This window comes from Coenobita brevimanus, chromosome 40, assembly GCF_032717465.1.
Source record: "Coenobita brevimanus isolate Jiangsu-jjx chromosome 40, ASM3271746v2, whole genome shotgun sequence".
NCBI classification, from domain to species: Eukaryota; Metazoa; Arthropoda; class Malacostraca; order Decapoda; family Coenobitidae; genus Coenobita; species Coenobita brevimanus.
In genome coordinates this window covers 38135947-38208035 of record NC_136993.1, presented here as the reverse complement: position 1 = coordinate 38208035, position 72089 = coordinate 38135947, and the positions used below count along the sequence as shown (strand labels likewise).

The 72089-nt window shown below is 41.4% G+C and overlaps 1 protein-coding gene and 1 pseudogene across 1 annotated transcript; one reads left to right on the top strand and one right to left on the bottom strand.

Moving 5' to 3' along the window:
• Positions 1 to 40472: 40472 nt before the first annotated feature.
• Positions 40473 to 67723, bottom strand: LOC145397051 (glutamate receptor 2-like). The gene is made up of 11 exons (XM_080270265.1): positions 67680 to 67723; positions 66851 to 66979; positions 57038 to 57196; positions 53923 to 54013; positions 53331 to 53631; positions 52210 to 52427; positions 51512 to 51692; positions 50752 to 50851; positions 50305 to 50434; positions 46134 to 46277; positions 40473 to 40868 (listed from the first exon to the last, which is right to left on the bottom strand). Exons 1-11 carry the CDS (start codon positions 67721 to 67723, stop codon positions 40473 to 40475), a joined length of 1893 nt encoding a protein of 630 aa, XP_080126391.1.
• Positions 65975 to 66759, top strand: LOC145397379 (large subunit ribosomal RNA; annotated as a pseudogene).
• Positions 67724 to 72089: the final 4366 nt, after the last annotated feature.

The window sequence follows — 72089 nt, the reverse complement described above, 5'->3', positions numbered from 1 at the left end:
AAATTCAAAGCCTCTGACACAGTTTCGAGCAGTGTGTTACTGGGGCTCAAGATGATGAACCGCTTCCCCCCAGGTGCGTCAGGGTCTTAGACCACCTGTATTTTGAATACCAACGCTGGAACATGAGCCACCAGCAGACGCGGACCCTTTGACAATCTGAAGGGGAAAACTTAGTTTTATGGCTCTGCTGCACAAGGGACATTAAGGAAGAAGATCAGTATTTGTCATGTCCAAAAAAATGCTGCCAAGTCCTTATCTACCTTTATAATCTTGTCACCAGTTTGATATATATATTTCAGATATATGGTTATCAGTTACAATAGTTATTAACCCTTCGTTAGTCAGGTGGGGTGTTTTGGCACCCCAAATTATTTTAAAAGCTCATATTTCCTAGCCGGTAATTGGAATATTTCTCTCCGTTCCAGTATTCTCCTGATTCAGTGAGGGGAGGAAGCATGTGGATTGGTTTAGTCCTGCCTCTGCTGTAATGAGAGAGATGGACACTTTTCCCCCGCCCCTGGGGTGTCCAGTCACCTCATCAAACTAACCACTTAGCTCATATTGTAATATAGATTGTTTATTTTTATTTTTATTTTTTATTTTTTGCATAGTGTTTACCATTATACTGATTTTAAGAGTCACAAAATGTATTTTCCTGTGCTTGTTTATCTGACAATGAGATATAAGTCCATTTGTTATTTTTTTACTGATATTATAATTTATTGTATTTTATTATTATACATTAATAAACACCACCTACAAGGCATTCAATCTTTTCTTTAGTGAATATACAGATATACTGAAGCTGCAGTATGATTATATTTTACATGTTAGTAACACTACATGTATTTTGTACTGGAGTGTTGTAACACCCCACAGGACTAACTACGTTTGAATACCCCACAGGGCTAACGAAGGGTTAAGGAAGTCTGTTTTTAAAAACATAATATTCCCCTCAGAATCCGTTACCAATTTCTCACATATATATTCTGGACTATTGGCCTCCGGCTGCACAAATATTTTCTTCATAATTTGATCTATATTATTATACACAAGAGTTCCTCCCTATGCCATCCTTTCCACAACTTTGCCTTCAAGTTTGTTCAACACAGTACCAAGACATCTCAAAGGCCTTAAAGAAGAAAAAGTCTGCTAAACTGAAAGAATACGTCTTTAGTGACAAGAGTATTAATAATAGTTATTCCTTAATGATTTTAAGTTTATCTGACTTAACCTCCTGACGACCTCGTTATAGCACGTTCACAATGATGACGTCTGTTTGTATTTTATTATTGCTATCTCCAGGCGGCTCAAAACACAGAGCGGGTGAGGGATTATACCGTCTTTCGTAGGTGCTTGGGGATGATGCCTGTGCTATGAGAGGTGGAACGTTCTTCATTCTGGAGGCACCCAAATTTCTTAGTAAGAAATAATGTTTAGTTGTTTAAATCTTACTTTTACCCCCTTTATCTTATTGCATTATCGACTTTGGTTCTTTATATTGTCGCCATTTTCACAGTTATCCGCTACACAAGACCCTGGTAGTATTGCCACGAGTTTTTATTTTGAGTTATTCACTTACTCATTCCCCTGCGATTTCATCCTGTTTAGGAGAAATTTGTTGGGTTCCTCGTAGAAGGGTAAGTTAAAGGTTTTTCACTGGCATCCTCGCAACAAATTGGAACCCCTAACCTGAATTAACTGAATTAATTTGCCTGAAGGTATAAAAAAATAATAAAGACTTCACTGTATCGAGAAGGTTAAGTTTGCTACTGAACTCTGCTGATGTTAGTTTCTCCTCAAATTTAAGTAAAAGCTTAGTAATGAAGAGAACATATTCAGTACGCTTACCTGTAAAACTTGTCGGGAAAAAATGGGAGGAGGAAGGTGGGAGCCAGACCATGTGAGGGAGTCCACCAGGCAACCTTCTGTGGCTGTGAGTCTCCCGAGCTGCAGGGCAACTCCACAAACACGCTGCACCTTCAAAAGGAAATACAAATATATAATCAATTCTTTGGCTGCGGTGAGGTTACGTAAGCTGAACAGAACTTTGTCTTTTTAGATGAAAGGGTGAAGGAGGATATGGAATGGTGTGTTATATGAGTGGGGTATGTAAATTAAAGGGATGGGAGCTACAGGGCAAAGGAAAAGACGAAGTGGAGATGATTTGTTTCTGTTCATCCCTTGCGCGATTAAGGTGTCTGGTTATAGAAAAGCAAAAGCTGCTAATATTAATATATTTTTATGCTTTAACATAATAATCTTGATAGTTTTCTTACGTTTTGGGTGTGTATATCTTTTCCCTGAGTATTGTTAAATCCTCTTACACTTTGCAGTTAAAGGGTGAACTGAAGATATTATCCCTTACGCACATCGAATCTGTCTTATTATTTTCTTCCATCCCATTCAAGATGTCCGCTTACCATACCGAGTAGACTGATATCAGAAAAGAAACATAGACACTATTGAACAGTTCATCTTTACAATGCTGTGGCGTCTTTTGTATTCTGCTCTACCAATAATCAGACCATTTTCTTCATGTTAGGAAGCCCTCCAATATGATGTGTATCTCCTAAGCTACCGTCTGGCGGTATTGTGAGTATACAATTATTATATGTCACGGGATTCAAGAGGTTAACATGGTAGTGGTCAGTGATGTAGTCCATAACTTCTCAGAAAAGCCTAGGAACATCTTAGAATTACTCAAAAATAACTCACTTTGCAAAGCTCCTTCTTATACCTTTTCCATATTGTCTTAGCAACGGAGACTCCATTTAACTTTCCTCGTAGCTCTCATAATCCACATGTTTCAAAAACATCACAGTTTTATTAATCACTTATATTCTAATCATATAAACGTAAAGTAGTGGATCTTCCCTTGTCGTATGTATATGATTATCCTTGTCCCACAGAGAGATCGATTGGCTTATGTGGTTATACGGTTATGTGAGAGAATAGTTAAACACACAAAATTTGTCCTTTCCCCTAGTAAAATGTCGCTATTTCCTCTAGGTTCACAGATAAGTGAATTTAAGAAATATAAGAAGTAACTCACTGGATCCTTGATGTCGTTCATGCTTGTCTTTTATCATGTTCAGAGTTTTCGTTTCTTTACACAGGTGGTAATGTTTGGTGCATTCGTTTACCACGATTTGTCACCTGTGTCTTAAGACATGAGGTACATGGAAGCAACGTGTGCTTAATTTTTGTTGTTAGTGTGCTCCACCCTGTTTCACCAACACCGTCATGCCAGTTCGTCGTGCATAAACTTCACTCATGCCACTTTCTTCCACCCACATTGCGAAGCGAGCGGATTGGTAATATTTTCAGTTTTGAGGTTGACTGATAGGCTTTGTTTGTGTGTGGATAAGCAAGGGATCTCATGAACAACTTTAGCTATGAACATGAAATATTTAAGGTATGAAGATATGGCTCAAATCTTGGACGAGATTTTAATGGGCGCTCGGGGTCAAAATTAGGGTCACCAAAAAGGTTGCCAAACGTCAACTTGTTGACCTTTGGTGACCTTCACCTTCACCCCGAGTGCCCATTTTCCGACTGGTCCAAGATATTGCCCACATCTTGATACTCCGAAAGTTTCATGCTGACAGCTCAAGCCGTTAGTACGATATCTTATTTACCCACACAGAAAGCCAGCCAGCCAACCTCACAAATGAAATGAAAACATTACCACTCCGCTCGTTTACCACCGACGTTGCGAAAGGAGTTGAGTGGTAATGTTTCCAGTTGTGAGGTTGGCTGGCTGGCTTTGTTTGTGTGTTTTACATCCTGAATTTGAGTCAAATCAGAGATGTAAGTGCAAACTTATGTCACGAGGAAAAACTTTCCGGCTGCACGTATATTGAGGCCCCATTGTCAGATGGCTTCAAGTTTCCTAATCAAACACCACTCTTAACATCAACGGTGTAAGAGAAAACTTTAACATTCCCAACATTAGTCTATATTTTCATATCATTCCTGTCTTTAAAGGGTATCCTCGTGCCACTCTAACCACAACCACCACACTTATGCTATATCACCCACACCTTTCCATCTAACTCACCCACTTTTCAGTCTTAAACATTAACCTGCGCTTTAATGGAGAACTTATAACAAACATCTTCTCATGATAGGCAATAAATAACTTGTATCAATTATTGTGTTTGTGACCCAAGGTGGTGACATGGGTAGAGCTCTTATCAAGTCATATATATTGCTTTCTTCTATAGTATTCATTCATTTCTGAACCTGCTGCAATTAATCATCAGCAGTTTAAGAACCATGTGTATTACACGAAAAACAATCTGTACGACAAAAGACATACTTCAGAGAGGGTTCATGGTTTATGATGGTAAGCATGGAGTTGGTCTTTGCCAGGGTGCTGCGCAAGTGTAGGAGGCGGTTGAGGGGAAGGTAGATGAGGACATGGAACCTTGTTGATCACACCTGGAGGCGGCTCTTGAAAGACCACTCAGCGAAGGCGGCAAAGAAGACTGGGTCGTCACTCACCACCACCACCGTTATGGATCTTGAGGTTTTCCTTATCTGCAAAAGGACTACATATTCATATGCACGTGTGTGTACATATATATATATATATATTTACTCAAACTCAGAGAGAGAGAGAGAAAGAGAGAGAGATAGGGAGATTTTTTTTAGAAGAATGAGTCAATTACTGTATGAATACTGACGTCAAAGTCCAGTTATACAAAAAACAAAATAAGAAATCTATGATATGGATACATTGCCAAATCACGATCCAGCCCAAAGAGTTGTGTAAAATAGGAAACATCTGAAAGAATAACACATGGAAATATAAAAGCAGAAAAATTTCAAGGACATTTGGAATGTACGATGTGATGGTGTTGCAGTAATATAATCTGACAGGTGGTGAAGGAAAGACTAGGCAGCTCTGGCATTCACAGAATCAGGTATGAGTATCCATGGACAGAGTAAACGCTCTGAAGGGGGTAGTTTTCTATGAATCAGGGAATGAGAAGAAATATCAGCTATTAAGGGCAGTTTTTAACCTCAGAAGATTATTAAGGTCCTTATATTTATATCTACACTTGTTGATGACACTTTTAACTTGAAGTGAGTGAATGAGAACAGGGCCTCTTACAGTAAGTGATCGAGGACGTGAATAGAACTGGGATGGTCAGCCACTGATGTAAAGGGCGGCTTTTATGTGCCAAAAGAAATGCCATTGGCATCTTGCTCAAAAACTAGAAAAAAAAAGGAAAATGTAGAGTTGTAATTTAAGCACAAACTTGCACAGTGGTGACCTAGCTGGAAGAACAATATCACGTTATAAAAGAACCTTAATTGTATATTTTAATAGGAATATATACATTCATATATCAAAGATAAACTACCATTAGTTGCCAAACAGATACAGTATAAGATGCCATTACGACGAATGTGGCAAGTCAGTTTTATGTTTGTTCTTAAGCTATTCCCAGTTCGTTCCCTCGTACGATTATTAAGGCTCAACAATCTTGCATGCTTCGGCCTTGGTCACCTAATGGCGGCTTTCCATGCTACTCGATCTCTAGCATTCATTCGCAATAAAAATTAATAACAGGATGATAACCCACAGTTTCGCTATGTTACCCATAAGTACATACCTGAGTTAACTCGGGGATACACTCTTTGAGTATTTCGTCGTCATCCACTGCTATCCCAGGGAGGCACTATGGTTGTGACAGGCAACTGTTATGTGGATGCTGGAGTCTTGATGAGGTTTGCCAGACAGTGCTATAATGTACTAGTGATTTCTAGGGTGAGGACTCTGGCTGGTCGGTCCAGGCAGTTGGGAGTGTAGTGGGGTCTTAATGGCGGTGACAAGCGGGTCGGTTGCTTTATCCCCCTCATGAGGCACCATGTTGTCAAGGTCATTGATGTCGTTTTGTCTGAAGGGGCTTTGTTTGATGTTGCAAGTAACTGTCTAACACCTCTTTCAGTGTGTTAGTGTGCTGAATGATGTCTTGTGGTGGTCATTCTCAGAGAGCTCAGTTAAACGTATCCATGCAGTTAACTTAGACCAAAATGCTATTGAAAGGATAGAAGCAGGAAAGCCTCTGAGAATGGCCGGTGGGTCTGTTTATTGTGCCTACTGTTTCTTCTTAGGTTACTTTTGCCCCCCCCACCCCTCGTTCCACCGTCGTGGACTCCCGTCTCACAGACGTCGGTACTGCTTGCACAAGTGAATCCAGGTGTCAAAGCAACATTGATAGAAATTTGTGTGTGTCAATGTTTCGATTTTTTATCCTCCACTGTCATTTGTGAAGTCCCATATCTGATTCCAAATCTGCAAGGATGTTTGATTACCTTACTGATGACGCACGAATGGTCCACCCTCCTCAGCAGTAAAATGGGAACGTTAACTTACAAAGGCCGCATGGCCAACCACTTGGGAGAGCTGTGCGTGCGTCACGTTAGCGTCCTGACCATTAGCCGCCACTCTGAAAACTCCCACACCCCATGGCACTGCCACCTGACTTACACCACCGAACTGTAAATTATTAGAACACAGCAAACTTCTCATCCTCCAGCTCATATCATATTGGACTTCAAATTCGTATTGAAGCCTTAAAGTAGAGTAGACCATTATCGAATGCACCTACCATATAGTATGGAAATTCGTACCGAGTAATTCCCTGTCATAAAGACAATGCAATGATCCCGTTCAATTGCAGCTCCAAGTATCGCATTCAGAACCTCAGTTACTAGTCCTTCCTCCTCGGTCGCATCTGGAGGTGATTAAAAAAAATTGCAGAAGAGGTACTGGAAGGCATAAGAATCTAGTGATAGAAAAAGAATGGAAATAAAATCAATCGTTTACATAAGGCTAGTGCAAGTAGTGAACATTCTGTAAACAGTGTTACACAAGAAAGCACAAACATCAGTTCAGTGTCCTGAGCCAACCCAAAGCACAATAATTTTAGACGGTTTTTGAAATTAGTGAGTGGGGTGTGCCTGCAGAGATGGCTGAGAAAGGCAGTGCTTTAGTGGATATTTGCTTTGGGAGGAGGTTGGTGATAGCCATTACCCTCTTCAGGCACAAATTGATTTATAGGTATAAGTGGTGAGTGTTCAGAAGTGTGGGTTGTGAACTGAATGAACAGAAGGCAATGATTGATTATGTGTGTATGGATGATAGGATGAGAAGGTGTGTAATGGATACAAGAGCATATAGAAGATGGGGGAGTGGACTTTCCGATCACCACTTGGTGGTGGAGATAATCTAGGTCCAAATGAAGTGGTGAAATAGACGAAGGGAAGGACAGGATAAAGTAGTTCATACAAGGAGGGTGGAAAGGTTACAAGAGGATCGAAAAAAGGAGGAATAAAAGAGAGAAGTGAAAGAGCAATTCGGTAAATATGGACTAGAACAAATGAGGGACGTGGAAGGTGTGTGCAAGATATTCACAGAAGAAATTTGTGCAGCATGTGAGGTGGTGTATGGGGTTAAGAGGAGACGAAAGGGGGTGCAGAGAACAGCATGGTGGAATGAAGAGGTGAGACAGGCTGTGGCACAAGAGAAGAAAGCATATGGTGAGTGGGTGAGAAATAGGGGTGTGGAAGAGATTGAGAGACGGAAGAGAGAGTTATATGTAGAGAGGAAGTGAGAGGTGAAAAGATAAATAAGAGAAAGTAAGAAAAGAGTGCACGAGGAATTTGGAAGGAATTTGAGCGTAAAGTGGAAGGAATGTAAGAAAATGTTCTTGGAAGAGGTAAAGATGTCTAAGAAGTTAGTCGGGGAATGAAAGACAAAAATGGTAGATTACTTGTGGAGAAGGGAGAAAAAGTGGGCAGATGGGGAGAACACTGTAAGGAATTCCTGAACATAGATAATGAAAGTAATGCGAGTATAAGTGGCTGGGGAATGGCTGGGAGAAGGACTGATGTGAGAAAAGCCGAAAAAATCAGTAGGATGGAAGGATGGAAGTTGTGGAAGCAATGAAGAAAGTCAAAATAGGGAAAGCCCCAGGAATTGATGGAGCGTGTGGTGAAATGCTAGAGCACTGGGGAGAGACAGTAGTAGAATAAATGTGGAACATGTGAAGATTGGCCTGGGAGAAAAGTAGAGTCCCGGAGGATTGGAAACCAGGTATAATTATTCCCCTGAACAAAGGAAAAGGGAAAAAGAAGTGTGTGTGAATATTAGGGGCATTGGTTTTCTTAGTGTAAAAGGAAAAGTTTAGTATATGGCAGGATACTGATTGACATAGTTAGGGAAATAACAGAGGAATTAATTGGAGAAGAACAGTGAGGTTTTAGGAAGGGAATAGGTTGTGTAGATCTGATATTCATTCTTAGATATTAAGCGAAAAAGTGTATAGAGAAGAGAAAGAAATTGTATGTGGCCTTCATGGATTTGGAGAAAGCATATGACAGGGTGGATAGATAAGGGGTGTGGAAAGTAGTAAGAATATATGGAGTAGATAGGAAGTTGTTGAATACAATGAAGGGTATGTATGATGGTAGTATGGCTGCAGTGCATGTGGATAGTGAACTGAGTGAATTTTTCTTTTTGAAGGTTGAAATGAAACAGGGATGCGTCATGCCTCCATGGTTGTTCAGTCAGTATATGGAACTGGTTATAAAAGATATTCAAGGTAGGGCAGTGGATGTTGGGTCGGCCCTAATGAGAGAGGGCAGTGTTTGGAAACTCCCTGTACTGTTGTTTGTTCTGTAGATGATACTGTGTTGTTAAGTGAAGACGAAGGGGAGCTACAAGGCTAGGTGGATAAGTTTGGGAGAGTGTGTAAGAAACGGAATCTAAACATGAATGTAGGGCAGAGTAAAGTTATTGTCATCCACAGAAATGAAGTCAGTGAAGGTGCAGTGAGGTTGGATAAAGAGGAAATGGAAAATGTGAGTGTGTTTCAGTACGTGGGTAATATGATGAGTAAGGATGGATGTTTAGAGGGCGAAGTGCTAGAAAGGGTACAGCAAGGAAGAAAGGTTGCTGGTTCCTTGACACTAGTGATAACAAACAAGGAAGTGAACAGAGAAATGAAAAAGTTACATGACAGTAATGTGATACCAACTTTACCGTATGGAAGTGAAGCTTGGACCTTGAAGGAGGGACAGAAGTCAAGAGTGAGAGCAGTGGAAATGAGTTACTTGAGAGGAGCATGTGGAGTTACATGGAGATACAGGCTTACAAGCGATGGAGTGAAGGAATGTTGTGGTGTGGATGTGGATGTAATATGAAGCAAGGAGAAACACACAGAGGTGGTTTGGCCATGTGGAGAGAATGGAGAGTGAAAGACTGACGAGGAGAGTGTATTTGAGTGAGGTGGAGAGAGGAGAGGGAGGGGGAGGCCAAGGATGAGATGGAAGGACGGAGTGAACAAAGATGTGAGAGAGGGGGGTGTGAGCTGGGAGCAGGGCAGTGAAATGGCGGGGGATTGGGGGACATGGAATGTTTGTGGCCACCCTTACGGGATTAAGGCATCTGGCAATAGATAGATAGATAGATTTGCGCTCTGCATGGATTGTTAGTAATTACTTTAAGAAAATTTGGCACAATGACTGCAGACACCACATAGGTCAGTGTGGTGATCCAGCGTTAATAATATCTATCTCTCTATATACCAGGGGTGTTTTCCCCAAGGAAAGGGAGGTAGCTGAGACAGGACGACACACTTCCAGTCTACTCATCCACTCAGTCACATTTATTCGCATCTTATCCATAAGAAGAGAAGGGACAGATTCTCACCACACCACACCACACGAGGATCAACAGTGCAGTGCAATCAATGACATCCGCAGCAGGGCCTAACAGCAGAGCTGGTTTACTCTTTCCACATCATTATGAACGCATCCTCTTACCTGCACCTGACCTGATCAGCTGATCAGAACAAATACAAGAGAATATCCCCTCACGGCTGCATCATCATTTATCCATTTACAATTTATCTCCAAACATTTCTATCATGCACAGCCACCCTTCCTTGCCCAACAGACATCCCTCTCGCATCCAACGCTCTCTTCACACTGTCCATCCATTCCATTCGTGGTCTTCCTCTCAGCCTGACACCTCTCACATCAGATCTAGTAATCTTTTTCACCAATCGCTTATTATCCATTCTCTCCATATGCCCAAACCATCGCAACACTCTCTGCTCAACTCGATTAGCCATCTCCCGAATAATTCCAATTCTCCTTTGCACTTCATCATTTCTCACTCGATCCATACACGTCATTCCACACATACTCCCCAGACACCTCATCTCCATTACAATCAAACATTTCCTCTCTCCTACACCCATATTCCATCTTTCAGCCCCATGTAATGCATTCAGTACCACAACACCCTCATATAGCATTCTCTTTACATCCATTATAAGCGAAACACATCTAATCACTTTTTTCATTTCTCCTAGCACCATTCCTGCTTCATTCATTCAAAACTTCACTTCTGCATATATTCTTCCATCCACAGCGATCTGTGAACCTTAATACTTAAAACGCTCTACCACATCATGCATCTTACCATTCAAAGCTATATTCATCCTCCTACCATCTACCAACCTCGTACACATCATCATTTTACTCTTATTCTCATTTATCTTCAATTTCCTCCTTTCACACACCTTTCCAAAATCCTCAACCAACTCTCTCAATCTCTCCTCTGAATCAGCCACCAGTGCAGTATCATCCACAAGCAGCAGCTGCTTCAGATTCCACTCTCTACCATCAACATTCACCAGACTCAGACCTCTACCTAACACACTTGCATTCACCTGCCTTACAACACCATCCATATAAGTATTAAACAACCAAGGCGACATCACACATCCTGCCGCAGCCCCACTCTCACGGGAAACCAATCACTTACAGTATTTCCCACTCTTTCACATGGTGTACTATTTACATAAAAACTTTTCACTCCTTTTAGCAACCTACCATCAAGTCCATACAATCTTAAAACAGTCCACAAAGCCTCCCTATTAGTTCTATCATACGCTTCCTCTAAATCCATGGACGCCCAAAACACATTCTTACTTTTCGCTAAATACTTTTCACACACCTGTCTCACACCAAACACCTGATCGACACATCCCCTCCGTCCCCTAAAGCAACACTGCTCATCACCAATCACTCCCTCTGTACCCTTTCTGACTCCCTTAATTAACACTCTACCATACACCTTACCTACAAGACTCAACAAACTTATATCCCTAAAGCTCGTACATTCATACTTATCACCCTTACCTTTATACAACGGAACCACACAAGCACTTCCCCAGTCAATTGGCACCATACTGTACCTTTCACGAAACACACATTCAATAATCATACTAAGCAGTCCACAATAGTCGCTCCACCACCTTTCAGGCATTCCACAGCACACCCATCCATACATGCAGCTTTCCCTGTTTTCATCACCTTTACTGTCTCCTGCACTTCCTCCAGTTTGATCAAAGACTCATTCAACTCTCCCAAGAAATTTATTTCTTGCACCCTTCCATCTGCCACAATCTCAGCCTCCCTTTCCTCCTCTACATTTAACAAGCTTTCAAAATACTCCATCCATCTCTTCCTTGCTGCATCCATCTCAGTTAACATCCTTCCATCTTCTGTTTTTGCTCGGTCTTCCTTCCCAGACTCTCCCTTCTGCACCCTTTTCACTTCCTTCCAAAACATTTTCTTATTCTGTTGAAAATTCTCAGTCAACCATCTACCCCATCTCTCATCTGCTCCAACTTTATCATCACGCACAGCCCTTCTTGCCCTATTTCTCTTCTCATTATACCTCTTATATGACACCTCATCCTTCCTCTGCAGCCACACTTCATATGCACTTCTCTTCTCAGTCACAGCCATACTTACTTCCTCGCACAATCATTAATTTCCCTTTATTACACCACCACCCACTCGTCTTACACTACACACCTCATCCGCATGCCCCACCACAGCACTCTTAAACAACTGCCATTCCTCCTCCACACTGCCATTCTCCTGATCTTTCACTGCATTCCATCCATCTTGCAAAATCTTCTGATACTTTATCATTTTCTCCCTCTTATCCAACTCACTCACTTTCAAAACCTGCCTGTCACACCTAACTCTCCTAGCTCTCACCCATCTCTTACCTACTCTCAACTTTCCCTACACCAGGTAGTGGTCAGACATACCTCCACGATCCCCTCTCAAAACTCTCACATCCAACAATGTTCCTCTTACATTCCTGCACATAACCACATAGTCCATCAATGTAATATTAACATCCCTTCCACCCTCCTGTCTCACCCATGTATACTTATATCTCTCTTCTCAAACAGCGTATTTCCAATCACCATCTCTAGCTCAACGCACAACCCTATCATTCGTTCCCCATTTTCATTTCGTCCAGGCACACCATGCATACCAACTACACCTGCAACTACTACATTTCCCACTCTATCAATCAGATCTCCCATCATTACAACATTCACATTCGCTCCAAAACTCCGCAGACACTGATCAACATCCTTCCAGAAAGACTCCCTCTCTTCTTCATCCCTTTCACTACAAGGCCAATATGCACTCACAGATACCCAGAACTCACGTTCAAATTTCGTTTTCACCCACATCAGTCTCCCTGACGCCTCTTTCCATTCAATCACACACTGTTGCACTTCCAGGCTCACTAACGAGGCCACACCTTCTCTTGCCCTTCCTCTATCAGCACCTGACAATCTTCCATTCACACTTCCAAACGTAGACTCACCTTTCCCTTTCATCTTTGTTTCACTCAAAGCTAACACATCCAACTTTCTTCTGACAAACATTCTCCCAATCTTCTCCTTTTTAGTCTCAATCGTACTACATCCACGCACATTCATAGACCCAATCTTCAGAGTACAGGGATAACTCAATCCCCCATCCCTTTTTATGGCCTGTCTCTTTTTAGGAAAAAAAAAAAAAACAGAGGAGGGGGTCCCTAGTCACCCTACCCTTCCCCTTTTTGTCGCCTTTTACGACACGCAGGAAACAGGGTGGCAGAATTCTTCCTAACACAACCAACCCATAGTGCGGCCAGATTGTGTCCTCTTCGCCACAGGGGGGGACACAATTAATAATATACACAGAACTAGCCTCGCCATTAGCGATACTGGGAAAAAATACCCGAGGAAACTTGCATGACAAAGGCCAAACAATCATTAAACGTATTTTCCTTCTGTCTCAATATTCAGAGAACTTCATACAGTGAGCATACCTTAAATGTGTATTTATTTACTCGTGCATTTTTTTCCTTTAGTAAATTAAAGCTGAAATAATGTGGTTCATATAGCACTGCTTCATTACATTATTCTGGTTAATTTTATTGAAGGACATTATCTACATTAAGATAGTGATGAAAAAGATATACAATGGCACCAGCACATGAATTGTAAATTAACCTGCCTTTAAACAGATTATCCTGCATTTAAATAGACTAATATCTGTGGTATAATGTCCGTATTATTATCCAACAACATTAGGTCCTTACCAACAGTGCTATGCTCAGGGGATATTTCGGACAATATATATATACTGTGTACGTCAACATTGTTAAAGCATTTTACAATTTTGAAACATCATTTTGTCTCTTAGCCCACTTTCTAAAAAGAAAGATAATTTCAGTTCCTTTAGCCATTCTTCATGGTTTTAAGTTTTTAATGAAGGAATTAATTGAGTAATCTGTCCTTGAACAAATTCTGAATCGACCAATTCAGTTATTAATTGTGAATTCTAAAACCTGTCTGATTAACCTTCTATATAGAGAAAAAACGATTTCTTTACCGATATATGAGCTTTTTACTTTCTGAAACATGAACTTCATAGTATTTGTCATAAATTGTGTGTGTGTGTGTGTGTGTGTGTGTGTGTGTGTGTGTGTGTGTGTGTGTGTGTGAGTGTGTGTGTCCCAGTCTACAACTCACTCTCGGTGGGCAGCTTGGTCCCAGACAGATGGTGGTGACTATCATTTCTAAGGAAAAGTGTTACAGAAAACAGTTTTGGTGCTAACTATGGTATAAGTACAGACACTTATCTTAGGGCCAACTGTGGTATAATGTGTATTTATTCTGAGCCTCTCAGTTTTATTGCTTTCTGTTTTGGGTGGGAATGCACATTTGTGCTGTGTTTGTAGCATCATCGTATATTCAGAAATAATTTTAAGACTTTCAGCATGTAACATTTAATACTCAGTTTAAAAAGTGATTGTTATTTGGAAGACCAACCAGAAATATGTCACAATTTGCGTGTCTCTCTCACTGTGAATGCATTGTCTTACACTCACTTGAAGATAGGGTACAGTCGTGGCACTTACAAGAAGGTATTTACAACTTGACTTCACTATATACAGTACTTACACTTACAAGAAAATATTTACAGCTTGATTTCACTATGTATAGTCTCTACACTTACAGGAAAATATTCGCAACATGTCTTCACTATGTACAGCACTGGGTAGGGCACACAGCCAGAGTGTGGCAGAGTGAGCATGAGAGGGGGAGCAAGTGGGTGTATGGCCTTGACCACCTGCAGCAGAGTAGAGGAACAGTTAATGTACAAGCCTGCCAATTTTTACCCTCGAGTCTTGAAAAATGCAGTTACAGTGAATGTTTTAATTTTAAGCCATTTTAAAATGGCACTGGCACTGATGGCAGATTTTGGTCAGACCTTTATAAAACGGCACTGGCACGCGACAGGTTATTGTCAGCCACAAGGAAGTCAGAGGGGGGAAGTGATGGAGGAACAGCACCAGAAACATCAAAGGTGGAAATCGAGGAGAAAATATGATGAAGAGATCTGCTTTATCAGTAGAAGAAATAGCAACAGACCTATCAGAGTAGCAAAGAGGAGGGAAGGATGATGAGGTCAAGTTGTTAGAAAAATTTTTGGCAAGGTTGCAGAAGGAGCGGGAAGAATTCGAGTTGAAGAGTTGACAGCATTTAGTACAGATTAATTCATTTTTAGCAGAGCGAAGAACAGACTTAGCATGATTCAGGGCAGAAACATAAACAAGATGTGATTCAGGGATGGGTTAGCTCTGGTACCATTTATAGGCATTCTCCTTGTTGTGGACAGTATTAGAATAACCGTGATTAACCCGCCACGTCCCGTTGATGTATATAAACGTCTGAAAGTTTTGTCACTGTGAGTCCCGTTGATGTATATAAACATGTTGCAATTGCAAGGTCTGTCCTTTGCACATTTTTCAAATTTTGCGAGTGATTTTTGGTACATATACGTATTCATCCTCTTGATGCCCACAGTGGGGGCGGAGGGACGTTGTTTACAAGATTGTGACAACGTGAGTTAACTTTTACCTGGTCGTAGTGTAGTGGTATGCTGCCTGACTCTCACCTGAGAGTCCCTGGTTCGATTCCCAGCATATTGGTAATTTATCAGATTATTTTTCCTGTGTACGGTACAGGTTTCTCTCCTCATTACCTGGTTGTGGTGTAGTGGTATGCTGCCTGGCTCTCACCTGAGAGTCCCTGGTTCGATTCCCAGCATATTGGTAATTTATCAGATGATTTTTCCTGTGTACAGTACAGGTTTCTCTCTTCATTCTGACTTGCCGTAAGTGCTTGGGATAGATTAAAAGCATCTACTTGCCCGAGTGCCAGGGGGTTAACTCATCCTCTTGATGCCCACAGTGGGGGCGGAGGGACGTTGGTTACAAGATTGTGACAACGTGAGTTAACTTTTACCTGGTCGTGGTGTAGTGGTATGCTGCCTGGCTCTCAGCTGAGAGTCCCTGGTTCGATTCCCAGCATATTGGTAATTTATCAGACAGAAGGGAATGTATGCTTCCATTCCCAAGAGAATGACCTCCGCAATGCACAAGGCACACTCACATGACTCCCGGCCATGGAACCAGTAATCATTCCATGGAAAATCAATGTCATACTGCCCGAGGGCCTGCCAATCAGCAGTTCCGAGGTGCCACAATGAAAATTTCTTTGGAGGATCCACAGGCCATACCGTAGCAATGGAACAGGTTAAGGTAATAAGATGGTGATCGGAAGAGCCCAACGGAGAGGAAAGATTAACAGTGTAAGCAGAAGGGTTAGTTGTAAAGAGGAAGTTAGGTATGTTGGAGCTCTCTCCAAGGCGATCAGGATATGGGTATGATGCTGTACGAGCTACTTTAGGTAACGATAGAAAAGATGTAGGTTTGTTCACCAGGTGGATCAGTGAAAGGTTAGGAGAGCCAAAGGTGGTGGTAAACATTGAAATATCCTAGAATGGAGATTTCAGAGAAAGGAGAAATGGATAGACCATGTTCCATCATAGAAGTAAGATAATCAAAGAATTTTTCATAGTCAGTAGGATTAGGTGATAAGTAAACATCCATCATCCATCCATCATCCAATTCTATGTTGCCCCATGAGGAGCGTAGAAGCCCGGGGCTAGGCAATTTGGTCCTGACATTTAACCCGTCACGTCCCGAGGTTTTCCGCACCTCCGACATCCCCCAGTCCCGAGGTATTTTCGATTTTTTTTTTTTTTGGCTAAAACCTTCGCTTTTGGTGAGAAACATCGAAAATTCATAGAGAAATCGCTCACCTGAGGTTTAAAGTGCCCACTCCAGGTAGGAGTTCCTCCTTACCTGAGTGGGTTTTCTAACATGCTGGCACCAAAGAAAACGAGTTTTATGGGAGGGTAACTATTTTATCCACTCATAAACGGTATTTATTTATTTACTTGGTACGAATGTATATGTAGTATGACAGTATATTGGTTTTCAAGCAGTAATAAAGGCATTATAAGCATTGTTTCACTCACTAACTAATCACCATACCTGACCTATTTTTGCCACACTACCTGATCATTATTTCTGGCTGTTTCTTCTTCTAATGCTATGTAAACATTGTCCTCCACATTGTCATCGATTGGGGAATCACTCTGGCCCTGAATAACTTTACTAGCCAGGTCACTGGTAACAGGTCCTTTGCCAAGACAATGTCGTGAGGGGGGGAGGGGGGAGATTATGCAGTGTAAGGCGTTGTCCCTGCTTGGTATCTTGTACAGGAATAGAGGAAGGTGTCCCGTGTATACATACGAAAAATCACGTGCGAAAATTGAAAATTGTGCAAATTAGGGACCTTGCAATTGCACGACGTACTGGTACGTCGCCGGGACTGGCAAATGCAAATCGTTGCAACGTACCCATACGTCGTCGGGATGGGGCGGGTTAAGATGAGAGTGACCAGCCTCATTCATCCCTGAGTGGCATTACATGAGCAATAACCCCAACCACCCCTTGGATATAAATCTTCACCGGCTCAATCCGATTGGAGAGCTGTAATTACCCACTAAACCACCATGCGCCATAATTTGGTTATATGGTTACCACCCAGCATAGTAAATGGTTTCCTGGTGTACAGGAAACCATTAGGCTTGTCAATCAGTGTAGAGTAACCCATAGGCAGAAGGAAGTAAAGAATGAAGGAAAGAAAGACAAAAGAGGACATGTAAAGTCACCCTTAGGCAGAAGGACGAGGAAAGAATGAAGTAAGGAAGGACAGAAGAGGAAGGAAGGAATGGAGAGAGGAGAGGAAAGGGCAGACACCTGAGAGCAGCACTACACTGAGTGAGTGGATGGTGAGCACTCTCACCTACCACATGATAAATAAACAACACATGTATATATTTAATCAGAGAATGGCAGGATAGCTGAAGCCAGAGAGTAGAGAATTCAGAAGAATCAAGTTCGTGAACACAAGAGCTAGATAAGTCGTTGTGTACACTCGGTAAAAAAAGTATCGGTGCATAGAGGGTTCGATGTCTTCCGAAAATATTCACTCACGTGCTGGCTGTGTGGGAGGGTTGGTAACTTGTTATGTCTGGCTGTAGCAGGTTCAGAATGTTTATTTATATTTTAGGAAGGGGATACCTCAGATGACGTTATATGACACCTCCCAACACCTCTCAACACGTCGGACACAAATATTTCAGAGACCTTCGTACCGTGATCCATAATGTTTCATCAGTGTTGTGCACCGATACTTTTTTTTACTGAGTGTACATACACACAACAGCCACCTTTGGCTTTGAAGTGAGTATAAAGTAGGAGGATACAGAAAAGGGTTTGCTATCAGTTGCCTCAGACATCTGAGTCTCAGTTAGGAAGAGATTTTGAGATTTAAAGGAGGATAGGTGATGTTCGACAGAGTTAAAGTTAGAGGAAAGGCTGCGAATGTTGCAGAAATGAAGAAGAAATGAGTCAGACAATGGTTCCAGGCAGCTCGTTGCGTCGTCACCAGGAGAAGGGCAGATGGTGGGGGCATTTATGGTCCCTCCCCCCTTGGGACTCCAAGGCTTGGTTATTGGTCATAATTTTTCATTTCAGATTTTGGAAAGGAAGTGTACTATGTACTGTGCATGTAGTTTGATGCTGACAGTTTGAGAAACTTGTACTGGAGAGCATGATGCAGGTCTACTCTCTGTGATACTGAGACACTGAAAAAGTTAATCAAATAGGCATGTTCAGGAACTTGTTCCGAGGTAAAGGAGTGAGGTTAGCTACAGACTTAATAAATACGATTATACTGTATATTAGTAGTGTTGTCTTAGATGACTGGCTGAAGAGTGTCATTGTAAATGTGTACTAGGGTAAGGGTGATGCCCCGGAAAGAGGAAATTCTAGCAGCTTAAAACATTTAGACCAGATAATGAAAAGTATGATTAGAGAAAGGCTGAATTTTAATGGGATGCAGTTTGGTGTTTTGCCATGAAACAGACCACTAAGGTCATAGTCATTGTTCGACAACTTCAGTAAAAATATATAGGAAAGCAAAGGGATCTGTCCATTGTTTTTCTTGATTTTCAGAAGGCCTTTGACAGAATCGGTAGGGAGGTGGTGAAGTAGACAATGAGATAACCTGGGACCGATGAGACGCTTGGATGCTTGTGCCTGCAGCCAGGAAAGAGTGAATGGAGATTTGAGTGATGAGTTTTCGTGAATGTTGGTGTGCATCTGGGGACAGTCTTGAACTCTTCTTTATCATGGTCCATGAAGCCCTTCCATGTGACTTCAGGAATGGACTCCTGTGGGTGATGTTGTATGCCGATGATTTGATGTTGACTTCAATGAATGAAAGGGAGACAGGAAAGATTTAGGAAGTGAAGAGACGGTATGAGGCATTGCTATTAAAAAGAATTCCGGATCTGGTTCCACCCCAAAAGTAAAAAATTGTTTATTTGTCCATGGTCCACCCTGGACAAAATTTCATTGAAATTCATTGTCAACTTTTGGAGATAACACCTGGACAGAATGACAAACAGACAATCAGAAAACAAAGGAGAATACATAACCTTCTCCAACTTCGTTGATGCAGGTAACAAAGGTGATGGTAGTAGTAGTTGTTCCCTAGGCAGTCTGGCCGAACAGCCCCCGAGTCCCTTATGAAGGCCATAGCTGAGACCAGGCTTTCCCAAAGAGCTCTCAAAGAGTGTATGTTGCGTTGCTGGCGTAGGTGATTGTGTGCAATGCAGTCTTCCATAATGTGCTTAATAGTATGGGGTGCTGTGTTGCATCCTGGACAGGCATCAGCAACGGAGTCATCCAGCCTCTTCTGGTAGCTAAGAGGGCTGGATGGTGCCCACATCTCAACCTGGCCAGGTGGACCCTGTCCTCACGAGGAAGATAGGATTCATAAGGGTGGATGTCAGGAGGCCGTGCATGCAGCTGTGTGTTGTCTTTAAGTGACTGAATGGAGCGGCGAGTGATCTGAGTGTGGATATGCTTCTGGAAGCTGATCTGAGGTGGGCGAGGGGGGAGAGATGACAGTATTTGTGTATGGTATCGTGTGCTGGGTGTTGTTTTGATGCTCCTTGGTGTGGGTGGATGTGCTGCCATGTACTGTAGTGGATGTTGTGGGTTTGTGGAGGCTGCAGCAAGAAACTGGGTGCCTCTCATGTCTAGGTGGTCCTTGACCTTGAGGACTTTGGTTTCTTGATGTAGGTGGTCTGTGGGTGTAGTAGCTGTGCAGCCTGTGATTATTTTTAGGGCCTTGTTCTGTATGGTCTGTAGAGTGTTGTAGTGTGTTTTGGTCAGGTTAGAAGCCCAGGCTGGGCTTGCATAATTCATCACTGAACGTATGTATTGTTTGTATACTGTGGTGGTGGTTTCTGGAGCAGTGGCGTCTTCGCCATGGGTCTACCCCCCAGAGGCTGTCGAAGAGAAGAGGAGGACAGCATGGGGGCCAAACCACCGCAAACCCCCTCGGCCCCTCACGGGGCTCGAGTACCTGGGAGTGGCTTCGGTCGCCTGGGCAAGTACCACAAAGGTGATGGTATCTATGTTTGATGGCAGAACTGTCAAATATGTTGGGGGTGGCTATGTGTGGTTTTCCTCAAGGGCATGGGGAGTATTTCCATCTTGTGTATTGTTTGTGATAAGTGGGTTCCTAAGAGGTGTAGTGGTATTAGTGGCAGACAGCGAGATAATGCTGATTTCAGGTGTGCAGTTTGTTAGGGAGATCATGTGGAGATTGTCAGTCATGAAGGCAATCATCACGCTGATAAGTAATGTCATTGGAATACTTTTATTATTGGGAAACGTATGTGCTGGAAGTGGGGCTGGAGCTGGCTCTGTGGCTAGAGTGAGGAGTGGTTGGAAGATTTTCAAGAAGCAGTTTACTCTCCTGACAGTGAGAGGCTCTTCCTCGGTGCTAAGGGATCTTTGTTTGTGGCATGTTTTAGGAGTGTAATGGTCTGCAGTAGTGAGGCCTGGGCAGTAAAGGAAGAGGATATTCCCAGGCTCAAACGTACAGAAATCAATATTATTAGTTGGATGTGCAGTACGTCCGTGAATGCAAAACCTGGGGGTGGGGAGCTAGGTTTATGATGGAAGAGTTAAGAGGAAACATGTGACTGGAGTGTATTGATATTGTGATGAAGGGGGGTAGATTGAGATTGTTTGGGCATGTGGAGATGATGGGGGAAGACAGTTGAGTGGTGGAAGTGAGAAGTGTTATCGTTAGGGGTAGGGTTGTGAGAGTTAGACCGAAAAAGACTTGGTATGAAGTCATTGAGTGACCTCAGGGATAAAGGACTGGATAGGGGGGCTGCTAGAGATCACGGAGCATGGAAAGGCGTCTTTGGGTGACCAAGATCGATGCATGCATTTTAGAGCCTTTATAAGCGAAACGAAACGAAAGGAACTTACTGACTTATGGTTCAGCATGAAAAACTTCTGAAATAGTGTTCAACAGTTCCGAACCAACTTGGGCCCTCTACCTGATAAGGAATAAAATCAGGTAGAAACTTTTGTACCTTCATCATAAGACAATATAAATATGTGGGTAAAGGTTTTTAGTTGAAGTATGTATGACACTTTCAAAACACGTCCTTAATGCAACATTGTCATGCAGTGTTAAGTGCTGTGCCTGATAATATTGCCGAAAATAAAATAAAGTAGCTTGTGATTGTCATGATGTATGCATTACCATGCATGTCAATTTAGCCGAAAGTGAAGGAGATTTTTACCAGTTTAGTTGTACTGGAATTAATTAGGAAAAAGTTATGTCTCATGTACTGGAAAATACTGGAAAATGTACTTGTGCTAACCTGGATACACCTAATCACCAGCCACAGACTTTAACGCCGCCATAACAAAAATAAACTAAAGAGCAACTGCTGCTGCCATGGTCATCTGCATTTGTATACTAGTTTCTGCAAAATAAAATTGAATATGATACAGTAAAAGGGTTAATGTTTTAACTACGAGGACTTTTTTTTATTATTATTATTATTATTATTATTTTTAATAATAATAATAATAATGTCTCCATGGCTGTTTAATACATACATCGATAGGGTTGTAAAGGAGGTGCAAGGTAGGGCAGTGCATGTGGGGGTGGCTCTAATGAATAAGGGTGAGATTTGGATGATTCCGGTGTTTCTGTTTGCTGATGATACAGTATTGTTGAGTGAAGATGAATGGAAGTTGTAAGGTTTGATGAATGAATTTGGGACAGTGTGTAGGAGGAGGAATCTGAAAGTAAATGTAAACAAAAGTAAAGTTATGGTGTTTGAGAGGAATGAAGTCACAGAGTGTGCTTGATGGTGAGGATATGGAGAATGTGAGTGCATTCAAGTACTTGGGTAGTGTGATGAGTAAGGATGGAACTTTGGGGGATGAAGTGCGTGAAAGGGTACAGCAGGGAAGGAAGGTTGTTGGTACACTGAAAGCAGTGATGAGAAATAGAGAGGTGCGTATGGAAGTTAAGAAGTCACTGTATGATAGTATTGTGATCCCTACCCTGACATATGGAAGCGAGGCGTGGACCTTGCAAGAGGGGAACAAGTCATGAGTGAGAGCAGTGGAAATGAGTTACTTGAGAGGAGCGTGTGGAGTGACATGGAGGGACAGGTTGACGAATTAAGAAGTGAAGGAACGTTGTGGGGTGGATGTGGATATGGTTGAGAAGATTAGGAGAAATACACTGAGGTGGTTTGGACATATGAAGAGAATGGAGAATGAAAGACTGACTAAGAGGGTGTGTGTAGGTGTGGTGGAGGGAGGGAGAGGGAGGGGTAGACCGAGGATGAGGTGGAGGGATGGAGTTGAGAGGTATATGAGAGAGGTGGGGGTGAGTTGGGGGTGGGGTAGTCAAATGGTTGGTGACAGAGCGACTTGGAGGCGTTTTGTCTGAGGCCACCCTTTGCGGGATTAGGGCGTCGGGCTATAGATAGATAGAGAGATAGATTTATAATTTTATTATTATTATTATTATTATTTACCCATGTTAGGTACCTGCAATTACGTTTACCTCTGTAGAAATCATTCAGAATGATGCAAGTTAGATTCTTCCTTCATTAACTTAATGATTAGTGTCAGACATTAGCTAGAGCAAACTGAAAAGATGACCTTTGCCTGAATGAACTGCTGCAGAGACTTATGAGCAGAAATATTCACTTAACCCACGGCATCCCGTCAACGTGAATTAACGTCCACACGTTTTGTCACTGTCAATCCCGTCAACGTACATAAATGCGAATCAATTGCAAGGTCCCTAATTTGCACAATTTTCAATTTTTGTGAGTGATTTTTGGTATGTATAAACGGGACACCTTCCTCTACAAGATGCCAGGCAGAGACAATGCCTTACCCAGCATGACCTCCTCCCCCCCCCTGCACGCCATTGTCTCAGCAATTCACCTGTTATCAGTGACCTGGCCAGTAAAGCCATGTCATGCCACGGTACGAAATTCAGGGCCAGAGTGATTCCCCAATCAATGACAATGTGGAGGACAAACTTTACATAGCATTAGAGGAAGAAACAGTCAGAAATGATGATCAGGTAATGTGACAAAAAAAGGTCAGGTATGATGATGAGTTAGTGAGTGAAACAACGCTTATAATGCCTATATTACCATTTGAAAACCAATATACTCTCGTACTACATATAAATTCGTACCAAGTAAATAAATTAATACCGTTTATGAGTGGTGTGAAATAGTTACCCTCCCATAGAACTCGTTTTCTTTGGTGCCAGCCTGTTAGAAAACCCAGTCAGGTAAGGAGGTACTGCTACCTGGATCGAGTATTTTAAACCTCAGGTGAGCGATTTCTCTATGAATTTTCGATGTTTCTCACCAAAAGCGGAGGTTTTAGCCAGAAAAAAAAAAAATCGAAAATACCTCCGGATTGGGGGGAGTCAGTGGTGGGTAAGTGGACAGGATGGGTCGGGTTAATTAACCATCCATTTACACAACAACAAAAAAAAGAAAGATCATATGAACGTTGAAAAAATATGATTATCTACTTTGCACATCATTTATGTATTGAATATTTTGTAGGAAGAAAAAATATTCATATAAAATTGAGCAAAAGAAAGCCAGAATTAAAATCCGTTCAGATCAAGAGTCCTGGAAATACTGAGCTGAAGAACCATGTGTTCATTGTGAGCTGGAACGGGAGAAGGAAGGCAAATGCAGAGTTGAATATTTTTTTTTTTTTTTTATATATATATATATGAGAGAAACCTTCAGACTCGTCCCTATCATTTGCCAGGTCACTTTATGTGTACCTATCCCAGATCCCTTCCCCCCCCACAATAGTCTCTCTACACCATGTCTCAAACATCCACATATTACATGCCAAAAAAATTTTTTCCAATGTTCACTCTGGCTAAAAACACATAATTTTCATTTAAACTCTAATCAACCCAATTTTAGTTTACATTTACAGAAATCCATTGAAGTGATGGAATTCGGTTGTCTTCACTACCTCTGTCAACAGGTGCTGAAGAGGGGAGTCTTCACCTGGTGGCATTGATATTACTTGGTGATGGAGCTCCTCGGTTATACAAACGTCCCACAGGAACTTCCCTATCCTCCAAAAGAAGGATGATTAGCTGCAGTCTACCGCCTTCTATTTCAGATAAACCTAGTCCTATTCCTCCTCCTCCTCCTACTACTACTACGACTATTACTACTACTACTACTACAACCCTACTACTACTAATAATGTTACTACTAATACTACTTTTTTTCTTTAATCACCTCCATCCATTGGGGAATTGTGAAGATCAAAACCAACCTTCTTAGTATAGTTCATGCCAACAGCTGTGGTTACCAGCCACGTACTATTACTGTTATTACTTTATTTTATATTATTGATAGTACAGGGTAAATAAAGACATTAAACTATTGGAGCCGCTGGTCTATACGACTCTCGACCACAGTAGCTTCGTAATCCATACACGCCAGAGAGACAGGCCTGAGGGCTGATGATCTAGTGCTCCTGAGACATAGGAGTGCAGACTTCATAATGGAGAATGACAATGGACACCTCGTACAGGCCATAACAGAACCCTACGGTTGACGTTTCTTCTCAGAGAGAACCTCTGTCAGTCTCAAGTAGAATCCCACTGCCTCTGGACCCTTTCCACCTGATGTTGTGAACATGAGGGGAGTGAATCGACCGTGGTCCACATGTTGGATCATTTCTTGATAGTTTCTGTATTTTTTTTTTTCTTGTTAATTCCTTTTGTGTGCAGCTTCAAGAGACAGTTCTTGATGACATGCTGCCATGGGATCGAACATCCTAATGTCGAAGAATGCCCTCTGCCCATGTGTCCAGAAACCTCGAGCACTGACATCCACTCCTGCATCATTTGATGTGTTTGCTGTTCTGTGGGTGAAGTGCTCGCCATCCAGGGGTAGTAGAGCTGGCTTATTAGTGACATCATGGCATATTTCCTGCACCATTTTGGCAGTGAGGTCGCGTACTTCATCATGTTGGATGCAAACAAAGCCTCCCTTCTTGCAAACCATTGCATTGCTTGCATCAATGGCAGTACCACAGACACAGCGTTGAGGTTGGTTATCTATTGGCCAACCATATCTCAAGGCTATGGGGTCAATAAATTCTTGTTTGTTGAAGTGGAAGCCTTTTGCCTTGAGAGGCACGGTTGTCAGCCAGTTCGATGCTCCAATCTCCTGTGCGATTTCAACTCTTCTGCACTGGTCTGGTGTTAGATGTTCCGTTATGTGCTGCAGCTGGTTCTTTTGTCTAGCTTCTCGCTCCTTGCTTATCGGTGTCTTTATGTCTTTCTTTCTTTGGTGGCCGATTCCACTCGTCTCAACCTGAGCGCAAATCCTCTGTGACAAGGATTTGGTGAGCCTGGGCGATTTTCACGTTTTCGTAGCTTGCCACAGCTGCTGGAATTATAATGCCAAGGCCTCCCATCCTGGGTGGTAGTGCTAGAATGTCTCTCTCTTCTGGTGTGAGGATGTGGCCATTGGTTAGAGATGGGAGGAATGAATCTCTGATAGCATCCTTTAGTGGTTGTAGTAGCAACTCGATGTCTAGTACGGTCCTCATCACGAAGGTCCACTTGTGCTTTACACCATAGGTAAATGCACTGTATGCTGCATGGGGTTCTGTTTTTGCGTAGCTGGATAATACATGAATTTCTTCTACCCATGTCTTTACTTTATCACTCATATTGGCCTTTGAATTCCTTTGTTTCAGTCACAGCACCTTGATGCCTCTGACCTTCCTTAGTCACTATCACGTTTGTGTCTCTAAAGGCCTCCTGTGCATCTTGATAGTAAGCTAGTTTCACGATCAAGATGGACTTACTTGAATTACGGCAGCAACCCATTTCATGGCTATGTGATATTACAAGGTCCCACCATTTCCTCACATCCTCGACCTTGCCAGCACCCATGAGATCATCAGCATAGGCTACTTGTTTTACACTGATGGCCTTGTATTTGATTAGTTATTGCAGCACTGTCATAGCCAGGGCGTACATAGCCATGGCAACGGGGTCTCCCTGGGAAGTTCTTTCTGTGGATTGGATTACACCGACATCGTGAGCAGCTGTCTTACCGACAGTGATGTCTGATGGTTCTTTGTAGGTGTTTTCCACGTATTGGACAAATGCTAGGCATTTAACCTTGATGTTGTGCAGTATTGCCTCCCGGTTGATGGAATTAAATGCATTTGAGGCATCAGCCTAACACTCCTCTTCCTCAAATATTTTCCTCGTGGAGCAAACTGCTGCCTCACCACCTGCCTGCCTGGATGCACACACTTGGAGGTTGCAAACTACCTGTTTCACATCATCTTTCACCTCCCCCATGATGCATTTTCCTATAATCCATCTTAAGACTCCACCCACCCCGATGGATCTACAGTACATCCAGGATTCTTATCAAGGGGGATTAGTCTCCAAGCAGTCAGTGCTTCGATTTCATTGCACTGACTTCAAGCCAGCTTCCTCGCCAGTGAGGCAATAGTGTTACACAGGCCTGTTGCTGCCTCCCCAAACTTGATGTTACTGAGGATTACTCACCAAGAGTTTGCATCCAGGCCTGATGGTCTTGCCCCTCCCTGTGTGCGCATTGTGTTCTGCCACACTATGAGTCCAGTTATCCTATTATATATGATAGTATTGAGAGGAGTTTAGTACCCGTCAAGCTTTGACTGGGCATTTGCATGTCGTGCAGTCGGAGGTTTTTCTTTCAGTTGTTCCATTGTTTCTTCTGTCAGGTCAAGTACACCGTTTGGTGATTCAGCTGACAGGGATTTTGTCGCCATCGAGACCTTCCCCTGTCTCAGCTTGCTGTCAAAAATCCTTCCCTATCGTTGGTGTTCTGGTTTCTTCTGTCTCGGTTGTTTATTCTAATCTGCAAGGCCCTTGCTTTCTCAAGTAGGTTGTCGATTTCACCTCCTTTCCATGTTTGAACTCGCTTTTGGATGGCCTTAATATTTGCTGCAATGCTAGCTCTCGGGCGGGTCTTGTTGAGGAAGAGATGTGGTATCAGTGCAAGGACCCTAAGAAAGAATGAGGGAATGGGTAAGTCATTATTGGAATTGGCTCTTAGGCGAGTGATTTCCTTGATCATGTCAGTTGTAGCATTGCATTTGAGAGGTTCAAAAAGGTTACTTGACTACCAACCAACAATTTCACTATATGTGGTGTTCACCCAGGTTACTGCATTTTATCTGGATTTGCCCATCCAGTATGCGGGATGACCTCCTCACACAGACCTTTGGGGCTGTTCTGCTTCCTTGTTGTTTGTGTCACTACAGTTCTGCAGACGTATAATACCTGGATGATTCCCTCTTTCATGTAATCCTCTATGGTGGTCTTCATCCTGAGTTTCATTTCTGTCATAAACTTCCTGATGTTCCTCACCCCCAACTTCACTACTATTCACTTCCCTATGGTGATTTAACTCATCCAGCACTTCCATATCTCTCGTATCTTGGCGCACATCCCTGTCCCTCGCATCACCATGGGGTCTTTCGCCTCCACGCATGTCCGTGACATCGTGTCTATTGTCAGTGACCGCCTCATTAATTTCCATGTCACCATTCTGTCGCCTGCCATGTTTGAAGTGGCCTTGTGCTGCTTCTGGTGGCCTGTGATTCCCTAGCACATTCATACAGAAAGATCCCAGCTACAGCATGTACATGGCGACCTGTTTGTTGCACATGAGCACCTGATACACTTATGCTGCCTACTGGAGCACTGACTACAATGCTGCGGCATGGCCATGATGTTAATGAAGTTTTTATACCGTGGTATAGTATTAATAATAATAATTATGGTTACTTTCTGTAGTAGTTTTAAAGGAAAATTAAATATAATGTTACTAGAACTACTGTTCTGCTATACGATTCTTAAATTTAGATTTGATGTAAATGGAAATATGTGCTTGTTTTTCTTCTATTTTTGGAAATAATATGATGAAGTTATGAAGCATTTTCCTCGTTTTTCTCTAGTTTTGCATATCAGTTAATATCCATTTGGTTTGTCTTATACTGAAAATCGACTGAACTGATACTGTTATGTATTTAAGGTCTGAAATGAAGTGAAACAACGCTTCTTTGTTTAAAAGTTTAATAGGCGGCCAATGAGTGTGGTGCAATATGTGGAGCCTTGATTTGTGCAACTAAGTCTTCAGGCATTACAGTGTAGGGGTGAGAGTGGTGTGTGGTGTAGTGGCAGTGTGTGTGTGTGTGTCTGTGTGAGTGTGTGTGTGTGTGTGTGCTTTCTTTTATGTAGGGAAGAAGGAACCAAAGGCCAACAGCCTGCAATAACTGTTGCCTCCAAGAGAAAAAACAAACCGTAAGAGAGAGCCAAATTCAAGATCCGATCATTTCGAGATGCCTGGACACACAGCGTTTGAAAGACTGGAAATCATAGGAAGCAGGAAATACAGACAGAGGGAGACAGTTCCAGAGTTGACATGTTGCATAAATGAAGGACTGAGAGTAACAGTTAACTCTTGCATTAGAGAGCTGGACAGAAAAGGGATGAGAGTTTGCTGTTAGACGGATGCTCGCGCCCGTTCTAGAGGTGGAGGAATGCATGCAGACAGTTCAAAGGAGCAGTGACCATTGAAGTAGTGGTAGAAAAGAGATAAAGATGCAACAGTGCGGTGAAGCGACAGAGGTTGAAGGGAGTCAGTAAGAGGAGGAGAGCTAATGAAACGAAAAGCCTTTGACTCCACCCTATTGAGAAGAAGTGTAGGTGGGAAACCTCCCCACGCATGAAGGTTGTACTCCACACAGGGACCGAAAAAACCGTGTATAGAGACAACAATTGCACAGGGGTAAAGAAGGAACGGAGTCAGCTTACCACACCTAATCTCTTAGAACCAGATTTTACAAGAGATGCAATATGATCTTTCCAAGACAAGTCCCGAGTAAATGAAACCCCAAGCATGATCAAGGATGAAGCAGGATTGAGCTGAATATTATTAAACATTAAGGGGTACACCTGTGGAAGATTTTGTCGAGTTGATAGGTTTAAGAACTGAGTCTTTGATGCATTAAAAACAACAAGATTATTTTTACCCCAGTCAGAGATACGAGCCATGTCAGACATTAGGCGTGCCATAGCTTCATCCCTTGTTTGTTGAAGCAACTGCTGAAATGGGCGTTGCGGGAACCAAATGGAAAGGTGAAGGGTGGAGTCATTAGCGTATGAGTGGATAAGGTTAGATGTACAGCTTAGTAGATCATTGATGAATAGGAAGAGAGTCGGTGAAAGGACAGAGCCCTGAGGAACACCATTGTTGGCAGATCTAGGAGAAGAACGATGGCCGTCTACAACAGTGGCTATAGAACGACCAGAAAGGAAGCTAGAGATGAAGGCACAGATAGAAGGACAGAAACCGTAAGAGGGTAGTTTAGAAATTAAAGATTTATGCCAGACTCAATCGAAAGCCTTTGAGATGTCAAGTGCAATGGCAAAGCTTTTGCCAAAGTCCCGAAAGGAGGATGACCAGGAGTCTGAATGGTAGATGAGAAGATCGCCAGTGGAGCGTCCCCGACGAAACTCATACTGACGATCAGAAAGAAGGTTGTGATAGGAAAGATGCTTTAAATTTTTTGTTTTAAGAATTGACTCGAAAACTTTTGAGATACAGGATGTTAAAGCAACTGGAAGATAGAGGGTTGGGAATGGTCACCCGTCTTTGGGACTGGCTGAATGAGAGCAAAATTCCAGGATGAAGGAAAGGTACAAATTGATAGATAGAGGCGAAAGAGTTCGCCCAGGTAGGGTGTAAGCACAACAACAAAGTTCTTGAGAACAACAGGAGAGACTCCATAAGGCCCATATGCCTTGTTAGTATTGAGGCCTGTGATGGCAGTAAATACATTAGCTGAAGAAATTTTAATGTCAGCCATGAGGAAGTCAGAGGGGGGAAGTGATGGAGGAACAGCACCGGAATCGTCTGAAGTGGAATTGGAGGAGAAAGTCTTCGCGAAGATATCTGCTTTATCAGTAGAAGAAATAACCACAGGGCCATCAGAGTAGTAAAGAGAAGGGAAGGATGATGAGGTAAAGTTGTTAGAAAAGTTTTTCGCAAGGTGCCAGAAGGAGTGGGAAGAATTCGAGTTGGAGAATTGAGAGCATTTAATACGGATGAAATTATTTTTAGCAGAGCGAAGAACAGACTTAGCACGATTGCGGGCAGAAACATATAAAAGATGTGATTCAGGGGTCGGTTGGCACCGGTACCTTTTATAGACCTTCTTCTTGTTGCAGACAGCATTAGAACATGCGTGATTAAACCAAGACGTTCTTGCATTAGTCAAAGCATATGAGAAAGTAATGTATGCTTCCATGCCCAAGAGAATAACCTCCGTAATGCGCAAGGCACACTCAGATGGCTCCCGGCCATGGAAACAATAATCATTCCAGGGAAAATAAAGGAAGTACTGCCTGAGGGCCTCCCAATCTGCAGCTCCAAAGTGCCACAGGCGACGTTTCTTTGGAGTGATGATAATGGGTCTTCAGACGATACAGCATTGGGAAGAGTGATGTGGTGTGTGGTGTTGGGACAATGTGAGTGTGTGTGTGTGTTGGTGTTGTGACAGGTGATGTGTGATGTGTGGTTGTGGTGTGTTTAGGGGTAAGGTACAGGCACCTTGGTTAAACAGGGCACATTGGCATTAACAAGGTTTGTTTAGTATTGGTTTTAATTACAAGACTGTGATAGAGAATTTTGAGAGGATTGAGAAAGTAGTTCTAGTGTGTACGTTTATGGAGTTTACATTCACCCTATTATACTGAAATAATATTAAAATTACCCTTATTACTACTGTATATAATAGTAATAGTGTATTGAAAACTAGGGTACAATGATTAAATTTATTTAATTGAACTCATTATTAATTATATACATATATTAAAATTAGCATTCTAATTATTACTGTGCTACTTATTATTATATTATTGACTTATCTACCGTACTGTGATTGGCTATATATGTATGATGAGCTTTTATGTACAATATGTTTTATAATAATTTAAGAACAGTCATTGTGTGTGTGTCTGTATTTATGATGTGTTTACATTATAGTGTCATCTAAGGTGTGTGTAAGCTTGCCTACCTAAATGTTTTTGTATGCCACACTTCTATACAACTTGGCCATGCTGGTGGTGTGTATGTAGGAGGTTGTTGTATAGTCAATGGTAGTTGCTATACTTACTCTTTGATACAGTGTTTATCAAACGTACTATAGGTGGTGTGTATGCTAGTGATCAGTGATAATATTCAGTGTGGTAACAGCTGATGTGTTAGGGAAATGGAGTTCGTGCTCGAAGGATAATGGAATGAGCAAGAGGTGTGTGACAGACATTCCACGTCTCCTTGTTATTTGTGGAAAAAGTTAATAATTAAAAAATAGGCTTCAGAGAGGTACTTATTTTGTATGTGAGGGTGGGGATACTTACATTGTGGGTGTGTGGTCAGCACACATGTGGTGGTGAGTCAATGGTGGCTGATGATATAATGTATGGTGTTGACAGCAGTCCAGATAACCTCTCGCTTGATAACCGTCAACACACACACACACACACACACACACACACACACACACACATACTGAAATGGTGAAAGTAAAGAAAGACTTAGAAACAAGGGTGGAGGAAAAAAGCATTAAAAAGGAGGTGAAAAGAATAATCCAAAACAATCCAAAGTTAGTCAGAGATTCAGAAGAGATAAACAAATCAATAGTAATCACTGGTATAGAAGAGGATGAAGTTAAAAACAAGATCACAAGAGACAAAAAGGAGATGGCAAATGTAATGAGCTTTCTGAAAGAAGTATCAGAGGAAATCTGTAGTAAAGATATAGAGGAACACAAAAGGTTAGGGAAATACGAGAAAAGCAAGACAAGACTTCTAAAGGTGACTTTCCAGAGTGTAAACACTGTGGAAGAGATACTAAAAAATGCAAAGAATCTTAAGGAAAAAGAGGAGTTCAAAAATGTATGGATATAAAGATGCCTAACATAAGAGGAACTGGAATTACTGAAAGAGAAAAGGGAGGAAGCAAAAACAAAATATGAGGGAAGATCAGAAGAGGAGAAGAAGAAATTTTTTTTACAAAGTAATAGGATTGCAGGTACGAAAGTGGTACACGAACAGGATGGAAGAAAAAGGAGGAAGGTAGTAGAACCATGTCATGACAAGTATATAAACAAGATGATAAAGTTGATGTACTCAAATGTGGATGGAATGGTATCTAAATTACTAGAGATGAATGATTATGTCAGAGAAAATGAACCACATATAATATGCCTAACTGAAACAAAATTAATACCAAGGATATCAAATGACATACCAAACTTAGAGGAATACAATATATGGAGAAGAGACAGATATTTAAAAAAAGGAGGAGGAATTATAATATTAACTAAGAAAAATCTAAAAGTCAATGAAATAAAACTAGATATACCATCACAAGTAGAACTGATTGCAGTAGAGATCGACACATCTGAAGGTAAACTAATTGTAGCCAATTTGTACATGCCACCCAGATCAAACACATGGGAAAGAGACGAATATGAGGACCTGGCAGAGAGTACAATTCAGAGTGTAAGATCATTGCTACATAAAATGGAAGAGAAATCGGAAAGAATTATACTAACTGGGGACTTCAATACAAATATAAATTGGAATACTCTAGATATAAATAGCCAAGAAAGCTTTTGGATCAAAAGCTCCTGGATCTCGTACAAGAGTTTTTCTTAACGCAACATGTGAGGGAAACAACCAGAAAAAGAGGACTTGATGTACCTTCAGTGCTAGATCTAATATTTACAAGGCAAGAAAATGATATTGACAGTTTAATATATCACCCTCCACTCGGCAAAAGCGATCATGCAGTACTAAATTATAACTTCAGGATAGCATATGACATAGTAAACAGCAATGATAGTTACAAAAAGAGTCTAAACTATAAAAAGGGTAATTATCAAGACCTAAAGAAGTATTTCTTAGAAGTTGATTGGGAAAATGAGCTTAGAGGTCAAGATTTAAATGCTGTACTGTATATAAAAAATTTTGTGAATTTTATGAAATAGGAGTCCAGAAGTACATCCCACAGCACAAAGAAGCAGATAAGAAAATACAGAAATGGTTCAATACAGAATGTAAAAAATCAAAAGAAAGAAGAGATTTGTTGTGGAATAGATACAGAAGACACAATAGTGAAAGGGCATATAATAATTACAAACAGGCAAGAAACGACTATACAAGAATAAGGAGGGAAGCCCAAAAACAGTTTGAGGAGGATATAATAAATAAAAGTAGTGATCAACCAAAGCTGTTTTACAGCTATATCAGAAGGAAAACTAAAGTAAAAGATATAATACAATCCATTACGGACAAGGGAATCACTTATACACAAGAGAAAGATATTTGTGAAGCACTGAATAAGAATTTCCAATTAGTTTTTACAGAAGAAAAAAATTTTGAGAGGGACTATGTGGAACACGCATGTCCACACATACTACCAGATATACAAATAGTAGAAAAAGAAATACAGGAGGAGTTAAGTAGATTAGACAGAGGAAAAGCAAGTGGTCCTGATGAAATTTCATGTTGGGTACTACGAGAATGTGCAAAGGAGTTAAGTAAACCATTATTTTTAATTTTCAAGAAATCCTTGAGTCAAGGTAAACTACCTGATATTTGGAAAAAAGCAAATATTGTCCCCTTATTCAAGAAAGGAAATAGACAAAATCCACTCAACTACCGACCAGTATCACTGACCAGTGTTGTAAGCAAGGTATTAGAAAAACTTATAAGAAAAGCTTGGGTAAATCATCTAGAAGAACACAGTATGATAACAGAAAGACAGTTTGGTTTCAGAAAAGGAAAATCATGTGTTACTAATCTGTTGAGCTACTATGACAGAGTAACAAACACAATACAGGAAAGGGAAGGATGGGTGGACAGTATCTATTTAGATTTCAAGAAAGCTTTTGACACAGTACCACATCAAAGACTTTTATGGAAACTGTACCATCAAGGAGGAATTCGAGGCAAACTGTTTTGTTGGATGCAAGACTTTCTCATAAAAAGTGAAATGAGGACAGTACTAAGAGGAAACTACTCATCATGGAAAGAAGTGACTAGTGGAGTACCACAGGGTTCAGTGCTGGCACCAATCATGTTTTTAGTGTATATAAATGATATAAACAGTAACACTGGAAATGAGAGGTATCTGAATATGTTTGCAGATGATGCAAAAATACAAAGGAGAATTACTAACACAGACTCCTGTAAAGACCTACAAGAAGAATTAAATAAACTTCATGAATGGAGTAGTACATGGCAAATGGAATTCAATGTGGACAAGTGTCATGTAATCAAGTTTGGTAAAAGTGGAAAAAGACCTGATTGGGATTATAAGTTAGGAAATAAAACCCTATACACATCAGAAAGAGAGAAAGACCTAGGTGTGATTATCAATAACAGACTATCTCCGGCTGACCACATCAGCGAGAAGGTACGGAACATGTATACACTGCTTGCAAATATGAGAATAGCATTCACATACATAAATGAAGACATGCTAAGAAGGATAATAACATTATTCATTAGACCAACCCTGGAATATGCATCAGTAGTCTGGAGTCCTCATCTCAAAAAGCACATAGACAAGATTGAAAAAGTTCAAAGGGCCGCTACAAGATGGATACCAAGCTTAAGGGACCTAAGCTACGAAAAAAGACTAAATAAACTGAATCTACCAACACTACAGGAGAGAAGGAAAAGAGGTGACATGATAATGCTATATAAATGCATATCAGGAAAGGAGAAAATAGATATAAATGATTACTTAACATATGGAGAAGCATCAGCAAGAGGACACTGCAAAAAACTGGATAAGAAGAGAGGTGATAAAGACGCAAGGAAATTCAGTTTCCCAAACAGAGCAATTGATCAATGGAATGCACTACCGAATGAAATAGTGTGTGCCAAAACAATTCACAAATTTAAGGATATGTACGATAAATATGGTTTAAGACACGGGACAGTACGAGCTTGACTCATTCCTGTAAAGATACAATTAGGTAAGAACAATTAGGTAAGAACACACACACACACACACACACACACACACACACACACACACACACACACACACATCACCCTTCCTCCCCCTCACATCGTAATTTTAAAACTTTTTTTCACAATTTCCAAGCTACTACTACTGCTACCACTACTACTACTACTACTACTAGTACTACTGCTACTACTACTACTTTTTTTTTTTAATCACTTCCATCCATCGGGGAATTATATTGTGAAGATCAAAGCCAACCTTTCTAATACAGTCCACCATTTGGAGTTGTAATGTGAAGGTTAACATTAACCCTCATATTACAATCCGTTGGTCCCAAGCACGCCAACGGCTGTGGTTACCAACCATGTAGTATTACTATTATTATTTTTATTTTATATTTATTGATATTACAGTGTCAATAAAGACATTAAACTATTGGAGTCGCTGGTCTATGCAACTCTCGACCACTGTAGCTTCGTAATCCATACCCGCCAGAGAGACAGGCCTGAGGGCTGATGATCTTGTGCCCCTGAGACATAGCAGAGCAGATCTCACGAGGGAGAGTGAGAGTCGACATCTCATCCAGGCCATAACAGAACTCTGCGGTTGACTACTACTACTACTGTGACTACTACTACTGTGACTACTACTACTATTACTACTACTACTACTACTACCACTACTACTGCTGCTGCTGCTGCTACTACTACTACTACTACTACTACTACTTCTACTACTACTTCTACTACTACTACTACTACTACTACTACTACTACTATTATTACTAATACTACTATTACCACTACCACTACTACTACTACTACTACTACTACTACTACTACTTTCTATAACCACTACTACTACTACATACTCCCTTCCAGCACCGTGTCTAGTAATATTTCTTGTTTTCTTCAAGCTATTATCTTCACCATACATAGGACGTACTTGGAATGAAGGGGCGAATGACACTGCTCTCCATATTCTGACTGCAATGCCCCCTTCATGATACAGAAGGCATGTAATTTCATTTTTCGTTGTTCCCATATTATTTTATTCAGCTTAGGAGAGACCCCTCGAACTTGATGATTTAGAGTTAGGCCCATATTTTCGTCAGTTAAGGAGGCTCCGGAGCACCTCTTCCTCCATGATTTTTTTTTGGATCAGGCTGGTTAATATCCTTTTGTACCATACTTATGCAAAGTATCGCGGTATTGAAATGATTTAAGCAATAAGAAATGCGATAGTAACTTATATTCAGCAAAGCAAATCACTTGAGAAAAGGTACTATGGTGCTTCCTTAACCGACCAGAATTCGGGCCTCATCATATGGGTAATAATATATAATAAGCAAAATAAATTGCATAGGGAGAGGTGTTAGGAAGTTTGCTTAACCGACAGAGTTAAGGTCTTCCTTAACTCCCCTACCCCATCTAGACATGTGAACATATTTCCTGTCCACTGATATAATAGCCATCACAGTCTCATATTCTAGTTGAAATTAATAATACACTACTCACAGACTTTACACCAGATCCGAGACAATTTATATGCCACACATAAATTTTTCCAGTGTCCTGCTGTTTCTTTTAACATAACACACTAATATCATGAACAGATGGCAACATATGAGCTTGGGACAGCATCAATGTGTAATACAGGTCTGGCATTTGGTACACATGAGAACCTTGTCCTAATCACTTGTTTATTGGTCGCACAAACATATCAATTATTAGCGGAAATTACAATATAACGGTGATGCATGAACGTCGGAAATTCTAGATAGGCCTCCACGTCACACAGAAACTGTCCAAAGTTTTTATGTGGCCAGCTGTACCTCTTTCCTATTACAATAATTTCTTTTAAATGACTGGCAGATGAACTAAACTATCCTATACTGAGGTCCGATGCATTTCTGGTTAGGGAAGTCAGGGGCCACTACAGGAGCAATAGATACAGAGGGATAAAATAATTTAGGGATTAAAAAGGGACTCACTAAAGTGAAACTATACGGGGTAAATTAAAGTACATTATGAATTCAGAGAGAAACATCTTTCACGTGATAATCTTCAGAGAAAAAATGAGTGACTTTACTGGGTTTTGCTAGAGTGCACAACCTTGCATGTGAAAATCCATCGTTAGAGTGCATCACCTAGCATGTGAATATCCAGCTTTAAAGTGCACCACCTTGTGTGTAAAAATCATGCACTAGAGTACACCACCTGATTTGTAAGAATCCTGTGTTGGAGTACATCAACTTGTGTGTAAAAATCATGTGTTATAGTGCACCACCTTCACTACCTTGCGTGTGAAAATTCGTAGGTAATACTGAATGATCCGGTCGTCCCATAAATGCTTTCACACCAATAAATTTCAGAAAAACAAAATTTCAACTTAGCACTATCCTTCTCATTGATGTAATTGTCCTAAACAAAAGTAGATGATGTATATTCCAATTTCCTCTCAATCAACGCCAGCGTGCCACAAGGATCAGTTCTGGCGCCAACCCTATTCCTAGTTCAGATTAATGATCTTTTATCTGTCACCCACAATTCCATCCTTCATATGCAGATGACTTCACACTTCACAGTTCATTCACACTCAAGCATCCATTTATAAAGTCTAATATCTCTCTATTATCTCTAACTCCCAACTAAATACAGCCATCTCCATCAATCAAGCCTTATCTAAGATCATTGAATGGGACAAAGTAACCTTGTCTCTTTTAATGCTAGTAAAACCAATTATACACACTTTACTAATAGACAGATATTGCCAGATTCGTATATTAGGTTCAGTGCTACTAATATTTCCATCTTCAAAAGTTTTGAAATTCTAGGTGTTTCACTTAACAATGCCTTAAGCTGGACCTCTCTTGTCAGCTCGCATGGTAAAACTAGCTCAAAGAAACGTGGAATATAGTACTGAGTCCTTAACTTTTTCACCGACGAGCAGTTAGCTATAATATATAAGAGTCATGCGCTCTCAGCTTGAATATTGCTCTCCCTTGTGGAATGGATGTGCAGAGGTTGCACTAAAAGTAGACAAAATTCAGAACAAAGCAGTTGAGTTATTAATAACCTTGCTACTATATACTGCCTCCCCTACAAGTAAGAAGGAATTTTGCATCCCTTGCATCATTTTACAGATACTTTTACGGCAAATGCTCAGACGAAGTTGCGTCCTTTGTGCCACCTCTCCATGCATTCCCTCATGCTACACGGCCATCTGGTAGCGCTCATGACTGGAATGTCACACAGCCATATTGCAAAAATTCTGCATTTCAGAATTTTTTTCATTCCCCAAACTGCATCTCACTGGAACCTGTTTCCCTGGATTTGCCTCCCTGCAAATTTCAACCCACATCTGTTCAAATCTAACTGTTACAGACATTTTATGAAAGGCGGACTCCAGTAATATGAGGTACGGATTATTATTTTTTTTATTTGTTTGTCTTTCCTTTCTCTGCTCTGTTATATTAAAAAAAAGCCAATCATTCTAAAACATCAGCCAGAAGTTATTGTCTTTTATTTGGTCGTGTACCACCCGCTCAGCGAAGCCTGGCTGGCTTGCTTTGTTTGTGTACGGGTAAACAAGATATCTCATGAACGGCTTGAGCTATCAACATGAAACTTTTAAGGTATCAAGATATAGCCAAAGTCTTGGACGGATTCGAAAATGGGCACTCGGGGTTATAGTCTAGTCCAGTTTTCAGGTATTTGGACAACTCCAGGGATTTTGGAGTCAAAGTTAGCAGATAAGCTTTTCTAGGGTGTTTTTTTGTGCAGAATCCATTTTTGCTGTTTGCCAAGCTGTATCTCTCAAGCTGACACCGTCAGACGGGTAAATCCAAGATGGCCGCCTTAAACTCAAAAGCATCATTTTTACAAGTGGTGCATCGTCCGTATATCATTATGACGACCGTAAAACCTTATTAAAACCCACTATAAAGTCACTGTACAATAATTATTTTATTGATATTACTTTTCTCTTAAGTAATAAACATAAACATAAATCCAGGATGGCTGACAACACATTCATATTACAACAAGTTGCAGATTGCAAATTGATGAACAGGCATAGTGGCAGTGTGTTTTACACTGTCATTGTTGGGCTTCGACATTGCTACAATCGTCATCGGATGTTCTACATTTGCATGCTGCTGTACAATGCAAGTGGGACTTTTTACAATTGCAACGTGCACTCATACATCGGTTGGCCCAGTTGCAGGCGATCAGTACCACACATGAGTCTGGGACTGGGGGTAGGAACATCAGCGTTGGCACCAGTGATGCACCTTCCATCCTCCATCCCATCGTCTCTGGTTGAGGTAGTTCTGGATACTGTTCATTTGCCTGTCGCCACACAGCTGTTTGATAGTGAGCTCTTTGGATGTGAAACGAAAGGGCATCACCAATTGGAGGAAGAGTCTCTGGAGCACTGGACTTCACGAACAGGATTTCACGCGCCTTTTTGACTGTTGTGACGTTGGGGACATTGCACAACTTACAGATGAATAATTCAGCGTTCTTTGCCGTCGCGTCATTGAGTTAACCTTGACCTAGACCTTCAAGAAGGTGAGAGTGTTCTTGAAACACTTTTCAGCAAGTTTTCTTTCCATACCTGAAGAGGTATGAAGTTGTGTCACTACCAGTCATGGCGTGAAACGCTGTAATGGATTCCATCTTATTGTTATCAAAAGCAAGCCGTTCCACAATGGTGTGTATAGGAATATACTTCCTGTTTGCAGCTGTTCCTGCCTTCAACCAAACTTTGTCACTGGGCATTTTGTGGAAATGTGCAAATAGTAATACCAGGACATCTGTGTCACGTGCAGCTATCACAATGCTAGAGGCTTGAATTTCTGTACAATGCAGAATCATTCTTGTATCTGTCTCTTCATGCCGAGCTTTGAGTTTGTCTGTGTCCGCTTCTGGATCCGATGATTCCACCTGTTCTTCATCGACGAATCCGCCAGATACCACAACAGTTTTGTTTGCTGAAACCTTCAGCATCAGTTGTTGTGAGAGGATATTGGCCAAGTCTGCCTTGTTTTCAGGGTGTGCCATGAAAGTAACCCACTTTGCTGGGAGTGGAACATTCTTGCCTTCAATCAAACGTCGGATCGCCACTGATGCTTAACCACGTCGTGTCCTTGTTCCCTCTTTGATGGATTTCTCGTAGTATCTGTCAAACACTACATCAGTTCGTTTGAACAGTGTCCCACCTTGAAGAACAGCTCCAATGAACACGTCAGGTAGGTCTCCAAAAGTGGCTGCATTGGGTGGTTTCCCAATGGAACAAACCATTGCTTGACCATCAGTTATGAGTGTTGCTGTTTCCCAAAGGTCTGCAGCGCCTATGCTGGGAGGACATTGTATTCCTGAAGTGAGTACTTGAGCCAAGTCTGCTTTTGATCCAGACTGAAGTCTACCGTTTGTCTCAGCTAGAGCCTGGGAGACTGTTAAAAGTTCATGCATCATTACTTCTGACAGGTTTACACGTCGGCCACTTTCGTAGGCAGTGATCAGGTGCTGGATAATTAATTAATATATTTTATATTTGAAGCAATTCTTCAAAATATGCATTTTCTAGAAAAATGGCAGCCATCTTGGATTTTGTCGGCTAGGAGCAAAACCGCACGAGATGCAGCTTGGCAAACAGCAAAAATGGATTCAGCACAAAAAAAACACCCTAGGAAAGCCTATTTGGCAACTTTGACTCTAAAATGCCTGAGAATTTTTATACAGCCACATTTTCCAGATATTCCACTAGTCTATTAAGGTCAAGGTCACCAAAATGGATGTCAAAGTCCACCTAGTTGACATTTGGTGAACTTGACCTTGACCCTGAGTGCCCATTTTCGAACTCGTCCAAGATATTGGCCATATCTTGATACCATGAACGTTTCATATTGGTAGCTCAAGCCGTTTATGAGTTATCTTGTTTACCCACACACAGATCCAGTCAGCCAACCTTACACCTGCAACCATCATAACTCCGTTTGCATACGACCTGCACTGCGAACCGAGAGGAGTGGTAATGTTTTCAGTTATGAGGATGGCTGGCTGGCTTTGTTTGTGTGTGTTTTACAGCCGGAATTTGTGTCAAATCAGAAATGGAGGTGCAAAATTATGTGCCGAGAAAAAAACTTTCAAACTACGCCGGTGGTGAGATCCCATCACGCAATGGCTTCTAGTCTCAAAATCAAATCGTATCACTGAATCTAAAATTATTTGTAACTGTTAGATTCGTATAATGTGTTTCTTTTCCCTGCATAGTTTGATAAAAAAAAATGTCACTTGGGAACGTGTTTATTTTCATTTCGGTACTAAACGTTGATGATTAATAATTAATGCAAGGTGTTTATTGTGTGTAATATACAGTCACTTGACCTTAAATGTAGCCGAATATAATTTTAGTTACTGCTGAAACATTACAAACTTGTGAATGTGTGTGTGTGTGTGTGTGTGTGTGTGTGTGTGTGTGTGTGTGTGTGTGTGTGTTGAAACGTGAAACCTAACTTCATCTTATGTCTGTCGCATGGTGTTTGGAACTGTAAGCGCAGTTAGAAGCATTTGTCATTGCACAGGAACCTAAAGCAAAAGCAGATACTTCGATATTCATATTAAAGAAATAATACGATGTTGCTGGAGACTGATAATAATGCTGAGTAGAAGACGTGTTGTTTGACTTCGTTGCCAATGACGATCGCAAGTCCCCTTCCGACTGTCAGTGCCTCACCCACCTCCGCACAGTGGTTGCGCTTGTTCTCATCCTTTTCGCTATCATTCGGAATGACAGCCCACTCAGCCACAGCAATATAAACATCTCTCGATCAGCAATCACGGTTTTTCTATGGGTGCGGAGGTGCTGCGTCCTCGTGTGTAAACCAAAGCACTTGCACTCGAAATCATAATTGAATAGATGACTCGGACGTAAACCTTATTTGCAGATGTATAATATATTTGGGTATCCCGTGGAAAGTATAAGCTATCAAGCATAAGCCGATTTTCATCGGTCAGTTTTGAGTGAAGTATAATGGTACTGTAAACAGGTCATATGAGATTTGCTTCAGGGTCTAAGCTGGTCGAAGGGAGAGCTGTAGCCAAAAGTTCCTCATTCCAAAGCTGGCCAATCATACATATGGAAATGGATGTATTGGAATGGCGGTTTGTGTGTGTGTGTGTGTGTGTGTGTGTGTGTGTGTGTGTGTGTGTGTGTGTGTGTGTGTGTGTGTGTGTGTGTGTGTGTGTTTGTGTGTGTGTGTGTGCGTGTGTGTGTTTTATCAGTTTGAAACAATAGAGTGCGAACGTATACAAACATATGAAAATACAAACAACCACTTCACACCTTTATTGGCAGTCGGGGCTCAAGTTTCTAACCTTAGATTTGAAGTATAACTAGAACGGGAGAAAAAAACATTCACTTCGATTTTTTTTTTTATTAATAATGAATGGAGGAAAGAAAAACAAAGGAAAAAAAATAAGTCCATATGCCTAAAGGCATCCTCCATTCATAAAATATTTATAACAAGTGGATTTGAATTGAAGTGGATTAAATATTTGTGGGAAACAACTCCCAGGAAGTGAATTCCCGACAGTAGTAGTTCCGGGGATAAATGAATTTTGATAAGCAGAGGTTCTGCATTGCGGGGGACAGAGTGTGAATTCATGAGCGCTCCCAGCTGCCCGAGTATTTCGGGAGAAAATGTGAAGGGGAGGCACAATTGAAGCTAGTTCGTTAGAATACTTACGGTAAAAATATCGATAATATCGATGTTGTAACAACTATTTGAGTGATAAATGCTATATGAACATGAATCCGACATTGCTATTAGGGAGCTACAGTTACTGATTGTCATATGGGAAAAATATTCCTCATAATTCTCCAGGTCACTCATCAGGACGAGAAGAACTTTAATTTCTTAAAAGATTAACGTTACTGAGTAAATGACAAGAAAATCACTTGACAAACATCGCCTTCTACAACACGCAAACACTGGTTTATAGACTAGATCCCCTTTTTAATTGTAGGTTGTAACAGGTAAGGTAAAGAGACCCTGCCGAAGAGAATGTTACTGTGGAGCAAACACTCACCAAAAATTATTCCAAGGCTTGCCGTCAAATCGGAAGGAAGGCCGGGGTTAGAAGAAGAGATAGTTGGATCGGAAGTGAATTTCAAGAGAAAGGACGATTGTCAGACTTTAACTCCACTTGTGCTGACAGCATTTTGTGGGTAAGGAGCATTGACACACGGTTACATACTAGCTTGTATGAAAAGGAAAGCACTAAAAAACCATTCCCTCAGACTACAATACACAAATGTTCGTTTACAAATCCATTTACGTTTTTTCATTTCCAAGTGCGAACAGCCTAGGATAAGGAGAGCCTGCCCAGTGGTCTGGTAAACCACGAAATAGTACTGGGGACCATTGTGTTACGGACCAGGACCCATATTTTCACAGGATTGAGGAAGTACTTTAGCATCTTTAATTAAGCGATGAATATTTCGAATATCGCCATACTCTCCATAAATATCGTACCAAAGGATATTAACTACCCATACCCCAAAATAAATCATTAGGGAAGAGGTATTTGGGAGCTTCGTTAACAGTCGAGAATACGAAACCAGGTTTCCTCCCGATTACACCACCGTTGCTGTTTCTGAGAAGGATAGCCCCAGGGGCCATGAATGAAGGAAGGAATGAGAAGGCTATGGGAAGAACTAGGTTTATTGCCCTTATATACCTTTGCAGTATTTTGTGGGTCAGGCACAAACACAATCACATAAGTAAGACTGACATGGAAAGCACCAAAACTTTTTCCCAGATTAAGACATGCAACCGGCGCTTTACATCCACGTTCCTAATTCAGCTATAGATACAACAGACTAGAAAAAAGGCGACCGGGTCTCAAAGTCTCGTGGTTCTCTGGGAATCGAACCTTGGAATTCTTTCCTTCGATTAAGTATGGTTCTGATATCACAAACACCAGTCACCACAGTGTTCATGATAACTCGGTATTATGGTGATGATTCAGGCTAAGAAATCTATCCCATAATTCTTCCTTAACGATACCAGTAAAAGTAGCTCTCCTCATAAGTGGACCATTATGTGTTGATTGAATTTATTACTCCAAAGCAATCCTAGAATAAGTTCCAAATGTTTTTACACTTTTTGTGAGGGACTATATATTTTTCGATATTGATTACTAACACATTTATTTAGTATACCGTTGTTATTCAAAGCCGGTATAAAATTGCCCTCCCTCAATCATGACTGCTGACACGTAGTATGAGACAAACACAAAAAGTCGGCGCGAGTCACTAGTATTGAAAGAACGTAGAGCCGTAACATTATGGTTTTAGGCTTCTGTGTTTTGTGAATTAAACTGCAAAGGTACGAAAATCTGTGATAGAGTAAAGAGAGTATATTTACAGTCCTCTAAGCTATTGTCAGTGAGCTTTGAATCAGAAACGTTTATTTGTTCTGAGGAATAAATTTCTCTCTTATGATGCTTGTGCTAATACGCAGCTGATAAAATTTGAAAAATTAATAGCAACGAAAAATAATAGTTTGCGATTCAGATGTGCTTTTACTAAATAATGTATCTTGCCCACAAACGTAATTTTTAACTTAAATGTTCCACAGATACTCCAAGCCATATCTGTATTTCATAGAATCTTTTTCATACTAAAGCCACAGCAACACCATACTACCACCGTCAGCCACACCACCATCACACTAACACCGTCATCCACACCACCACCACACTAACACCGTCAGCTACACCACCACCACACTAACACCGTCAGCCACACCACCACCACACTAACACCGTCAGCTACACCACCACCACACTAACACCGTCAGCCACACCACCACCACACTAGCACCGTCAGCCACACCAACATCACACTAACACCATCATCCACACCACCACCACACTAACACCGTCAGCCACACCACCACCACACTAACACCGTCAGCCACACCACCACCACACTAACACCTTCAGCCACACCACCACCATACGAAGACCATCAGCCACACCAGCACCACACTATCACCGTCAGCAACACCACCACCACACTAACACCGTCCGCCACACCACCACCACACTATCACCGTCAGCCACACCAGCACGGCACCACACTAACACCGTCAGCTACACCACCACCACACAAATACTATCCGCCACACCACCACCACACTAACACCGTCAGCCACACCAGCACGGCACCACACTAACACCGTCAACCACACCACCACCACACAAACACCGTCAGCAACATCACCACCACACAAACACCGTCAGCCACACTACAACCACACTAACACCGTTAGCCAAACCAGCACCACACTAACACCGTCAGCCACATCAGCAATACACTAACACCGTCAGCCACACCACCACCACACTAACACCGTCAGCCACACCAGCACGGCACCACACTAACACCGTCAGCTACACCACCACCACACAAATACTATCCGCCACACCACCACCACACTAACACCGTCAGCCACACCAGCACGGCACCACACTAACACCGTCAACCACACCACCACCACACAAACACCGTCAGCAACATCACCACCACACAAACACCGTCAGCCACACTACAACCACACTAACACCGTTAGCCACACCAGCACCACACTAACACCGTCAGCCACATCAGCAATACACTAACACCGTCAGCCACACCACCACCACACTAACACCGTCAGCCACACCACCACCACACTAACAAAGTCGGCCACACCAGCACGGCACCACAATCGCAAGACTTACCAGCAGAGAGGCGATGGTCAGGCAGCGGCGGGTGAGGCAGTCGGCCGCGCAGGGTGAGGCAGTCGGCCGCGCAGGGTCAGGCGGCCAGTGAGGGGCACAGGCCAGAGGCTCATTATTTATCTGTGTCAGCACACCCACACTCCCCTACCATACAGCCAACACGCAGCAGTCAGCAATGGGTCACTGTATAATGCAACGTTTTCCTTTTTCCTAAAAAACATACCTTTTCCAAAACAACAACGTGTGCTTTTTACATGGTTTTTATATTGATATACTGTACTATGCATCAGTGACGTACAAGTGGATAATGGATTGTGTAAGATGCGGAACCATTATCTGAGTATTACTTACTACGAGATCAAGAATGTCATCTAGGCCAGTATTCTTGTTGGGTAAGGGAGCTTCCTAACACCTCTTCCTAAGCAATTTATTTTGCCTGGTACACTTTGGAGCCCTATTCAGTGTTACATAATCCTTCTCATATCGCCATTCTCTGCATAACTGCTACCAAGGGATATTAACCAGCCATATCCGATAATGGATAGTTAAGGAAGAGGTGTTACGAAGCCTCCTTACTTGACGAAAATATGGGCCCAGGTGACCCTGTTGGCTCAGTAGTTCCCTCTTTATAGCGATTTGTTCCTCACCTGACATCCCAGCATAATCTTGTACATCGTTGATGGAAAGCATGTTGATTTTGAAAGCGATATAAACACCACAGACTAGACTTTGCGGGTGTAATAAATAAAATATATCACTTAGGAAGAGGAGCTACGATGCCTCTGACTCATAACATGACCTTAACCCGTCACGTCCCGAGCTATTTCGCACCTACGACACCCCCCAATCCCGAGGTATTTTCGATTTTTTTTTTTTTTTGGCTAAAACCTCCGCTTTTGGTGAGAAACATCGAAAATTAATAGAGAAATTGCTCACCTGAGGTTTAAAATACTTGATCCAGGTAGCAGTACCTCCTTACCTTACTGGGTTTTCTAACAGGCTGGCACCAAAGAAAACGAATTCTATGGGAGGATAACCATTTCACACCACTCATAAACGGTATTTATTTATTTACTTGGTACGAATTTATATGTAGTACAAGAGTATATTGGTTTTCAAACAGTAATATAGGCATGATAAGCATTATTTCACTCACTAACTCATCACCATACCTGACCTTTTTTTGCCACATTACCTGATCATCATTTCTGACTGTTTCTTCCTCTAATGCTATGTAAACTTTGTCCTCCACATTGTCATCGATTGGGGAATCATTCTGGCCCTGAATGTCTTTATTGGGCAGGTCACTGGTAACAGGTGAATTGCCGAGACAATGGTGTGCAGGGGGGGAGGAAGTTATGCAGTGTAAGGCATTGTCCCTGCTTGGCATCTTGTAGAGGAATAGAGGAAGGTGTCCCGTGTATATATACGAGAAATCACACGCGAAAATTGAAAATTGTGTAAATTATGAACCTTGCAATTGTGCAACGTACCAGTACGTCAACGGGACTGGCAAATGCAAAATGTTGCAATGTACCCATACGTCGATGGGATGCCTTGGGTTAAACACCACCACAAATACTTTTTCGTAATTAATTCAAACAAGCCTTGTACAAAATTGGCCTCCATAAAATAGAGTTAGTTAGTAATATTACCTTTATGAATAATGATTAACTTAGCTATTGTATGATTTGAAGGTATATTGAATAGCTTAGGAAAATAGTGGGATCAAGCTGCATCTTCGATTCTGCGATGTTTACTGAACATACAAAATGCTTAATTCTTTGTTAGGGGGCATCCACTTGTGTGCTGGAACAAGTGCTGGCAACATGTATGCAACACAGTAATGAACATGCTGCAAACATGTTGGGAACAGCAGTGTCCAGATAATGCTGGCAACATCATCATGAAGTCTCAGCTGCCTGGTGGGGACACATCCTATCACCTCTGCTGCCAGTGTTCGAAGCTGCACTGACACATGTTTCCATACATCCGTCCAAATACTGCTCCATACATGCACCCTAACATGTTGCCAACCGTGTTGTCAACGTATGTTCGAGGGCACATGTGGATGCGCATTAAGACTGCATTATAAATAAAACTGATGCTTGATGAGAGCCTCATATATGAAGTCACTGGTTCTGTTTGAAGAAGTCATCTTGCTGAGACTCTTTGTCTCGATATTTGTGTCCCGTAATTTGACGACTAATGTAAAAAATCCTCTTTGGTAGTGTGTGTGTGTGTATGTGTGTGTGTCTGCATCTTAAACCTATTAGTCATAAAAATAACAGTATATCGAACGAAATAATGCAAAAATGACACAAAATTCTTGAAAACTTACAAAAGTATTAACAGTAGAACTTTTTATTTCCCCAGAGCAAAGCAAGTAAGGGTACCAGAGTGCTTGAGTTTTCAGCATGCGATTACCTTTCACAGTTTACTCTTTCCCTGCAGATGCTTTCATGCAGCATGGCTGTAGAGGAAAATATTTTGAGTTTAATAGGAAATCCAGTGACATGCCAATATTTTTCACCGTAACCTTTGTCTATGTGGCAAGAATGAAGAATGATGATGATGATGATTAATCCCCGAGCTAGACCTCATCAGATCATATAGCCCTGCTAGGGTTACAGGAGAGTGCTACCCCTCCCAGCACAGCAGCCACCGGGCGGGGCGCAAACTCGCAACCTCACGATTACGAGCCCAACACCCTACCACCGAGCTACCGAGCTCCCCCAATGAAGAATGAGACACCCACTTCAAGAGTGTATGCGAGTGATGTGGTTTGGGAGAAGAGGAGCAGGAGATCAGGGATAAGATGGGGAAAAGAGTGTAGATATAAGGGAGAGGGGGTTATGAACGGGCGGGAGGACAGCTGGATGGCAGAAGACAGGGAGGCTTTGAGGCGATTTGTTTGTGGTCTACCCTTACTGGATTGAGACGTCTGACGATTGACAGGTAGATAGACAGATGGATAGAGAGAAATAGATAGATAGATCCTTGCTCTGTCGACTCTGTTTTGTAAAGTTTTAGACCGTTCTCGTATGGAAGGAATTAAAAAGAATCTCAAGTATACTTTTCTTTAGCAAGGAGTCTTTTATTAAATGTTTGTTATTTTTAGACAATTTATTAAGCTTAGAATACACAGCATTTCGTGTACTGAGGACGTTACAAACAACATCTATAAGCATTTTAACCCTTTCAGTCCGGTGACATTTTATTCTATTTTATTCCTGCCATCACTACACAATATAATTTAGCTTCGGGGAGACGCGACGAAGATCAAGTGGTAAATGAAGGTCATATGTAACCCGTTTAATTTCGAAAAGCTTGTTGTAAGATGAATAAATCCTCTGCAGCAAGGATGAAATATTAATCTATCTATTGTCAGACGCTTTAATCCCGTAAGGAGTGGCCACAAACAAATCGCCTCCATTTCCCTAACTACCCCGCCATTTCACAACCCTGCCCCCAGCTTACACCTCCCTCTCCCATATACCTCTTCAGTCCATCCCTCCATTTCCTCCTTGGCTTTCCCCTCCCTCTCCCCCCCTCCACCTATTTCGTCTTTGCCATTTCTAGACGGTTTCCTTCAGCTTAGAAGAGTTTCAGAATGTGTCCAGTCCAACTCGAGATCATCCTTTATTTCTCAACAAGTTTCTTTAATAGCAAAAATGAAATAAAAATAAGACGAGTTGAAGAAATTGAAGTATTGTTTTATTTTATTTTTTTCTTATAAACTCGATCCAGCAACTTCACAAATTAAGTCTGCAAAATATCTAGTACACAACCTGGTCAGTAACTTGCAATGTGAAGCCCCAACCGCCGGTGGATAACTGATTCGACTCTGCCACTCCAACAGCCTCACATCCTTCATCACGGACACATTACCGGAGGTGTGAGTAGATAAGCTCGAAGCAGAACACGTGAAAACTAATTGCCAGGCCAGCCACGTAAACCACCAGTGTTCCCTGCAATGTGAGAGAATATTCTTTTAGCAAACTGCAACATATTTAGTACAAGTATTACCGGTTCACTTAATACAATATATATGAAGAGAGAGAGAGAGAGAGAGAGAGAGAGATGGATACGTGGATGGATGGAACGATAGGTAGATAGATAGAAGGATGGATGAGTAGAAAGTATGGCTCACGAGAACACAGGAAGTTACCCATATATTGGAAAGGCTGAATGAGGACCTGACGGCCATGGTTGTGGGTGGGTTGAGGCAGGTGGTCATGTTGGGGGTGTAGCTGTTGACCCAGTGGTAGTAGAGACCTGCTTCTTTCACTGTTATGATCCTGGAAACACGTGATTATGAATATGTTATGATAAACTTTTCTCCTTAATTGTCCCAGATTTTCGTCCTTTTGTAGATTTGTTTACGTAACTACTCCTTCATGACAAGCACAATTCTAGTGAAGAGCATCAATTACCATTCCGCACTGAAAATGCAGAGATGGCAATTTTTGAGCAAGTTAGGGAAAAATCGGAATAGCTAACTGATAACCTATTCATCCAAATAAACTTTTTAAATATTAATCTTGATAAAGGCGAATAACCACCTCAGGAGTAACCTACCAGATCAAGCAGATAAAACTGATGAATGATAGCTGACCTACGGCTGACAGCGTTGATGAGTGCACTGTGTTTGGGCCCCGCCATTGCAGTCATAGACTTTAGGAACTTCTCGCGTGCTAGATAGAAGTCACACTTTCCTGTTGGCACCAAGAAAATAGTTGAATATAGGCAAAATTAGTGCCATGAATACGCTTTATGACCTTTACAGTACATCTGTCAGCGGTCTTACGATGTATGTAGTGAAATTATCGTAAAATACGGGATGATAAAAATATATTCATGGTCAACAAAACACAAGCCGGACTGACGTTGAAACTAATCATTTTCTCTGAATAATGCTGACCAAAGTTGATTTATTATGGGATCCATTTTAATCGTAAATAACAAAGGATCACAAATATTTTTTCAAGCCAAGGTCAACCTGGAAATTGTCTGACGTCTCCCAAAATATATTAAAAAAAAATGCAATGGTTTTATTCTTTGGCAGTAGGGTTAAGCTGACCTTGTTTTGTCGTTGCTTCATGATACCGCTGGTCCATTTTTTGGCAGTTTAGGTGGGTTTCTAGTTCATTACGGGGGTGTTCTGAGGTACATGGCAGTCCAATTATCTCTCATAGATATCTTAGTGTAAGGGCAAATGAATGATGCACACACACACACACACACACACACACACACACACACACACACACACACACACACACACACACACACACACACACACACACACACACACACACACACACACACACACACAGTCATTACTCCCTCTCTCTTCCTCTCTCTCTCTAACTCACCTGTAACTGAAAAGTCCTGTGCCATCATCATCTTGGTCACGTCCTCCAAGTTTACTAGGGTGTGGTCCCCCCTCCTCACTTTGACATCCAGGATTTTCGTTAACTCAGAGGTGGGGATGGATTCAAATCTACCTTCCTTCTGCAGATTACTTATTTCGCGTAAAACACCACTCTCAGCCGTCTGAAAGCGGCACAATGACTGTCTTAAAGGCTGTAATTATAGGGCCCACCAATACTAGCCTAGAACTGGACATATTTTAATGTAAAGTGCACGATCGTGTATTTATGTCACGGAAAGCGTCAGTCTTAACCGTCTGAAAGTAACGGAATGAATGTCTTAAATTGTAATTTACATAGCCTTTCTACAATTACCCCAGAACCAGACATACTGTGACAGAAATTCCTGAGCATTGTAAGTATATATTAAAACTGGAAGAATAACCTGTATAATCTGTTTGCGTTGTTGGCATATGGTTTCTCATTGTCCCCTGCAGTAAGTCTGATATTGACCTATTGATAAGGAGTATCTTTAATTTCCTATCATTACCGCGACCTACATGAACAGACAATTTACCTCAGAAGATGTCCGAGTCTGGCCTCAGTTACAGCAGGTTCGCTGACTGACAGAGCCAAGAAACACATCAATGCCCATTGACGTTATATGCTACTCTAAAACTCTTAATGGGATAAATACTAACCTGAATAGTGTTATCCTGCCTAGTTCCCTTCTGCACTAAAAATGTAATAGGGTTATCCACCACGTCCCTGAGAGACTGTATGGGCATTGGGATGTATCTGACGGCCAGGAGGGACACCAGGTTGCCTGTATAGCTACGTGTCAGCACCACAGTTGTCAGCATCCACACACCCAACACCACACGTTCCCATACCCACCATGTCCTGACAGGACTGACATCTGAAAAAAAGCACAAGAATTTATTCCAAATTAAGTTCTTACTGAGTTATTACTTCACTCTGAAAGTTTCATGTTGTATCGTGTTTCCTTACTGTGTTCGCAATCATACATAATAGGATTATTTTTGCCCCATATATGCATCAGAATATTCTTTTGCTCTCATGTTCGCTTCATACGTACAGTACATTCCTTAGTGTGCTGGGGTTTGTCATGTTAAGTTGTTAACAGTCGGCATCAGTCAAACCAACTTCATATCTCATTATTATGTAAGCAAATAATATCTAAGCGTCGGAAGTGCAATTGGAAATGTTTTCTTATGGATATTTTACTACAAAACTTTGTCATCAGTTTTGTCCCACTACACTACTGAGTAGTAACCATAAATCAAGGCATGTTTGCAACTCATTATGGTACTTTTCAGCACACCGACCAGTTTCTTTGTAATTTTGATCGCAGGAGTCCATACAGCGCGAATAAAAGTTCCCAGTATTACGTACGAAGCCATCCCGAGAGTGTTTTCATGAATGAATTCTCTTATTATCAGTAATATTATTTGATGATAGAAATAGTTTCTTAGAATAATTCACTACTGAATTCATATGTATGTAAATCATTAAAGTTATTCATGATAACTCTTCTTATCTCTGCCACCACGCGATATCAAAACAAAACAAAATGCTTGAATGAGATGTTATATTTAAGACACGAAAGTGGTACACCCTGATGCAATTGTGCAAGTAATGAGATATTAAGATTTTCTTGCAAGGGACCAAGTGAATGCAATTAGATGCGTTGATCAATAGTTCAATATAATTGTACAACCACACATGGTGGTAGGATGGTAATACTACCCTAAAAGTGACGACTTCCACCATAATATATGGGGCAAGTTGGAGGTCTTACCTTGTTGTAACAGCACTCGAACACAGCTGGATGCCTTCACCACTCGCCCTGTACAATGACAAGCCTGGGGTTGGAGACAGGAAGGAAATATTGTCATTACTGCAAGGACCCCCAACAAAGCCGTAAGAAGCGCTGCCCAAACACTAGGACCCAGGGGTAGTAGGAAGCTCCAGGGGTTCACCTCAGGCTTGCCACGACCCACGATCATCCTGCTGTACATGATGTCGACGGGAAAGGTAAAGTCCACTACCTTGGCTCTCGAGGGTGTCATAACGAAGAGGCCAAGGCTGAAGTCCACTTCCTGAAATGAAGAGTAAATCAAAATTTGAAGTGCAGTACTGTCAGGCACATCCAAATCATTCATATCTTCTTATCTACTTTTTTTTTTAATTCGGTCTATGATGACTGTTTTGTGCCTGGTTGTTTTATTTACAGTATCTATCTATCAGTCTTTCAGCCTGCCTGTGCATCTCAAATACCAGTTTAGTTAGGCTGACTTTCAATGAACTGATTAAATGGCAAAATATAAAGAAAATAAAGTAATTTAATCCACATCCGATACATAATGATGCAAGGCTGTAAATGGACCTACTTCCCGCATTGACATTCTGATCATGCCGGTCCAGGATCCGTCAGGCTGTTCCGCTCCCCACGCTCTGTCAGCGGGAGTCACATAGTCGTATCTGCAAAGTTAGTGACAGGGAACGAATCTAACACCACTTCCACATTAATATTATACTGTACTTTTAGAGAGAGAGAGAGAGAGAGAGAGATGTATATATTTGAATATATATGTATATAGATAGATAGATTGATAGATGGGTAGATAGACAGATAATCAGATAAAAATAATGACAGTGCTAACGCAACTGCGACTCCATATGTGTGTGTGTGTGTGTGTGTGTGTGTGTGTGTGTGTGTGTGTGTGTGTGTGTGTGTGTGTGTGTGTGTGTGTGTGTGCGCGTGTGTGCGCGTGTGTGTGTGTGTGCGTGTGCCTGCGCGTTAATGTTAAACGCTAATGGTACCGATTGGCAATTCATGATTTTGAGCTCGGCACCGGATTCCTTAGACAATTGCCTCTTAGGCGATAGGTAGAGGCGCTCACCATTCACAGACATAAGCTTATAAGAGGAGTGAACACCAAAATCAATGAATATAGTAAATGTGTGCGCAGATACCCGTGCTCGACACATTTTTTTTTTATGTGTCCGACTCTGGACATATGCTTCACAGCCTGCTATTAAGACCCAGCAGTCCTCCTACTGTACATACCATACACCTCTACATGTCACCACTTCGGCGCTAACACCCACCGTCCATATTGAATACATGCTAGGGCTGTCTGATACAGGACCCGTGTATTGGTATTAGGGGGGGTATTTGTACGACATGTCGGCTGGTCTTCTGGTAGATCAGTAAAGCCTGATTTAATGAAATTCAAATGAAGCATGTTCGAAACATTGTCTTGATTAAGTTCGCATGGATGTTCGAACCACCATTGTCATGAATATGTTCATCACGTCGCTGGGAAGCATGTTGGTAGCACTGGCTTGGACGTTTCCTTCACTGGGCATGAATGTAGCTGGCTAGAAAGTTAACTGAGTACCACTGATGGTGAGTGGGGATTGCCTCAACATCATGAAGTGGGCCAGGAAGCAGGTGTTCTGATTACCAGAACTTTATTAGGTTCATCGTGTGTTCTGAGACCTGACAGACTGAGAAAACAAACACGAGATTAAGAAACTAGACACATGGAACGACATCAGTGACACACTGTGCGTGAATCATGCCGATGCCATGAAGAACATTGATACTTTGATCGGACAGCTTCGGTGATGGACAGAGAGAGAGAGAGAGAGAGAGAGAGAGATAATGGCAGGATAAAAACGACGTCTATACGGGCTCATGGCCTGCTTCAAAACCCAGAGCTTCCTGCATAACAAAAATAAACCATGCACTTCATTAGATGTTGAACTTCCGTAAAATATAATCCTGAATAACCCACTCTCACTTACCTGTGCAGCACATGTCCAGTATCGTCATGTATTATATCACTGATTACACTGTGTCTGCCCACTTCTACCATTTCATGACAGGCATACTTAAAATCGGCCAAGACTTTCTGCTTTCTGTCCACAAAGGATGATTGTACTGTAGCAGCCGCAGCAAGCACAGAATTTCTCCCTACAATATAATGGAAGCACTGCTACAGACATGTGTCTGTGTGGATTGCATATCAACTTCGAACATGCTGAAGCTGTTGCCACGAAATTTGTCATGGAACATTGCTACGGACATGTTTGCAGCATGTTCGGCATCAAGCTTCTGGCATGTAGATAAATGTTAGTTTCAGTGTTTCGAACAATTTAGACGGCGCGGATGTCCAAGCAAGAAAACAATGTAAGGAAGCTGAAAAAACTAAGAAACTGACAAAGGATCAAACTGGATGAAGTATGTAAGAATAAACACATACCAAAGGTGTGGCATCACATATTCAATTTAGTTTTCATCTTAATGCTTATTTCACAGATGTATCTGAAACTCGCTTACAAATATAAACTCAAAAACATATGTGCCTTTTTTTTAATTCAAATTTTCAATATGTCATTGTGTTTTTCATTTCACTGCCTTTGTTATTTAATAGTTCTACTTTTGTGGTTTCTGTTTAATAGTTTCTGAATACTCTTTCACCTCAACTCCATGATGGGATTCGCTGTCGGAATGATAATCATCATGATGATGATGATTTTTTAAAACCTGATTCAATGTCAGCATTTAAAAGAAAGAAAACACATATGCGAACACGAAATGAATGACAATTATATTTTCTTTCTTGAAGTTAAAGGTTTCTGAAACTGTTCGACCTGCTGATATGAGGGTTTTTTCATGTACAACCATCTGTAATATTTACGTATTCCTGTTGGAATGAGATAATCGATTCAAACCATTACTTTAACACACACACACACACACACACACACACACACACACACACACACACACACACACACACACATGTTAGGACTCCATATTATAATTACAAATCATAATAGATAGATAGATAGAGAGACAGATAGAAGCAGGGAGTCAGATGATGAGAAGGTATTGTGTCTGCGAGAATCGAGCAATGCTAAACATGCTTACACACTCTTAACTCAAGGAATGCTTTATAGGCACACGACAGCGCCTAGTGACCATACACACACATACACACATACACACAGGCTTCTAGAACTTTCCACTCACAAGGAACACACGTGACACACCCCTGCTACACCAGAATTTAGGAAAGAGAGCTCAGAAGGAGACAGGCGATAGAAGAGACAGGTCGCAGGGAGAAGGGCTTAGCAACTTGAGAGAGAGAGAGAGAGAGAGCGAGACAGGGAGACAGGGACTCTGCTCAACTCACTCGTGAGTGAGAGACTTGTTAATTTTTCCAAGACAAATAAAAATAGTCCCATACTATTCTTTACCTCTCCTGTCACTACATGACAATTGGGAAAGAAGATTAGCTACTCACGAAGCTACTCAAATATAACAACCGCTCGCCCACAAGTCTAATATATATAAAACTCCACTACAAGTAACTACTAAGTCTTTTATGACACACACACACACACACACACACACACACACACAGCACAGATACAGTCACCGTCACACTCACACTCGCTCACACACAGTTGATTGCATATCAAATCTCCTACGTGAAGTTCATAGCTTCTGAAACAGTTTCGAGCAGTGTGACTCTGGAGCTCAACACGGTGACCCGGTTCGCCCCAGGCGCGTCAGGGTCGTTGACCACCTTTGTTTTGTATATCGGCATTGGAACCCGGCCCACCAGCAGACGCGGACCCGTTGCCAGTCTGAAGGGAAAAACTTAGATTAATTTTTTCGACTGATCATGAGACATTAACCCGTACTGCACTGGGAAAAAAAAAAAAAAAAAAAGTGATACCCCTCTCTGCCGGCTGATTTTTTTTTTTTCTTTTAGCTAATTGGGCTTAATACATCAATATAAGATTCAAGGCACTAATAAAAGTAATCACTAAAGCTGGAATGTCGGTTGAATCGAGCCAGGTTGGTGCCACTCTACCTCTGAAATCGTCGTGGTTACTGAGAGGGCAGAGTGGCTGTGAGTTTGTGAACCGATTACGTTTTTTTTTTTTTCTGACTAAATGGGCTTAATACATCAATATAAGATCCCTGACACTAATAAAAGCAATCAACAAAGTCAGAAAGTTGCTTGAATCGGGTTAGAAGGAACCAAAGGCCAGGAGCTTGCAAACCGTTCCTTCCAAGAAAAAAACAAAAACAATACAAAGGAGAGCCAAAATCTACCACTGAAATCTACCTTTGAAATCTCCGATGTTACTGAGAAAGCAGAGCGTCTGTGAGCTTGTGAGCCGATTTTGGATTTTTTGTGGGTAAGTGGGCTTAATACACCAGTATAAGATCCCTGATTCTAATAAAAGTAATCACCAAAGCCAGAAAGTAGGTTCAGTTGAGTGAGGTTGGTGCCACTCGATCTTGGAAATCTTCAAGATTACTGATAGAGCAGAGCACCTGTGAACCACTGGAGACTCGCCACCCACGCTCTAAATCAGTGTTGTAAGCATAGTGAAGAAATGTCTAAGTTAGTTCAGTTGCTTGCAATGACTTCTCATTGCTGCAAGACGTAGATCTACATCACCGGCGTTTTTGAAGGGGACAGATCACTGATCCACCTGGTGGACAAGCCTACATCTTTTCTATCCTTAATGACCTAGAGCAGCTTGTACACAACCCTACCCATATCCCTGACTGAATTGGACACAGCTTCAACATATCTGACCTCTTCCTTGCAACTAATCCTTCTGCCTACACTGTTAATCTTTTCTCTCAGTTGGGCTCCTTCGATCACAACCTTATAATCTTAATCTGTCCTTTTGAGCCGGTGTGGCTTGTGGATCCTGCAAAGAAACGTCGTCTGTTACACCTCGGAACTGCAGATTGGGAGTCCCTCAGTCAGTACATCTTTGATTTTCCCTGGAATGATCATTGCTTCCATGGCAGGGAGCCATCTGAGTGTGCCTTGCGCAATATAGAGGTTATTCTCTCGGGCATGGAAGCATACATTGCTTTCTCATATCCTCTGACTAATGCAAGAAAGCCATGGTTTAATCACGCTTGTTTTAATGCTGTCCGCAACAAGGAGAGGGCCTATAAAAGGTACCAGAGCCAACCCACCCCTGAATCACATCTTTTGTATGCTTCTGCCCCGAATTGTCCTAAGTCTGATCTTCGCTTTGCTAAAAATGATTTCGTCCATACTTAATGCTCTAAACTCTCCAAGTCGAATTCTTCCCGCTCCTTCTGGCACCTTGCCAAAAACCTTTCTAACAGCTTTACCTCATCATCCTTCTCTGATGGTTCTGTAGCTCTTTCTTCTACTGATAAAGCAGATCTCTTCGATCAGACCTTCACCTCCAATTCCTCCTAAGATGATTCCGATGCTGTTTCTCCATCACTTCCCTCCTCTGACTTCCTCATGACTGACTTTAAAATTTCTTCAGCTGATGTATTTTCTGCCATCACTGGCCTCAATACTAACAAGACATATGGGCCTGGTGGAGTCCCTCCTGTTGTCCTCAAGAACTGTGCTTCTGTGCTAACACCCTTCCTCAGTATACTATTTCGCCTTTGTCGTTCAACTTGTACCTTTCCTTCTTGCTGGAAGTTTGCTCTCATTCAGCCAGTCCCCCCAGAAAGTGACCTTTCCCAACACTCCAACTATCGTCCAAATACTTTAACATCCTGTCTCAAAAGTATTCGAGTCTATTCTTAACAGGAAAATTTTAAAGCATCTTTCCTATCACAACCTTCTTTCTGATAGTCAGTATGGGTTCCGTCATACAGCTCTTCTCAATAGAATGGAATCAAACGCTGTTCGTCCATCAACTTTTTTCCTCTTACTGGCTCCCTTCAACCTCTGTCTCTTTACCGCACTGTTGCCTCATTATCTCTTTTCTATCACTACTTTAATGGTCTCTGCTCCTCTGAATTGTCTGCATCCCTCCACCTCTACGACGGGTGCGTAGCACCCGTCTAGCAACAAACTCTCATCCCATTCCTGTCCAACTCCCTAATGCAAGAGTTAACCATTACTCCTGTCATAAAGACTTTGTGGTTACTTGTAGAGAAGTATATTTTAGACTTGTGGTCGAGCGGCTTTTATATCTTGTAGTAGCTTCCCCACCAAATGTCATGTAGTGACAGGAGAGGTAAAGAATAGTATGGGACTATTTTTATTTGTCTTGGAAATATTAACAAGTCTCTCACACGGAACGAATATAAGTCCCGGGTAGCTACCTCCCTGTCTCGCTATCTGTCTCTCTGTCTCTGATTGCCAAGCCCTTCTCCCGTCACCTGTCTCCTCTGAGGCCTGTCTACTGCTCTCTTGCCTGTTCGGTGGCTAATCTCCGTCTCGACCTCTCTCTAGGGTCGCTTGTCTCCTTCTACTCTCTCTTTCCTAAAATCTGGTGTAGCAGGGGTGTGTCACGTGTGTTCCTCATGGATGGAAAGCTTAAGGAGCCTGTGTGTGAGTATGTGTGTATATGTGTGTGCATGGTTACCAGATCTTTGTTCACGAGAGGACTGCTGACAGCTAACTGCATCATCTCCTTACTGGCCGCTGTCGTCAGCTTTCCTCAGTGTTAAGAGTGTGTAAGCATGTTTAGCACTGCTCGATTCTCGCAGACACAACACCTTCTCATCATCTGACTTCCTGCTTCTATCTATCTATTTATCTATCTATCTATTATGTAGTCCTATATTTGCTCGGCCGGGCGAAAATGGCGTACCATCGACATTTAATAGTTATAACATATTAATATATACTGCATACACATTATAATGAACTTATAAGCTAATTAAGTGAAATACATAATATTGTAAAGTAACATAATTGTATGAATATTGTATACATATATTATTCATAGTAAATAGTGATTATTCAGTAATATTACATTTTAAATAAGTTGTATACATATTTGAATAAATGCAATGGTTGTTGTAAAACACTTTGTATGATGTGCATGTACAACAGACGTACGCATATAATTGTGCAATGGTAATAATGCTAGGTTATACATTACATAGAGTTATCACTTTAGTAATGTCTAATATTTCACCTAACTTGTATGATGATATTGGTAATACAGAATTGTGCTATAATTGTATGACTTATAATATTGTACTAACATTGTGGTACTACATAATTGTAACATTTTATGAATTGTTACAAAATATTGTGTTAATGCATAATTGTGTTGGCCTTATAATTGTAGTTACATTTTGTTAATGCAACTATTACATAAGTGTCTTGGCCTTATAATTGTAGTTAAAGTTACATAAAAGTTACATCTTGTTAATGCAACTGTTTTGTCGTTACATAATTGTTACATATCGTTTGTAGGTACATAATTGTAGTTAAAGTTACATAAAAGTTACATCTTGTTAATGCAACTGTTTTGTCGTTACATAATTGTTACATATCGTTTGTAGGTACATAACTGTAGTTAAAGTTACATAAAAGTTACATCTTGTTAATGCAACTGTTACATAATTGGCAAAGTGTAACATAATGCAATCGTTTGTCGTTACATAATTGTTACATATCGTTTGTAGATACATAATTGTAGTTAGTGTAACATAATGCAATCGTTTGTCGTTACATAATTATTACATATCGTTCGTAGGTACATAATTGTAGTTAGTGTAACATAATGCAATCGTTTGTCGTTACATAATTGTTACATATCGTTTGTAGTTACAAAATTGTAATAATTGCAGTCCTAACATATGCTGCGGTCGATGATAGTGATGATGTGTCATGCCACTTGTTTGTGGAGACACAATTTGCTTTTTTGTTTGTAGTTTATGTGGTATTTTGGCATATGTAGTAACACTTACACTTATTTTCATTTGTTTGTTAAGTGATCTTACTCTATTTCTCTTTTTTCTTTCTTCTTCTTTCTTTCCTTTCCTTTTTTTTTTTTTTTTTTTATGTATTGATTTTCTATAGTTTGTTTTTCTTTGCTTGTGTACACTTTTTTCCATGTTGTTCATGGTTGCATAATTACTGGCTAATTTCCTTGGGATACTTTTTTAAAGTTTAGTTTATATTGCACAGATACTATAAAATGATATTATATAGTCCCATATTTTGTTATTTTATATAAAAAATATATACATATATACAGTATTAACTATACACACTGACTTGTTGTTCACCTGTACCTATCGTGAGTAATATGTGTGTCAGCACTGTGTGGAAATCATTGTCTTCACGATTGTGTTGAAGATGTTCACTCTTGCTAACGGCATTTGTGTTGGCCATTTTTTTTTTTTTTCTAGTTTACCTTGTAACTTAATTTATATGTTTCCAGTAGGTAGCTTTAATTAATAAATGTTTAATACAGTTCTTTTAATCGCTCACTGAGTAACTGTGATGGTATATTTTCTTTATCACTTTGTAGATGTAATAATGTATAGTTGTATGTATGAAACACGTATTTTATGTAGGTATAAATGGTAACACTCGCTGGTAGTAAATAAATGTTATAATAAATGAATGAATATATACCGTGTAGAATATTTATTGTTGGTGCAAGTATTTAATGAATGAATTATGAAGATAATTGAAGTAAGTATGTGTATTTAAGTTGTAACTATACAACACGTTTTATATGTTTGTGCAGAAGCTTATTGTCTATCACTGTGTATTGTATAAATGAAGTAACTATGTAACTCACTAATTTTTACCGTGGTGAGAAATGGTGTGAGTGGTGTTGCACGTGGTGATAGCGTTGTCCTTCGCGGGTTGATTGGCGTGTTGTCGTCTCAGCACATGGTGACGTCGGCTTCCCACACTGGTAGCTGTGGTGAGTGAATGAGTAGCGATGAGTAACTTGGGTGAAGATGAGTGAGTAAGATGAGTTATGAGTCGTGTCTCACTCTTCATTTGTTTGTTCCGGTTTTCTATGTCGATGTTTTCTCGGTCCTTTTCTCTAGTGATTTACTCGTTGTGGGATGAAGACTGCCGCTACTTGTAGGTGCGTGTAGATTATACAGACGACTCGTAGAGTTGTTACTTGTAGTTGATTGTAGATGGTTGTAGTTCGTTCACTGTAGAACTGAAGTTAATCTTGTAGAGTCTCGGTTGCTTTTGTAGAAATTTGCTTTTAATTCGGAGACGATGTCCGCAGATTTGCTGGTTTGTCGTTAAGCTACTTGCAAGGCGTCGTGTGATCTCTTGACCTCTGCATCAGCATGATGATCTGGGAGACGGAGGGGGCTGGATGGAGAGAAGCGTCAGGCGCCGGTTATGTTGTTGATTGAGAGAGATATTCTTGTTTTCAATCTTGATATTTTGTAGGAATTTAATGTTGATTCGTAGACGAGGTTCGTATACGTTCGCTGCTACCAAATGTCATAAAGACTTTGTGGTTACTTGTAGAGAAGTATATTTTAGACTTGTGGTCGAGCGGCTTTTATATCTTGTAGTAGCTTCCCCACCAAATGTCATGTAGTGACAGGAGTGGTAAAGAATAGTATGGGACTATTTTTATTTGTCTTGGAAATATTAACAAGTCTCTCACATGGAACGAATATAAGTCCCGGGTAGCTACCTCCCTGTCTCGCTATCTGTCTCTCTGTCTCTGATTGCCAAGCCCTTCTCCCGTCACCTGTCTCCTCTGAGGCCTGTCTACTGCTCTCTTGCCTGTTCGGTGGCTAATCTCCGTCTCGACCTCTCTCTAGGGTTGCTTGTCTCCTTCTACTCTCTCTTTCCTAAAATCTGGTGTAGCAGGGGTGTGTCACGTGTGTTCCTCATGGATGGAAAGCTTAAGGAGCCTGTGTGTGTGAGTATGTGTGTATATGTGTGTGCATGGTTACCAGATCTTTGTTCACGAGAGGACTGCTGACAGCTAACTGCACCATCTCCTTACTGGCCGCTGTCGTCAGCTTTCCTCAGTGTTAAGAGTGTGTAAGCATGTTTAGCACTGCTCGATTCTCGCAGACACAACACCTTCTCATCATCTGACTTCCTGCTTCTATCTATCTATTTATCTATCTATCTATTATGTAGTCCTATACTCCCAGTCCTTCATTTATGCTACAGGTCAAATCTGGAACAGTCTCCCTCTGTCTGTATTTCCTACCTCCTATGACCTCCAGTCTTTCAAACTCAGTGTGCCCAGGTATCTCGAAATGAATGGATCTTGAATTTGGCTCATTTTTTTTATTGTCTTTGCTTTTTTTTTTTTTTTTTTTTTTCCTGGAAGGAACTGTTATTCGGGCACAGTCATTGGTTTCTTCTTCCTCGCATAAAAAAAAAAAAATCTTGCTAGTGTTGTACAGGTTAAAGAAAAGGATTAGTATTTTTCGTGTCCAAGCAAATGTTTTCCAAGTCCTTATCTACCTTTAAAATCCAGTCACCAGTTTGATAAATATGTCTCAGATTTATGTCTATCGGTTGGTTGCAAGAGTTACTAAGGAAGTCAGTTTTTATATCCTGTTATTCCCCTAGAACCCGTTATTAATTTCTCACACATTTTTGAACTACTGACCTCCGGCTGCACAAATAATTTCTTCATCATTGGATTTAAATTATTATACACATGACTTCTTCCCTACTCCATCTTTTCAACCACTTTGTCTTCCAGTTTGTTAAACATAGTACAAAGACATCCCAGAGGCCTTAAAGAAGAAAAAGTCTGCTAAACTAAAGAAATACGTCTTTACTGACATAAGTATGTATAATGGTCATTCCTTAATGATATTAGGTTTATGTGACTAAACCTCCTGGCCCCTTCGTTATAACACGTACAAAATGGTGACGCCTTTTTGTATGTTATTCTTGCCATCTCCAGGCCGCTCAAAACACAGAGGGGGTGAGGGATAGTACCGTCTTTCGTAGGTGCTTGGAGATGATGCCTGTGCTATCGGAGGCGAACGTTCTCTTTCGTGGAGGCACCCAAATTCCTTGTTAGGATTTAATGTTTAGTGGTTCTAGTGTCTTACTTTTACCCCTTTATCGTAGGAAGTTATCGACATTAATTTTATTCTTTATATTGTTCTATCTCTCTATCTATTGCCAGACGCCTCAATCCCGTTTGGGGTGGCCACAAACAAATCGCCTCCAAGTCGCCCTGTCCCCCGCCATTTCACTGCCCTGCTCCCAGCTCACACCTCCCTCTCTCATAAACCTCTCCACCCCATCCCTCCATCTCATTCTCGGCCTCCCCCTCCCTCTTCCCCCCTCCACCTCACTCACATACACTCTCTTCGTCAGTCTTTCACCCTCCATCCTCTCCACATGGCCAAACCACCTCAGTGTGTTCCTCATAACGCTTCCTATCACATCCACATCCACACCATAACGCTCCTTTATATCCTCATTCGTCAGCCTGTCTCTCCATGTGACTCCACAGGCTCCTCTTAAATAACTCATTTCCACTGCTCTCACTCTTGACTTGTGTCCTTCCTTGTGTCCAAGCTTCACTTCCATACGTTAGAGTTGGTATCACAATACTGTCATGTAGTAACTTTTTCACTTCCATGCTCACTTCCCTGTTTCTTATCACTGCTTTTAAGGAACCAGCAACCTTTCTTCCCTGCTGTACCCTTTCAAGCACTTCACTCTCCAAACCTCCATCCTTACTCATCACACTACACAAGTACTTAAACGTACTCACATTTTCCAATTCCTCACCATCCAACCTCGCTGTACATTCACTGACCACCTCTCTCAAAGACCATCACTTTACTCTTCCCTACATTCACCTTTAGATTCCGTTTCTTACACACTCTCCCAAACTCATCCACCAAGCCTTGCTGCTCCCCTCCGTCTTCACTCAACAACACAGTATCATCTGCAAACAACAGTACAGGGAGTTTCCAAACACTTTCCTCTCTCACCAGGGCCACTCCAACATCCACTACCCTACCTAGTACCTCTTATATTACCCCATCCATGTACAGATTGAACAACCATGGAGACATGACACATCCTTGTTTCAACCCAACTTTCAAAGAGAAAAGTTCACTTAGTTCACCATCCACACGCACTGCAGCCTTCGCACCATCATACATATTCTTCACAGCATTCAACAACTTCCCATCTACTCCATATATTCTTGACACTTTCCACAATCCTTGTCTAGCCACCCTGTCATATGTTTTCTCCAAATCCATGAAAGCCGCATACAACTTCTTTCCCTTCTCTAGAAACTTTTCCACTAAAGATCTGAGAATGAATATCTGATCTATCCAACCTCTTCCCTTCCTAAAGCCTCTGTGTTCTTCTCCAACTAATTTCTCTGTTCTTTCTCTAACTCTGTCAATAAGTATCCTACCATACACTTTTCCTATTATACTAAGAAGAAAATTGCCCCTATGTTCCCCTTTTCAAAACTATCCGCTACACAAAACTCTGGAAGTTTTGCCACCAGTTTTTTATTTAAGTTATTTACTCACTCACTCATGGCCATGCGTTTATATCGTGTTTTGGAGAAATTTGTTGGGTCCTCATACAAGGGTAAGTTATAGCCCTTTCACTGGCCTCTTAACAGCAAAGTGGATCCCCTAAACTAAATAAATTTGCCGTAAGGTACATAAAAATAAAGACTTCAGTGTATTGAAAAGATGATGAACTATGCCTGGCCAGGATGAAGCCAGAGGAAACTCTGGTGGAGGTCCGGAAGGATTCAGACGTGCAAATCGATCGTCAGAGCTGGGTGGGGCGAAAGACTAATTGAACCATCTAGTACAGTAGTTGGTTTCCCTCAGGATAGCTGGCACTCATACATGAGTTTCATCCGGTAAAGCGAATGATTAGAGGTCTTGGGGACGAAACATCCTCAACCTATTCTCAAACTTTAAATGAGTGAGTGTCTGGGCTTTCTTGAAAGACGGGGGCGCGGCGGCCTTCCAAAAGCCGCTGGCGCCGCCATCCACGACTGAAGCTCCAGAACCAAATCTCTGAGTGCCTAGTGGGCCAATTTTGGTAAGCAGAACTGGCGCTGTGGGATGAACCAAATGTCGAGTTAAGGGACCTAAATGAATGCTCATAGAATCCAAGAAAGGTGTTGGTTGCTATAGACAGCAGGACGGTGGCCATGGAAGTTCGAATCCGCTAAGGGGTGTGTAACAACTCACCTGCCGAAGCAACTAGCCCTTAAAATGGTATGGCGCTCAAGCATTCTCCCGATACTCGACCGCCGGTGGCACAACAGGCTTCGCCACGCAAGTCTTTAAGCCCCGATGAGTAGGAGGGCGCGGTGGTGAGCGTTGAAGGTTTCGGCGTGAGCCGGACTGGAGCCGCCACTGGTGCAGATCATGGTGGTAGTAGCAACTAATCGAGAGAGACTCCCTAATATCAGCTGATTACAGTTTGTTACTGAAATCAGCTGATATTAGGTTCTTCTCTAATTTAGGTAAAAACATAGTAGTGAAGAGAAAGCACTCAGTACGCTTACCTGTAAAACTTGTCGGGAAAAAGTGGGAGGAGGAAGGTGGGAGCCAGATCACGTGAGGGAGTCCACCAGGCAACCTTCTGTGGCTGCGAGTTTCCCGAGCTGTACGGCAGCTCCACAAACACGCTGCACCTTCAGAAGTAAATACAAATAATTAATTCTTTGGCTGTGGTGAGGTTCCGTTAGCTGAACAGAACTCTGTCTTCTTAGCTGAAGGGGGCGAGGGGATGGAACGGATAGTTATACGAGAGGGATTTGTGAATTAGAGTGATAACAGCTAAATGGAAAGGAAAAGGCGAAGTGGAGGTGATTTGTTTCTGTGCATCCCTTGTGAGATTAAGGTGTCTGGTAATAGAGAAGCAAAATCTGCAACAATTAATATATTTTTTAGGCTTTAGCATAAAAATCTTGATAGTTATTTTTACGTTTTGGGTGTGTATATCTTTTCCCTGACTGTTGTTAAATCCTCTGACACTTTGCAGTTAAAGGGTGAACTGAAAACTTTATCCTTGATGCATATTGAATCTATCTTATTATTTTCCTCCATCCCATTCAAGATGTCCATTTAGTGTACCGAATAGACAGATACCAGAAAAGGAATATAGACAATAATGAACAGTTAATCCATACGATGCTGTGGCGTCTTTTATACAGTGTTCTTCGAGCCTATATATGATGTGCATCTCCTAAGCAGCCGTTTGGCGGGAGTGTGAAAATGCTACTATAATACGTCACGGGATTCAAGAGGTTAACATGGCGTGCCCAGCGATATAGCCCATAACATTTCAAAGTATCCTAGGAACTTCTTAACATCATTCAAAGAATAACCCACTTTGTAAAGCTTCTTCTTGCACGTTTTCCAAATCGTCTTAGCATCGTAGACCCTATTTAATTCTTCTCGTGTTAGCTCTCATGGTCCACAAGTTTCACAAGCATCACAGTTGTTAATCATGTGTATTCTAATCCTATAAAAGTAAAGTAGTGAACCTTCCCTTGTCCTCTATACTTGGCTACTCTTGTCCCAGAGAGAGATCGATTGGCTTATGTATCTATACAGTTATGTGAGAGAATAATTAAACACTCACAAAATTTGTCCATTCCCCTAGTAAAAAGTCGTTATTTCCTCTAGCTTCACAGTTAAGTGCATTTAAGAAATATAAGCAATAACTCATGGGATCTTTAATGTTCTTTATTATTGCCTCTAATCATGTTCAGTCTTTTCGTTTCTTTACACAGGTTGTGATGTTTGGTGCATTTATTTACCATGATTTGTCACCTGTGTCTTAAGACATGAGGTACATAGAAGCTACATGTGCTTAATTTTGTTTTTAGTGTGCTCCACCCTGTCTCCCCAACACCGTCATCCAAGCTTGTCATGCATAATCTTTTCCACTCAACAATTTTTTTACTACCTGCGTTGCTAAGTGAGCGGAGTTGTAATGTTTTCAGTTGTGAGGTTGACTGACTGGCTTTGTTTGTGTGTGAGTAAACAAGACATCTCATGAAGGGCTTGAGCTATCAACATGAAACATTCAGGGTGTCACGATATGGCCAAAAGCTTGGACGAGATCGAAAATGGGTACTCGGGGTCAAGGTCAAGGTTACCAAAAAGGATGTCAAAGGTCAACTAGTTGGCCTTTAGTGACCTTCACCTTGACCCTGAGTGCCCATTTTCCAACTTGTCCAAGACTTTGACTATATCTTGATACCCTGAAAGGTTCATGTTGACAGCTCAAGCCGTTCATGAGATACCATATTCACCCCATATTCACCCACACACAAAGCCAGCCAGCCAACCTCACAACTGAAATGAAAACATTACCACTCTGATCGCTTACCACCAGCGTTGGGAGGAGAGTGGAGAGGTAATGTTTTCAGTTGCGAGGTTGGCTAGCTGCATTTGATTGTGTATGTTTTACATCCTGGATATGCGTCAAATCAGAAATGGACATGCAAACTTATGTTCCGAGGAAAAACTGTCCGTATCGTCAGATGGCTTCATGTTTCCTGCTCAAACACCGCTCTTAATATCGACGGTGTAAGAGAAAACTTTAACATTCCCAACTTTAGTCTATATCTTCATATCATTCCCGCCTTTAAAGAGCATACTCGTGCCACTCTAACCAACACCACCACACTCATGCTAAATCACCCACACCTTTCTATCCAACTCACCCACTTTTCAACCCTGATCATTGATCTGTGCTTTACTGGTTAACCTACAGCACACAACTTCGCATGATAGCCAATAAATAACTTGTATTTAATTGTTGTGCTTGTGGCTCAAGGAGGTAACATGGTTAGAGTGCTTATCAAGTCATATGTAATGCTTTCTACTACATTATTCATTCGTTTCTGAGCCTGCTGCATTTAATCCATTAGTGGACTGAGTTCCCGTGAGAGGAATTTTGCTGGAAGGTTACTGAACGTTCCGCCTTTCGCCTATCGGCTTATAGTAAAGCTCCTAGGTCCCTACCCCGAGGTTCCCTCTTTTATTAAATTTTGAAAATCCTCATTCCTGTTCATTATACTGGACGCTGGGCATGAATGCGTTAAAGAAGCTGATGGATTTGCCAGTCTTTAATGATCATCGGCTTGAGAACCATGCATAAGTATTACATGCAAAATAGTATATATGACAAAAGACTTACTTCGGATAGGGTTCATTTTTTATGATGATAAGCATGGAGTTGGTCTTTGCCAGGGTGCTGCGCAAGTGTTGGAGACAGTTGAGAGGGAGGCGGGTGAGGACAAGGAACCTTGTCGACCAGACCAGGAGGCTGCCCTTAAGAGACCACTCGGCGAAGGCGGCAAGGAAGGCTGGGTCGTCACTCACCACCACCACCGTTATGGATCTTGAGCTTTTCCTTATCTGCAAATGGACTACACATTTGTATGCAAGTGTGTGTACAGATATATATATGCTCACACTCGCAGAGAGAGAGAGAGAGAGAGAGAGAGAGAGCATTATTTTACAAGAATGACCCTATTAATGTATTGATATTGACGTCAATGTCCAGTTATGAAGAAAAAGTGTCAGAAATCTATGCTGTGGATACATTGCCGAACCACGATCCAGCCCAAAGAGTTGTGTAAAATAGCAAATATCGGAAAGAATAACAAAAGGAAATATTAAAACAGAAAAATTTAAAGGACATTTGGAATGTATGATGTGATGGTGTTGCAGTAATATAATCGGATAGGTGGTGAAGAGATGACTGGGCAGCTATGGCATTCACAAAACCTAGTATGAGTATTCATGGACAGAGTAAACTCTCTGAAGGAGGTAGTTGTCTATGAATCAGGAATTGGAAAGAAATATCAGCTATTAAGGACAGTTTTAAGCTTCATATGATAAATAAGGTCCTTATAATTATATCTGCATTTTTTGATGACATTTTTAGCTTGAAGTGAATGAATGAAAACAGGGCCTTTTGCAGTATGTGATCGAGGACGTAAATAGAATTGGAATGGCCAGGCATTGATGTATAGGGCGGGTTTTGTGTGCCTAAGGATCTGCCATTGGACTCTTGCTGAAAAACTAAAAACATGTACGCAAATTTTTGCATTTTAAGCACAAACTTTTTACACCGGTGACCTAGCTGGATGAACAGCATGACATTAGTATCAAGTCTTATTTGTTTTTATCCATCCATCCATCGATCATCCAGTCCTTCCTTGCCCCATGAGGAGCGTAGGAGCCCGGGGCTAGGTATGTTGATTCTAACATTTAAGATGGGAGTACATATATATACATTCATATATCGAAGATAAGCCACTATTAGTTCCCAAACAGATATAGTATAAGATGCCATTACAATGGATGTGGCAAGTCAGTCTTATGTCAGTTCTTCAGCTGTTCCCAGTTCGTTCACTCGTTCGTTTATTACGGCTCCAACACACTTCCATGCGTCGGCCTTGATCACCTAATGGTGGCTCTGCATGCTGCTCGATCTCTAACAATTATTCCCAATAGAAATTGATAGCAGCAAGTTAACCTACAGCTAGTTTACCCGCAAATACACATCTGAGTTGACTCGGGGATACGCTTTTAGAATTTTTCGTCATCATCCACTGCCATCCCAGGGATTCACTGTTGCTGTGACAAAGGCAACTGTTATCTAGATTGTGGAGTCTTGATGAGGTTTGCCAGACAGTACTATAATGTACTAGTGATTTCGGGGGTGGGGAGTCTGCTTCGTCAGTTTAGGCAGTGGGGAGTGCAGTGGGGTCTTTGGCAGTGAAAAGAGGGTCGACTGATTTATCCCCCTCATGAGGCACCATGTTGTCAGTGCCACTAAAGTCCGTGCGTCTAGATTTTTTTTTTTTTTTTTGACGTTTCCAGTAACTACTTCTAACACATCTTTCAGGAAGTGTGTTAGTGTGCTGAATGATGTCTTGTGGTGGTCATTCTCAGAGAGCTCAGTTAAACTTATCCATGCAGATAACTTAGAAAGTGGTCTGGTCTTCGCCAAAATGTTACTGAAAGAGTAGAAGCAGGGAAGCCTCTAAGAATGGCCGGTTGGTCTGTTTATTATGCCTCCTGTTTCTTCTTGGGTTAATTTACCCCCCCCCCTCCTGCCACCGTCGTGGACTCCCGTCTGACAGACGTCGGTATTGCTTTGCGCAAGTGAACCCAGATGACAAAGCAACATTAATGGAATGTTCTGTGTGTCAATGTTTTTATTTTTTTATCCTTCACTGTCATTTGTGAAGTCACATATCTCATTCCAAATCTGCACGAGATATCATTACCTTACTGATGACTGAAGAGTGGCCCACCCTCCTCTGCAGGAAAATGTGAACGTTTACTTACAAAGCCCGCCTGGCCAACCACTTGGGAGAGCTGTGCGTGCGTCACATTAGCGTCCTGACCACTTGCCACCACTTTGAACACGCCAACACCCCATGGTGCTGCCACCTCACTTACACCACTGAACTGTAAATTATTAGAACACAGCAATTTCTCATCCTCCAACTCATATCATAATGGATTAAAAATTCGTATGGAAGCATTAAAATACAATAGACCATTATCAAATGCACATACAGTAAATTAAAATAATTCATACCCAGTAATTCTCTGTAATAAAGACAGTGCAGTGATCCCGTTCCTTTGCAGCTCCAAGTATCGCATTCAGAACTTTTATTAGTAGTCCTCCCTCCTCGGTCGCATCTGGATATGGTTAAGAAGAATTACAGAAGCAATACTGGAAGGCATAAAAATCTAGTGACTGAAAAT

Bases quoted from the DNA above. Each gene is read 5' to 3' on its own strand.
- LOC145397051 (XM_080270265.1), bottom strand. From the start codon at position 67,723: ATGCTAAGACGATTTGGAAAACGTGCAAGAAGAAGCTTTACAAA. The intron at 66,980-67,679 runs GTGGGTTATTCT...TTACTTCTGAAG, and splicing joins GCAAGAAGAAGCTTTACAAA to GTGCAGCGTGTTTGTGGAGC. The intron at 53,632-53,922 runs GTAGGTCCATTT...TCTTCATTTCAG, and splicing joins TCAGAATGTCAATGCGGGAA to GAAGTGGACTTCAGCCTTGG.